Raw genomic sequence first — 60,948 nt, forward strand, 5'->3', positions numbered from 1 at the left:
GTGGCACCGTTTCTGCAGAAAACGGCCTCCAAGCGTATTCACCAGACCCCTGCTTTGCCCATACCGGGTGAACACTATTCTGGTAGCCAGAAGAAAAAGAAGGCTTCTCTATTTGGCTGCGCACAGAACGAAGAACCTCCTACATGCAAAGGAGGTGCTCTACCACCGAGGTGGTTCTCCTCCTCCTCCTCCATCATCATCATCTATAAGAACAATCTATATATTTTTTTTAAAAATGGTCCCGCCTCTCCCGCCCGAGCAGCGCTCAGGGACGCGGCTCCCTCTCCGCACGGGAGAGGCTCCGCCCCGCCGGCCCCGCCCCCTCCGCGGGGGCGGGGCCTCGAGGGCCGCGGCGGCGGCGGCGGCGGCGGCTGGAGCGGAGGATGCGGCGGCTCGTGCCGGCCCGGCTGGCGCTGCTGCTGGAAGTGGGTGTGCGCGCGCTGCTGCTGGGGCTCTTCCTGTGAGTGCAAAGCGGGGCGCGGGGGGGGGGGGGTGCGGGTGTCTGTGCGGCGGGGGCGGAGGTGTCGCCGGCCTCATCCGGCGCAGGATCGCGATGCTCCTCGTAGGCGGTCCCGGCATTTTCCCACGGGTTCCGCTGGAATCTGCCTGCGAGATGCAGAAGCGAGGAGCGGAATTCCCCCCGCTTCGAATGGGTGGGGGTTTTTGGGGGGTGTGGTGGGGTGGGGAGAGGTTGCCTAGACTGTACCGTAACACATGCAGCGCTCAGTTCCTCTTCCAAGGCTGGGCGCTGCGGCGGCGCTGTATAAAAGATACGTGGCCTTCCGGCTCGATGGAGGATGTCCTCCCGCAGACACGGGACAAACGCCGGGCACGTTGTAGTATTTTACGTAAAAGAAGAGCCTGCAGGCTCATACGTAAGGTGGACATAGGCGGTAGCTTGGGCCGTATTGCACAGAATACAAGGGCTGTGCTCTGCAGGAGGGCTCTCTGGCACCTGGGCACACATGCGAGGCTTGCACTTGGGGAAAACCTGCCTTATGATCGGTGCCCTCCGGTGCCTTTGCATGCATGGACTGTATGGACCATATTGTAGCTTGTTTTATTTATTTATTTATTTAATATATTTATGTCACATCCTTTTCCTGCGAGGAACCCAAGGTAGCTTACATAAACGTCTTCATTTTATCCTCACAGCAGCCCTTTAAGGTCTGTTAGGCTGAGAGTCCAAGTCTGGGCCCAACTCACCTAGTAAAGTTATGGCTGAGCAAGGACTAGAACCTGGATCTCTTGGGTCCCCCAGTCCAATGGCTAAGCACCATGCCATGCTGGCTCTCTTTGTGGTCTAAAACGATCTGGGGTGCCTGCACACACCTTTCTGCAGGAAAGAGCCACTGCCCAGGGCTGATTCAGATAGTTCAGCACCCACAGGGATGTTTTTGTATGATGTAGATTTTATTTGCTGCTGCTTACAGATTCATGGGGAAGGTCTGCCAAACTTGGGGCGGGGGGAGGCACAGCAGACAGGACCTTTTGGGGGGTAGCCCCATCACTCTAGCACCTGCAAGACATCTGCTTAGTGCAGACGACCTTGTATAGGTTTTCAATGCCATTCAAAGACTGGTTCTTCACATCTGCATTTCTCTGATTCACCTGAAGGTGTCCCATGTTTTTTGATGATTTTTAGAATGATACCCCAATTTCAACAGCAGCCCAATTGTAATAAATACATGTCAGCAGTGTAAGCCACACTTAACCCATATGCAACCCAACCCTTGAGAGTGGATTAGGTTTGCCTGAACCCAGCCCCTCTGAAAGCTCAGTACATGGCGAGGGGGAAACAGCGTTCCCACAAGGGAGGGAACAGAGCACTTGATTTGCACACAGAAGGTCTCAGGTTTGATCAGTGGCATCTCCAGGTAGGACTGTGGAAATGATCTGAAACCCTGGAAAGGCACTGCCAGTTCATGCCAATAGCACTGGGTGACATGGACCAAGGGATTGATTCAATGTAAAGCAGCTTCCAGTGTTGCGTATCGATGAAGCAAATGCTTCATCTCTGCAGTTCACTTTATGATTATTTTAAACACATTTCTGCTGTTTTATAAATAGGATTTTAACTGGCACTGCAAAATGCAAAGTGAAATTGAAAACATTTGCTGGGAAAGGCTGTGTTGCATCAGACTAACAGTCCATCCAATCCAGGATCCAGTTTACCCAGTGGCAAACCAGCTGCCCACGGGATCCGACAGGCAGGTTCTGAGCACACCACCACTCTGCTGCCCAAGCCCCCCAGCAACCGGTGTAAAAACCCACACTGCCTCTGATGCTGGAGGTGGCATATGGCCAAGAACCCCAGTAGCCACTGATGGCCGCCTCCGCCTTCATGAATTTGCCCAACCCCTTTTAAAGCCATCCAAATTGGTGCCTTGTGGAGGTGAATCCCATAGTTTAACATGTACTCCATGAAGAAGAACTTTCCTTTTCTCTCCTGCATCTCCCACCAATCAGATTCAGGGGATGACTCCTTTAGTTTCTAGCAGGAAGAGAAAGGAAGAAAAATGTCTCTCTCTCTCTCTGCTTTGCCACCATGCATAATTCTGCAGGCCTTTGTCACGTGTGCCCTGACTTGCCATTTTGCTAAGCAAAACAATCTCAGCTGTTGCACTTTCCTCACAGGGGAGTTGCTCCAGCCCCTGGATCATCTTAGTTGCTCTTGCAAGTCAAATCTGCCTGTGCTCATTCCGGACTGTGCTTTCCCCAGGATCACTGAAGTTCTGCCTCCATTCCAGCGAGTCATCCAGCCTGAAGAAATGTGGCTGTATAAAAACCCCTACGTGGAGTCTGACCATGTACCAACCAAGCCCATGTTTGTAAGTATCCGCTCATTCCAACCCTCCATTTGTGCATTTTATCCTGTGTTTGTGTGCACACAAATGCTGCTTCAAACCTATCACCAAAGTGTGATGTTAAATAGTTAAGGGCATGTACATCTTCTGTGGAACTATTTTCCTTGCACGTGTTCCCGGTCCAAATCTTGGTTACCCTTCACTACCAGGGTGAGCTACTACTATTAAAAGCAGCTCTTACTGGGAAGAAGGAACAGAAGGTCATGCTTAGCACCAGTACCATCTGTGATGTGGTCTCAGTCAGCATCATTGCTCTCCCTCCTCTTGGCTGCATTTATGCTGTAAGAAAATCACAGGAGAAACAGTGATGAATCTGCTGTTTTTTTCCTCCAGTCTGTCGCTCTGCTAAAAGCATGCAATCCCGCTTTCGTAAAGCATCGAGGAGCAGAGCCACAGCCTTTGACAAAAGACAAAGCACTTATTTTTGAAAAAGCCTGTTTAAAGTCTGCCTCCCCGAGGAAATAATAAATGCAGAAAAACACTTTGCGGATTGTTTTTAAAGTCTCTCCTTTTGTCTAAGTAGCTGCGTTCTGCCACTGTTCATGCCATTCCTCTTCCTGTGATTCTGCCTCTGCCATCTTGTTCCAGGTCATTTCCTTTTTATCTCCTGTGGTTTTGATTCTTCTGGCCAAATTCTTCATGAAGGCTGACCGAGAGGACACACGAGAAGCATGCTTAGGTGAGCACGGCATGACAGGTGTTAGCAGGTTCAGACTGAAGTGGCAGCTTTAAACCACAGCAGTTGCTATGCATGGGGCTGCGCCAGGATGGGCGGGCCGGCCGTGGGGACCCAGAACGTGCGGAGCAGTGCTCTAAGCATTGCACTGCACTAGCATCCAGAAATGGGACTCTGTAATGAAAGCTGCTTATAATGGAGAATTCTGGAATTTGCAGATGGTACTATTTACATTTGTAAATCTAAATTTTGCAGTTTACTGAATTTGCACTGTGGCTTTCTACTAAATGGTGCTTGATGACTAACAGCAGTAACAGAACTAAACTAGAAGGTGCAATAAAATAGCAATGAGATGTGGAGTGTGAAAACAAGAATATGGCCGCTAAAGTGCACCAATTAGAGCAATTGAAAGCTGGATAAAACCAGTTAAAGCATAGGCATGAGTCAGTTTGCAGACCTGAATGGCAAAGTGCTTGCTTGCTGGCAGGAAGTCATCAGAGGCAGGGCTAGCCAGACCCAAGCCTCAGAGCAGCCCCTGGCAGTACCCTCTTGCTTGTTCCCTCTAATATTCTCAGGTCCATGAGAACAAACATGCTGGGAAAGCAGTAGCTCTTTATTTATACATTTGGGGAAATTAAAGGTTATTTTTTTAAGATGGGATGCAATTCAGTCACTTGTATTGACATTCACCTTCTGGCTGAGCTGCAATGATTTCCCTCTGCCTCAGGGACTCCCCCTGCACCTCAAAAATGCCTGGCTATGGGCCTGATCAGGACAGAATCGGAAAGGATGCTAAGAATGATGTTGCTGGTCCTGTGCTCTTCTCTTTCCAGCTGTCAGCCTGGCTCTTGCCCTGAATGGCATCTTCACCAATGCTGTGAAGCTGGCTGTGGGCAGGTGAGATCCTCTCTCTCGTGTCTGTTCTAGAATTTCTGCAAAGAGCGCAGATGGATACTTTGACTGCCACTTGCAGGGGCCTGGAATGTGTGCTGCAAAGTTAGGTGGCCAAGTGGCCTGAATCAATGCAGACAGCAGTGGGTGTGTGGGCACTTGCTCTTCCAAATACTCCCACCATGTGGAATGTTCTGTCAGCAGCAGAAAACTAATACATGGAGGAGGGTTCTAGTCCAGATGTGCTGGTTTTGTACTTACAGGGTCATTGTTTTCCTCCATAGGGGGGGCATTCTAAAATATTGTTTTGCTGCTGTCCACCAGAGAGATCTTTAGCCCATTCAGTCACCACCTTCTCTCCTCTCTCTGTAAACCAAGCAATTAATTTTGAGGCAACTATGGTTCTGAAAGCTTGATGATGCCAGATACCTTGTGCTGGTATCTTGTCCCGTTCTGTGCAAACCACGGTGACCTCCTTGCTCCTTCCATCCTCTTCTGTTAGTCTGTTCTGGACACCCAATAACCTGGAGATTTGGGTTCCAAGCAGCCCTCAATCCAAGGAAGGGGCTTGCGAGGGTTCTCAAAGAAGGCATGGAAAGCTCTGGCATTTCCAGAGGCTGCAAGATGCTCTGAATGCATAGGCTGTGGACATCGGCACACAACTGCCACTCTCCCCCTCCTGTGTCTTCTCAAACCCTCCCTCATTTCGGTTTTCTCCATTGCACTGCGAAGGCTCATCCTTTCCTCGTCACTCTAGGCCACGGCCCGATTTCTTCTACCGCTGCTTTCCAGACGGACGGGAAATGCTTCAGCCTTCGGCAACCCTTCAGCTGCTGTGCACGGGCGATGTACAGGTCGTGACGGAAGGCCGCAAGAGCTTCCCCAGTGGACATTCCTCGTGTGAGTTCACAAGTGCGCCTTTGTGGGATGTGGCCAGGGATGGCGGGCCTCGGGCGGAAGGGTGGGATAGCCGGGCTGTGGAGAGATCGTGGGCATGTCTGTCTGAGCTTCCTTGGGCTGCCCCTGCAAAGGGCAGTGTGTGAGTGAGGTGGACACAGAACGGCTGTGCAAATCCACTGAAGTCGTAGCATCCTTCAAAGGGAACACACGAACGATGGCCTGCCAGTCCCATCCTCTCTCACCATTGACCGGCCTGACTGGGGCTGATGGGGGTTGGAGTCCAGCAGCATCTGAAGGGCTACAGGTTCCCCAGTCAGCTGTCTAGAGTCTGGTGGTGTGCTGTGGGATATTCTGTCTGATTTTTCCATTCCTCCCAATGCCCTTGGGGGAATGTACCTGCAGCCAGGGTAGGCTCTAGCTACCGGGACACACTAATTGCAGTATTCCCTTGAAAACATCCCCTTCCTGTTTTTCAGTGGTTTGGGAACTCATGAGGGTGTGTTTTTTAAACAGATTACACAGCGCCAAACTTACTTTTTTGCTCAGCTGTGGTCCAGTCAGTAGCAGTGCTGGCCAAAAAATCAAAACCTAAGGCTGCCATCCTATTCCTGCTTACTTAAGCACCACTGAACTGCCTGGAGCTTACTCCTGAGTAGACATGGATAAGATAGTAGTGTAAATAAACATATTGAAGACTTGTGCTTTCATCATGCTCTCCCTCACTCTTCCTTGGTCTACAGTTTGCTTTATTTAAAAGTTCTACTGCTAGCACAATCTATACATATCCACACAGAAGGAAATCCCCTTCAATTCAGTGAGGTTTACTCCTAGGTAAATAGGCATTGGATTCCAGCCTGCTTTTATTATTTTCATGGGAAATTTGTTTTCTGCTTGTATTATGTCTTGCTACTGTCATCCCTATTTTGGTCTTCTATTTGTTTGTTTTTACTTTTAAAAAAATGTTAGGTACCACAGAATTCTTTATAAAGGAAGGGTATAAAACCTCTCTGTTTCGGCTGGCTGAAAACCAGTGCCTGGCTTGGAGTCGCGCAGGGAGCCTTATGGCTGAGTGGGGAATTTCACCTGGGTCTCCAGCTTCCCAGTCCAGTACACTAACCACTACACAACGCTGCCCCCGGTGCCTGCCTCTGTCCCAAGCTCAGGCTGTGCTCCAATCTTGCCAGAGATGAGGCCTCTTCTTCCACACATCCCCAGGGACCCATAGCGATGGCGGCTTGCACCGCTCCATCTCCGTCTTCCCTTCTGTCTTTCAGTTGCCTTTGCTGGGCTGGCCTTTGGTTCCTTCTACATAGCAGGAAAGCTCCACTGCTTCGCACCCGGCGGGCGGGGGCAGTCCTGGCGCCTCTGTGCCTTCTTAGCACCGCTCTTCATTGCCATGCTCATCGCGCTGTCCCGCACCTGTGATTACAAGCATCACTGGCAAGGTGAGTGAAGCCTCGATGGGGAGGTGAGGCAGGTGTCAGGTGATGTGTTGGGCAGGGCTGGGAACCTTGGCCTCCCCCAGGCCAGCTGCTTCCACTGCAGCTCACCTTTGGCCAGGAACGGTGGCTCTCCAGGACGTACGGCTGGCAAGTGGCTCGCCCTGGACAAAGGTGCAGTGTGGCTTACTCTCCAGTAAATGGAAGCCCCACTCTTAAGCCAGATGTGTCAGACCTGCAGGGTTAGGAGGGCTGTTCCCTCCCTGGTTAAGCTGCTTGTGGGTCAAACACACAGCTATGTCTTCTCTCCATGCGTAGAGCACTCTTTGCCAAAATGATTACAATGGCCAGTAAGATCAACTTTTGCTAACAGGGGCTGCACCGAGAACTGCCTTATGCCAGCATATTTGTCTAGCTAGCCCAGTATTCTCTGAATGGCACATTTCCGGGGTTTCAGGTAGAGGCCTTTTGCATTACATGATACTTGAACCTTTTCGCCAGAGCTACCAGCTATCCAACTGGGACCTTTTACTTAAAGAGCATCACTGCCTCTAATAGTTAAACTTGGGTTCTGCCTGAAATGGAACCCAGACGAGGCTGCTGAGAAACAAGAGGGGCGTTCTGGCATGCCTGGAGGATCACCCAGGGTTTGCACCAATCCAAATGGTGTTTTAAACAGAAAGATTCATTCATTCAATAGAACTGAGCGACTGCAGAAGGTGGACGGGTCAGTTGGAATGGAAAAAGGGAAGGATGAAATGAAATATTTCAGGGCATGTCCAGCTGACACCTTGGACACGAGCACTCTGGTTAAGAGGGAAGATCTATCACAGCATAGTGTTGTGTAAGGAATGGATTGGGGGGCCCTAGCTCGTCCCCGAACTATCGATTCTCCTTGGTTGCTTATAGCTGGAAATAATAGCTTGGTGGGAGTTTAAGAGCATTATATCGCCAGCATAATAAAGGGATAGGAGGCCAGTAAGTAGGAGCATGACAGGAGTAATTGAGAGAGTCCTGGAGAACTGCTGTTGGTCCAAAATAATATCAGGTTAACAAAAAGGTAGTCCACCCTGGCATACTGCAGCTGTGTTTGGGAGGATATTCGCTTCCCTTTTCCAAAAAAGAAAGTTGGATTTTCTCCAGAAAAGGGAGATTTCAAACTGGAGCTGTACAATTTGACTCACAGGATGGACTGATTTCAGATTAACACCTTGATGCACTGATTAAGTGCTCTTGTAAGCCAGCCTAAGCTGAAATTTTCTTTGCACCCTCTCCTCTTCTGTTTCCCTCCAAGATGTGCTGGTTGGTTCAGGAATGGGCTTTGTGTTTGCGTACCTCTGCTACAGACAGCATTACCCGCCTCTGACCGACCCCGAGTGCCATCAGCCGCTGCAACGCAAGTCAAGGTTCTCTGCCCCAGAGAGGCAAAAGTTGACAGTCTCTGGCTTCAGCTTAGACGTATAAAAAACTGGAGGACCCCAGCCACAGAACCTGCAAGCCCCGGACTAGAGGAGAACAGAGGGCACAGGAGTCCATGCTACCCTGGGTCTGGAAGGAAAACGGGCACCCTCATTCAAAGCAGCAGCAGCCCGCTTGGGGCTCTGGGCAGCTCATGACCCTTCTCCCTCACAAGTCTTTGGCTGAGAAAGGAGCACTGCCTTGTGCTGGTGTGACATGCTGTGAGAGGCGTGTCCCCCCCGTGTCCCAGACAAAACAGGATCTTGGAATCCAAGCTGGTTCTTTATAGCCAATGTTAGAAAAAAAAGTCTCTCAGAAAATCGCAACAAACCCGTCACGACGAGCTAGTCCAGCTGCTCTGCTTCCAGTGCAAGGCTGCTGAACCTGCAGTTCTCCTCCCCACAGATCAATATAAAGCCGTTCTGGCTGCTGAGCTGCAAGCAGGCATCCTACAGAAGAGGGCATCTGAAGAGCTGTGGCTCCAGGCGACTTGAGCACACCAAGCTGCATACTAAGAAAGGTTGCCCTGCATTGTAACAACTCGATAGTCGGCACATGCCAGAAGGATTTCAAGGAGAGCTGTGTTTTCTGCAAACATAACTACCTCCTGTCTCCTCCTCACCTGCACACACACATCGGCAGCTGCTGTTTGCTTTCAAAGGTCTCCATGCAAGAGGTCAGCAGCATCTGAAAGTTTATTGAGGCAGACGTCCGAGCGACACTTGCTTGATTGGATGTGCGAGTGCCACCTTCACAGCATGAAGTTTCGCTCTTTCCAATAGACAGGTAAATATCAGTCTGCGATCCTGAGCAGCTCTGCTCCCAAGATCGGTTCCACAGCAGTGAATGGAACGTCCTCTAATAAATGAGCTTAGGGATTGCAGACAGAGTAGACTGAGAAATTTAAACAGGAGAGCAGGGGAATGTCATAATCCCCGACTGCTGGTCTTGGTGGCTGGGGCTGATGGGAGTTGTAAACCAAAACCTTTGGAAGCAGTAGGCGGCTTCCTGCTGCTGTAGGATAGTGCTTCGTACTTCTGATGAAGACAGCTCTTCATCAGCTTCTTCCATTTGCCACCTTATTGCCACAAGACTCTGCAATGGACTCAGCACCAGATCCTTTGCCATTCCCAAGCCTGTGGTCCTTTTGGCTGCCTTCAAAAGCAGGTTCTGTGCTGCATGGAAAAGGTCCTCCTTTAGATAGAACTAGCACTGTGAATAAGAGCAGCACATATGTTTGGTGGCCCGGAATGGTAGGTTCCAATTTGAAGCCTGAAGTTGAGTCCTTGGAGCAATGAAGGAAAGCTTAGTAGAACATGAGCATCATCTTGCACTGTCAGAAGACCAAACACTTGGACAGTGGGCCATGGCTATGTGTATGTCTTTAATTTTCCTTATTTCCCACCTCTCTCTCTCTCCTTTTTTTTTTTTTTTTTTTTTTGATCCCTGTCTTGGAAAATCTAAACTCTGCAAACTCTAGTCTTAGCAGCATATTCTATAAAGAATCAGGGTAGTTTCTGTTGAATGTCAAAGCTGCATCTTTTTGGTACAGAGCCAATCCTACTGTTAACATGCTGAAGAAAAATTATGGCTGGAGAATCAAGTCCAGTCTTGTGACATATTGCAGTGTACAGCAACAAAGCCATGTTGTATCTCAGTTAATTTTTCTTCATCTATGTCATCCTCAGGAGATTGCAAAGAATGTGGGTCTCAGGATTCATACAGCCATCTTGGCAAGTCAGTGCTGAGATGTCTGGCCCTTCCCACACAGACACAAAGTTCAGTAGCCTTCTCAGCATCCCTTTGTCACTTGTAGTATAAAAATAGGGAGGAAGGCACATTTCTGTCCACCTTCTTAATCTGTCCTTGTTTGTTTTGTTAAAATGTGTTCTATGCCTCATTTAAAACTTGCATCCCAGCCCACTTCCATTCACTGTCATCACTAAAAATGGTCACACCAAGCTGCATGTGCACATCAGAAGCAGTGGACTGGGGCATGATACCAACAGTGGCATTTGAAAGAGGATTAGAACAGGGTATCAGACTCATCCACACTATTATATTCCTGATCACTATGCATGGGTGTGAAAGCTGGACCTTGAAGAAGCTGACTGGAAATAAATTGATGCATTTGAAACAAAGGAGAGTTTTACAAAACCCTGAACTGTCAGAAAGGACAAGTGGGTCCTAGATCAAATCAAGCCAGAACTTTCCCTGGAAGCAAAAATGATGAAACTGAAGCTGTTGTACTCTGGGCACATCACAAGAAGGCAAGTCTCCCTGGAGAAGACGATTGTGCTAAGGAAAGTAAAAGTTAGAAGAAGAGAAAGACCAAATATGGGATAGATGGACTCCATAAAGGAAGCCACAGCTGAGAATTTACAAGGGCTGAGCAGGGCTGTCAGAGGCAGGACATTTTGGAGGATGCTCGTCCTTGGGTCACTGTAAGTTGGAAACAACTTGATGGCATGTAACAGCAAATCAAAAACTCATGCTAATATCATTCACCCAGCCAGTCAGAGGCCAAAATGGCCAGGCAAACCTCCTCTGCCTTGCTGCAGCTTCCACAATTAACTGGTTGCTTTGATTGGCTGATATGCTAAATACTCTGCCGCTGTGTACTTTTGCTTAGCCGGGTGTCAGATCTCCCCCCCCCCCCCCCCAGAAGCCTGACAGGGCTGAGCATAGCTTGAAAACCGCTAGTTCTAAAGCCATCATAATTCCTAACTGGCCACCAGCTGCTTCAAGGCTTGCTTTGCATGTGCACGCACCCTCTTTCTGGAGCAGTTGCACAGAAAGCAGTAGACCAAACCTACATCCAACGGCTTACTCTGCCTTGGCACAGGCTTCACAGAGATCATCTCTGTCCAGCTCAGCCTTCTTCACCCAAGTATTGTGTCCACAGTCAGAGGCAACTTCTTTCATTGGTTTGCGTTTGTCCTGAGATTCGGTGTTCATTCACACAGGGGGAGTGTGCAGCTTTGGACGGAGTTTGTCATTCCATAATGCAGACAACTGGGGGTGGCAACGTGAACACAAGTCCACTCAGGGCTGGATCTTAAATCTGAAGGGACTTTTAAGTGGGCCATCTCTTTTCAAGGAACGTTTGGGGGCAGATCAAGGCTGCCTGGCCAAGCTGCTGGCTACAAAGCCACCCTTTCCCCAGGGCAGCTTTTTAGTGGACCACTCTATTTTAATGCTACCACAGAAAGCAAAAGACTGCTCCCTCCTGCCACAAAAGGCAATCCAGAAGCAGGATTTGCCTGCTGCTTTCTTCATGCCAAAGTTTAGACTACAAATGTGTTTCTCATGCTCATCAAAACAAGATGGGTCTTCATATGAAGCTCAGTCAGAAGGGCAGAAAGGCCATAATAGGCATTCATCTACAATGGGTAGACAGCTTTGGGAGGCTACTTCTCCCACTCTGGTTCTCCGGTAGCTACAGAACTGCACGTGCCAATTCATCAGTGGCAAGGAGGAAAGGCACACGTCGATAAACAGTAGGAGAGCCAAATTTAACTTGATCGGATGATGTGACAGGTTTTGCCACCACAAATTTTAGTGGCATAGCAGGGGCTGCCTGCGGTTTGTGGATGGTTGCCCAGACCGGCCTATCGCATTCCCAAGCTTTTTATTCCAGAGTTGTGCTGCTCCCCATTCAGGCAGAGCAAGCACTTCCTCCTCTGACCAGGAGTGAAGCGCTCACGGATGTGGTCGTTGCGCTCGTGATGTCACCGACAAGTGATGTTATGCATGCTTTTCAGCCAGGGTTGGCAGTTCATGTTCAGCAATGTTGCACTGTTCAGTTCAGGGGATCTGGTTGATGCATGCTTTCCTGCCCCTGTGGACGGATGTTGGTTCTGCAGCAGATCAAAACAGCGACCAACTAAATGTTGCCACAACATAGCAAACATCCATGGTTACAGTGTTCCTCTGATGTTTATGTGCCTGGCAATCAAAAGTGTGCTGTCCTTTGGCCGTAGAGTTTTCATGTTGCCACTACTATCAAACTGGCCATCATTTATTTCTAGTATTGAAACACTTTTGGCCAGCACATTCTGTTCCTGCGTTTAGGGCCAGGCTGCGCTGAATCCTTCTGTCTGGAGGGAGCATTGCTGTAGTAAGAACTACACAATCATTTTTACTGTCCACATTTTGTATATTTATTTTTAGAGGCAGAACTTTAGAGGATGCTTTCATGGTCTTAGGGTCTCGTTTTTGAAATGTCCAGTAAAAATGCCAGTACTTTAAAGAGCAACAGCCATGTTATTTTTGTGGTCCTCACATCATCTTAACTCTGGAGAGGCATGTTGGGCAGTGCTGTGGTCAGCAGACTTAAGTTGACCATTTAAGCCCGTCTGTCCTACTGTTCTGCTTTTCCTCCCACACTCAGTAAAACAGAAGACTGCAATTAAGCTAACTTTAGCCCATGCCCATTACTCAGAAGGCACCAGGCATATGCCTTGCGCACCAATCAGGTGAAAACTCAGTCGATGGATCTAGCCTACAGTGCAGCATGTTTAAGTGACGAAGGAATCAGGTGCACACTTTATCTGGCAGTCGGGTGAGTGGATACACAAGGTGCAGCCATGTACACCCATGGGCACGCACTCGGCTGCATGTGGTATGGGCACTCAGGAACATCTCTCCCGTTCATGCTTCAGTGTCTCCTGCAACACACCACATGATGTACACAAAAACCGCTGCATGAACGGTGTCTGGAGCTATTCTCGGGAAATAGTGTTCAAGCAGCGTAAGAACGAAGACCCAGAAAGGGCAGAGACTAAAAAACAGCAGCTGTTGCTCACGGGCATTTCCCTATCACAAGAATATTGTGCTTGTGAACTGGGGAAAAAGTAAGATGTGTCTCTCTTAACTTGTGTTCCTGGAAGCATGTCTAATTTCTGCCAAGCGGTGCAGAAATTCAAGCATCCTGAAAGCAAGCGGAAACTTGGCTCAACAGTAAAATATAGTCATTTGGGTGACTTTCTTACAAAAGGAGCAGATTTTTCCTGCCTTTCCTCAGCACTGCTTTGTGTATTGGCAGAAAAGAAACGGTCCATGTGCCTTCCTTGCAATGGCTAAGACAGCCGTCTGTGTGGGCTGCTGTAAACTGGAAGCAGTTGGACCCAATGGCCTTCTTGGCCCCTTCCAACTCTACTATTCTAAGAAAAGCACCAAAACCAAACATTTATTGGAAAAAAGTTAAATAACATCTTTAAATAGACATATTTTACAAAGTGCATAAACTTCGACTTCTTTTTAGGATGAGATGAACTAAGCCTGGACTCTTCTGCTCTCAGAGAGGTTCTAATGCAAAATCCGGCCATGCCGAATGGCATGACTCAGTCGCAGCTGCAGCGCTGGTGGATGAGGCAATGACCGATGCAGTGACAAATAGTGCAAAGAATGGGGACAATTATCACACTAAAAACAGGCGGAGAGTTTGAGACATACTACAGAGAGAATATAGCACAATTACACCCCAGTCATGAACACACTGTTGCTTTCCGTTGCCCTTGCATAAGGGGATCCCTGACAATAGCAGCAAACCCATGGAGACCATGCTTTGTTTCAGAATACCCAATGGTTATGCTGAGACAACTGAAGTGCATCACCACCGTACAGTAACGCCGTGCAGTCACATCACCATATAGCCAGCCTGCATTCATCCTGGAACGCCTTCCCCGGCTCCAGTGTCCCAAGAGGGCAGCACATACTGAAGCAAATCCATACTGCTCTGCCATGCACCGAATTGTAACACAGATCCGGCTGGCAAGGCGTCCACAGTCCCACTCCCTGGCTAACCGAGAGCAAATTCTCTTTTCTTTCTGATGGGGATAGGATCTCACTTGTACGGCAGTTTGTACAAGGAACCGGTGTTTCCCCACACTCTTTCTTTCCTGACCCAAGCCTCAGGTGCAAATGAGGTAAGCATCTCACCTTTCATATTAACTAGAGATCATCAGGATCCAATGCAGCTACCCGGCAATTTAACGCAATCTATTGCACAGGTATCAAACAGGCACATGCCTATTTCTTACTTCTCGGCTTGCTGGAGACCCTTCTTGCCAGCAGGGTCTCCAGGCAAGCAGGCACACACCGGTTTTCCCTTAGCTGCTTGCTGGGACCTCATCACCCATGACCAAATAGAGCTCCCAATGTGCTGCACCATGCCGCTGCTTTCCTCGTGTACAGGCTCTGCTCTGCTCCTTGATCCTGGCCTGATTTTCCCCGGTGGGATTAGAATTAGCCTGACGTGAATGGATGTTCAGTCGTGGAGATTGACCATGGGGAGATGCCAAAGAGAACCAAAGGATCCGCAAAGCACTGTTTTCTCCAGGTGAAGACAGAAGCATCGCAACAGCACAATATCTCTCCCTGGTTGTACAGCTGCCTGTATAAGACCCTATACCCAGTGTAACTCTCAACACAGAGATGCATCCAAGACCTTCTTTGGCTCTCCAGGGTGCCAAAGTGGCCTGGAAAAAAATAAACTAAGCAGAGGGTAAATAATACCAGAATTAGAAGAATCATTTCTACACCCAGCAGTTGTAAACAGGAACCAATCTCCCTGGTGTCAGTTTCTTCCTGGGTGAGCAGTTACGTGACTTCCTCACCAAGGTAAGATATGACCAATGGCATCATGGTAGCGCCTGCCACAGGAGGACACGTATCGGTTTAAGCAGCCCTTTGCTTTGGTCTGTCGTTCCCCCGTTGGACAAAGCAGGAATAATAAGGTGCGCAGAACAAAAATCCACTATCCAAAACAGAAATATTCCATGCTGGATGTCCAGTGCAATTACAGAGCAAGGACACCTCACAGCTTTCCTCAGCCAAATATAACATTCCCTAATTTCATATCAATATCCTGCTTTCTCACTGAAGAGGTGTGACGTTCTAGCACCAATTCCTAGCCCAGCTCGTGTGCAACCAGGTTTGAGGCAGGTGATCTTGCGACATGAAACACACTGGCTTTCACCAAAGGTAACATGGGGTGCCGTCAGCAGTGAGATCTGGCGCCTGCGACATTTACTGTGGAATAACACTGGGGTGATGGGTCCTCCAGAACTCCAGGCAATGGGGGCAAAACATGCTGGGCACATCACGGCAACAAATGAGCAAAGAGGAAGACGGACAGAAGTCCTGATGAGCTTTCAATGTGGAATACATCTAAGAAAGAAACAGGAAAGACTGGTCATGCTTGGGCAGTCCTGCTGTGCTGCCCACACTCCCTAGCGCACACAGCATCGCACACAACCAGCAGTATGACAGTAAGCCTGGAAAAGGAACATCCCTCCTCCCAAATCCCATCAATGGAAAATACAAACCAGACACTGCTCTTTTTTCTTTTTAAAGGATCATATAGTTGAGGGCCTGTGCCAGTCCTACTATGTTTCTAGCAGACCCCCGGTCTTATTCTAAAGCAGATTACATCGTTCATTATGTCAGTGGAGTAAACCAAAGGAAGCAAAATAGAGTACAGTTATATTGGGAAGAATGACTGCTGGAAAACAAGCCCATTGCAGTAATTTAACTGAGAGGTGACTAGAGCTTAGCTGGCTGAAACCAGGGTATCCCTGTTGAAAGACAGGCATAGCTGGACCCCTGGCAGAAGGCAGGCTGTGCCACTGAAGCCACCTGACCCTCAAGTGGCAAAGATGGCTCCAGGAGAACCCTGAAGCTATGAACCTGCTCCTTCAGGTTGGGGAGTGTGACCCCATCCAGGTCAGGTTGAACACCCTCCATTCAGACAGACCATCCACTGACAGCATCTCAGCCTGGTCTGATACGACAAAAGGATGTTCTTTGCCAGTGTACTCATCCGTGTGTCCTAGTGTCATTTCTGGCCAGACAAGTTTTTCTACAGTGACCTGCAAAACCAGCGAACAGCATTCATAGTGAGAAGAGGTCAGGGGCAACACTTGCGGTGGTGGGGTGGGGAGATGGCTGCGATCACGGTCGCGACCCACGTCAAAATGTTCATGAAATTTTTGTTCAAGACGCGATTGGTCGTGAACCAAGGCGTTCGTGAGCCGAGGCACCACTGTACTGCCTTCAGCACTGAAAAACACAAGTCCTTCTTCGACCTCTGCTTAAGATCAGATCTTGACAGATACCTCCATAAGGAATGCACATGACATGGTACAGCATATTTATGATGGGATCCCTTCAGTTTTTCAAAGTTAACAACCAGGAGAGGCCTCAGATTTTGATAGTGTTTGCCTCTCTCTCCCCACAAGGTTTAGACTGGGGTCTAGATAGAAAATCTCAATTTTATTGGATTCCATTGTTCCTTATATTTATATAAGTCATCCTGAGAACTCCGACTGAAAGTCAGCTTGCAAGTTGAGAGAGAGAGACAGACAGACAGACAGAGCAAGAGAGCGAGCATAAAAGGAAATGGAACTAAATAGGCTCCTTCAAAGTTAGAAAGGAGCTCACACAATCCAATAAGAGAATTCTCTTACAGCCCTGAGTTATGACGGTGAGCCCAATGCATTGATTTACATGGTATCTCCCTAAATGCAGTAATCCTATGTTCTTAACACAGAAAGCTGAAACAGTCTGCAGCCCTACTTAGTGAGCTGCTCCAAAGCAACCCAGAAAAGGCCTCCGTGAGTCAGTGAGGCGAAGGGACTTACATTTGGTGACTGGGCCAGGGCAGCTGGTCAGTGTGCCTTTACAGGAGAGGCTGGTCCATGCTGATGCCCTTCGTTTGGTAAATCTCTTTCAGAAGCAACAGCACTGTGTCCTCTGACTCCCTGGGGGTTATAGATATACAGAGAATTAATTACAGGAATCCAAAAGAGCATAACCAACAAGCCTGCCAAAGGAGCTGATCAGCCTAATCCTAAATATCCAGAAAGGAGTCGAAATCCTCTCGCCTCTTCCCAGCATCTTCACCCTGCAATGATCCACAGGGAGTGGAGCAGAAGTTTCTCGAATTAAGTGCCCGGGACACAGGGAAGGGGTGGCATCTCTTGGCCTATTTCCTCCTTTCTTCCTCAGCTCAGCACACATGAAAATGTTTAGAAGGTTCCATGGTTACCCCTACTGGTAAGCAAGCAAGCAAGCACACAAATAATCAAATACTTCCATACATAAATACATACATACCGGTGCACCTGATTTCTTGATTCTTGGGAGGGATGGAAACACCCTAGCCTCCAGGGGTGGATTCTGCCTGTTCATTACTAACAAGTCCTAATGTATGCCATGACTGGGAATATTCAATAATGTCAAATGAAAACAAAACACACGGGAACTGAAACAGTTGGAACAACTGAAATTTGCACTGCAGCATATTTTAGAATCCACACAGAATTTGGGGTGGGGAGAATCTGGTTTATCGAAAGAGGTGTGGACTAGACCAAGCATTGCAATGTGAATGCCTAAGAAACCAAGATTCCATATTCGGTCAGCCATAAGCTTGTGGATTTCCCCTCTCAGTCTCGGTTTGCCAACAGGAAAAAAAACAAAAAAAAAACCAAACAGCAACTTACCTAAAATAAAGGCAGTAAAATTAAAATGCTATGCACATAATAAAATACTTACTGGCAAATTATCTCATTTTCTCACATCCTGACTTTTACATTTGCCTAATTTCATGCAAGGCCCCATGTTTCTCTTAACTGTAAAATTATTGGAAATGCAATGTAAGGCAGCCCAAGCCGTTCTGAAGTAGTTCAGGCAGTATCAGTATTTATCAGTTAAGGATAAACCTTTGGACCTGAAATGGGACTTAAGTTCTTCTTTAACTGTGGAAAACATACTGTGTGGATATGCCCCCCATTCCCATCTCCATGTGTGTGCGCACACAGCCTACCTCACAGGGTTGTTGTGGGCATAATAAGGGAATGGGTTAAAAACTACTACCCGGAGCTCCTTGGAGGATGGATGGAATTAAAATGCAATGAATAAGCACCCCAGACTCCAGAGCTTACCAGTAGCAGAGATGGCCTTGCAGTGCAAACAGATATTCATTGAAGCTTTCAATTGGTTTCTCCTGAAGTACGTAGTCAATGCGATGGCCCCCATTGAGCATGCCCACATGAACTGGAGAGGGCGCTTCTTTTGCTGCTGTCGCTGGCTCTTCAGGTTTCTCTTCTGAGTGCAAAAGAAACAAACAAGATAAATACAGCTAAAATTGATTTCCAGGATGGGTGAATTCAAGCATGGGTATTGGGCACAAACCCAATAGTAAAGTCCTTCAACTATTGAGATCCAGTGTGGCGTAGTGGTTAAGAGCATGGGACTGGGACTCAGACAACCTGGGTTCTAGTCCCCGCTTGGCCATGGAGCCAACTGGGTGACTTTGGGCCAGTCACACTCTCTCAGCCCAACCTACCTCACAGGGTTGTTGTTGTGGCGATAAGATGGAGGAGGAGAATGATGTAAGCTGCCTTGAGTCCTTTGTAGGAAAACGGCAGGAGATAAATCGAAAAATAAATAAATAACTATGGGAGTCACTGGGTGCTGTTTGTGTAAATGTGCACAGGATTGCTCCCTTACTCCGGAAGACTATGGAAGCTTTTGGCAAGGACTGCTGCTGAGCAACAAGCATCATTTGTCTTCACCTGCCACAGGACAACAGGCCGCTTCCACAGGGAGATATCCCGTACCATGTTCTCCAACTTGGAATGTGTAATTAATCCTCTACTTGGTCTTTCACTCACCAGTTTGTTTCTCTGAACTGGCTTCAGTTTCCGATTCGTGTTCAGCCTCCCCAGAAGCTCCTGCTTCCACTGCTGGCAATGAAGTCCTGGTGAATGACTGCCAGGCTGTCCTCAGGGAGCCCAGCAAGTTGTTTTTGAGGTCCATGCTCATCCGCGTGAAGCCTTCCTTCAGTTCTGAAAAGGGGAGCAATGATGACTAAATGCAGCAGATTTAGTGGCCTATTCTGGAACATGCCAAGTTATATATTTCTTATCCATGGGTCAATTAATAATAGAATAAGAGATCAGAAGGCCATGGGGTCCAACCCCTGCTCAATGCAGGACTCCAAGTTAAACCATCCCTCTCAGATGGCTGTCCAGTTGCCTCTTGAAGCCTTTAGTTTGGGAGAACCTGCAACCTCCCTAGGTCATTGGTTCTGTTGTCATATGGCTCCAACATGGAATTTTTCCTGATATCTAGCCAGAAACTGGCTTCCTGTAACTTGAGCCTATCTTTCCATGTTCTGCACTCCAGAATGATCAAGAAGAGATCACAGAATTGTAGCATAGTAGAGTTGGAAGGGGCCATGAAGGCCTCTTTGAGAAAGCCTCTCCAACTTGTAGAGTGCTATCATCTCTCTCCTCAGTCTTCTCCTCTCAAGGCTAAACATGCCCAATTCTTTCAATCTCTCCTCACAGGGCTTAGTGTCCAGCCCCTGGTTCATCCTTTGCATCAATGCATCCCTCTGGCTCAAACACCCAGCACCCCCTGCTTTTTTTTCTCCTATCTCATTATTTCTCATGTGCACAATGATTCTTCCACTACCTGAAGCTTTTCCTTGGTTCTCCTCCTATTCTCTTGTTTCCCTAGACTAGTTTTGATGTAACATTTTGCCTCAATGGGATGCCTGCTGGAATAATTCATCTTGATGCATGTTGAGAGAAACATCCTTTCAAGCATCTCATTCACACTACCTGCTTAGTGGAGATTATAGGTAACCGCTTGAGAAAGAGGGATTTTTTCCCCTATGCATTCCCTAGGGCCATCTAGGAGAGGCAAAGCCTGAAACTGGCTACCTGCCACTCCTCTTTCAGCCTTTTCAGACAGTTACTTTCCACCTAGATAAATTTCAGGGCAGAATCCACACCAGAAAACTTGCGTCTATTATCAGGCCTTGGCTGAAAACATCATTCACACTTCCAGCAGTGCAACAGGCTTACCAACACCGCTCTTTGGGAGCCAGGACTCTGTCTGGCCACCACACAGATGAGCACTGCACGATAAATAAGCATAAACTGTCAGGGTATTGATTTTTTAAATAAAACTTGGGACTCTAGTCTAGATTGTTCTTAGTATATTACTGGAGAGCCAGTGTGGTGTAGTGGTTAAGAGCATGGGACTGGGACTCAGACGATCTGGGTTCTAGTCCCCGCTCAGCCATGGAGCCAACTGGGTGACCAACCTACCTCACAGGGTTGTTGTTGTAGGGATAAGATAGAGGAGGAGAATGATGTAAGCTGCCTTGAGTCCTTTGTAGGAAAAAGGCAGGATATAAATTGAAAAACAAACAAACAAACAAATATTACAGTTGCTCAACCAAAGCAAAAGTTAATTTGCATATTTGACACCAGTCAGAAACACAAAAAAAGCATTGCTTGTTTGTTTGTTTGTTTGTTTTGGGAGAGAGGAGACTGAAGGATGATGTTCAGAGAAGGAAGAGTCTCAATTTTACCTAAATGCATCCTTTTCCTTCCTTTATGGTGAGGCAGCAGCATGGGCTCAAACTCCACATCAGGGAGGATCAGTGGTTCAATTCTGTATGCCACGGGGTCAAACTGCACCAGAAAGAAATCATGTACATTGTATAACACTTCCTAGCCCACCTTTGGATGCCAAAGGACATAAAATGGCCTACCAACAGTTCTAAGAACAATATAAAATAGATAGTATATAACCATCATTCAAATATAAAAGCAAAACCATCAGGGAACAAAAAAGCAAGCAAGCTAAAGTAACTGATGAAAAATCATCTGCCTGCAGAGTGGTATCTGCCCTAAACAGTCCAAGGCCACCTCCTTCAGCATGAACTCATCTGCCAACTGCATTCTTCTTGCTCTGTGTCCCGCTGCCTCCTGAGATGCATGGGCTTGTACGCAGAGCAGATTTTTACCGGTGGAGGCATTCGACCCGCCCTTCCCAAAGCATCTCATTCTGCCTCCTCTTTACTGGCCTTTAGACAGATAGCGAAAATATTTTCATTTCATCAAGTCTTCGATTTCAGTTGCATTTCACCCCTCACACCCTGATTTTATCTGACTCTGCTTTTGTGGTTTTCTTTATTTATTATATTAATATACTGCACCATAGCTGAAGCTTGCTAGAGGATTCAGAAAATGAGGCTTAAATGCATTGACCAACTAACTCAAATACGTTCTAAAAATTTTAAAGCCAACAAAATAAAGCCAAAGTAAAAGCCAGCAGCTGACCTAAAAAATTGTATTTTAAAAAACTGAAAGACTACAAAACGCAGAGAGTAAACGGATAATCCATAGCACAGAAAAGACTATAATGTCAGTGCTATGTGAGCCTTCCTGGGAAGGGATTCTGTAACTGGGGAGCCAAGGCCATTTCTACCCATGTCAATTCAGCTGGTATGGGCACTCAGAGGAGGGCTTCTGATGATCATCTTTTTATAGGTGCCTATTACAGTGCTGTTCAGTGCAGAACTGTATTTTAATGGTCATTGATGGTGGCTGGATTCTACAACCAAGCTCACATTCCACATTATGCAGGAAAGTAACAGCCTTTGCAGTAACTTTCAGATCAAGATCAAGGATTAAGACGTGCAACAAACTTGGATTAAGATCAAGTTTGTTGCACGTAAATTCCAGTGTTTCCAGTGGGACCCAACCGTGACAAACCTGGTTAACACCCACTATAGAGGATAATACCATTGTTTGTTGTTGTTGTTGTTGTTAGTCGCGAAGTTGTGTCCGACCCATCGCAACCCCATGGACAACATTCCTCCAGGCCTTCCTGTCCTCCACCATCCCCCAGAGTCCACTCAAGCTCACACCAACTGCTTCAGTGACTCCATCTAGCCACCTCATCCTCTGCCGTCCCCTTCTCCTTTTGCTATCAATTGTTCCCAGCATTAGACTCTTCTCCAGGGAGTCCTTCCTTCTCATTAGGTGGCCAAAGTATTTGAGTTTCATCTTCAGTATCTGGCCTTCTAAAGAGCAGTCAGGGTTGATCTTCTCTAGGACTGACCGGTTTGATTGCCTTGCGGTCCAAGGGACTCACAGGAGTCTCCTCCAGCACCACAATTCAAAGGCCTCAATCCTTTTGCGCTCAGCCTTCCTTATGGTCCAACTTTCACAGCCATACATTGCAACTGGGAAAACCATAGCCTTGACTATACCCGATTTTGTTGGCAGGGTGATGTCTCTGCTTTTTAGTCTGCTGTCTAGATTTGCCATAGCTTTTCTCCCCAGGAGCAAGCGTTGCTGGCATACTTACAGGATGAAAGATGTTGAAGAAGCCTTTGCACGTAGGCAGTCTGTAGTTTGGATCGATCCTGTTCACACCCCGTACCGTGAGGAACATTCCAATGGGGGACCCAAAAGCAAAGAAGATCTGTGGCTTGTAGATTAACTGAGGATAATTTGCAGACACCTGAAAGCATTTAAATACAACAGGATATTGGGGGAGAAAGCAATTTCATGTGGTAAATTAATTGAAGTATATTAATTGAAATTGACATGTGGAATTATGAAACAAGGGAATTCCTCACAGCTGATAACATGTAGCAGACTTTTGGAACTTGCTGCGGGGGCATATTGCCATGGTTAAAAATGCCCATTGTGAGCAGGGTCAGACTACGTTGTTTAAAAGAATAAAGAGAATATTTGTATCACACCCTGCCCTCAAAGACTTCAGAGCAACTTATGGCCAATCCCTCCTCCACACCAAAACTATTTAGGCTTCAAGTTTTAACTGATTCAAGTCTCTTCAGGTAGTTCTCTAGTTTAAATATTATCTGGGATAGGCAAACATTCATTAGTCTGAACTATTGCACCATGCTTTGGAATGCTGAAAAGCTCAGAGAGACAGAAGTTTGTAAAGCACTCCTCTGAAAACCTCAGACTGAGATGCCAAAGGAGAAAAACTTGCAACATATAGTACTCTATGGGAGAGCAAAAACTTTACAACTGCTGCTGTGCCTTCCTGCCAGTTAAGGAACTGGGCAAAGCAATTCCAAGAGAAGATGTGACCCGAGGAGAATAGCCTTTAGCACCAAGCTACAGGAAACTCACAACAGGGGCCAGAACACTCAATGACTTGGCAGTATCAAGTTTTGCCAAAAGAACCAAGAACTGGCCACTGGTAGATACTGTATATTGGGAAACTGAACGGCTCAGCAACAGCTCAAAGCCCAGCAGGACATCTTTCCACCCAGAGAAGGCATATATCGAAATACAGAGTCCTGACTTGTGAGGGAGATGGGGTTACCTGCCCTGTCACAACATCCAAACGTCGGCACCTTGTCTCTCCCTCCTGTTTGGCATCTCCGCCTTCCCCAGAAGCTGCAGGTACTTGCATGTGAGAATTCTATAACAACAAAAGTCAGAGAGAATTCTCACGTCACTTTCCTTTTGAACTCATCGCTGGCACAGGAGAATCATCCTGCAAAAGCTTCCAGAGTAGCACATAACTATTATTTAGCATTTCTTGAGTGTGACCACTATGTGCTGATGCTGGTTTGGGGCAGTTTATATTTATATACACATTCCCACAATGTAAGACCAAAACGTAATTAAAAAGAAACTGCTAACAAGTGTCAAAGCTCCAACTTTCTACCTTGCTTCTACCAATTTGAATACTATAATTTAAATCAGAATATTTTATCTGAACAAATCTTTCTCCACTCCCATCCCATCCAAAACTACAATGACTCAGTGGTAAAATGACTTTTGCACTTGAAAGACAGGGAATTGTGACCCTGTCCATGAATTTGTGTATAGCAGCCACCTTGCCAGCAAGAAACATAAGAGAGCAGTTCAGTTCGTAAAGAGTAGTGCTTCCAGTACTGGAGCAAAACCAGAGTTACTTCTCTCAAGTTGCTTAAGTCCTGTGCACAAAACTTTCTAGACATTTTAAAAATCTCCACTCTCCTACCCCAACAAAAAATGGGGAGGTGGGATTTGTATATACAGTGCGTATAAGAAAGACTCTAGTGAGTTTTTAACATAGTTCTTCATTAGGGTTACAGTGAGTATTTTGCTTTGAGGGTCAAAAAATAGGAGGAAACACCAGAGAGTAGCATGGCTTAAGCAATGGCATCCTCCTTCTCTGTTCTCCCCTTTCATGGAATAGAGCTTCCTTCCTAAGATGGCTCTGCTGAAGTACATCTGAGGAAGTCCATGCAAACTCATGCCATAATAAATCTAAGGTGCCAGGAGACTGCGGGTTTTGTTGCAACTGACTAATTCAGCTACTCCTTTGGAGGTCGTTTCCCAAACACTGTGGAATGTTCATGCACTGAAAAAGGTGGGACAAGGTGAGTAAAAGGTGAGGGGATGGACAGACGGCAGGGTGTCCCGTCTGGTTCTACTCAGGATATATTGCCAATCTGACCCCAAGGATGGGAGCTAAAACAAAGCGTACCTGGCTGTTGACTTTGTTCCTTAAGTAGTTGAGGATTTTCACTCTGGGTCCCAAAGGAATTCCCATGTCTATAAGTTCCTTCTCCGTGCACAAGGCCTGCACAATAAGCATCCCGCACAAAGAGACAGATACATATATGAGATGCGGTTCTACTGTGAACAGTGACTTAGAGTGCACAGGACCATTGGAAGCTTCAATTTCAGTACTCTCCCTTGTCAAGGAGAGAAGGTTGGTTATGCTTGGGTTACTGGTTCCAAAGGACTTGGCATTATTCAAAACAAAACAGCAGCACGTTAGAAAATGCAAACCAAGGACACTCTCTGAATTAAAAGGATCCCATTGCCATTAGTCCATAAGGCCTATACAGCAATTTAACAGCACCTCTGCAATAGCGACGGCAAGGGAACCGTGCCTCTGTTCCAGGCAGAGCGAGCTGCGCAGCCCCGCAACCTTGCCTCAGGATTTCAGTGGGCTCCCCTGCCTAGTAGGTCATGGAGGGAAAGGTGACTCAAGGCAAGAGGAAAGAAATCCTTCCTGAATAATCTTAGTGCCATATGGACACCGTGCTACATCACAAGGAAGTCCTAGATAACAGCAACTTCACAGCCTGTTTACCAGTGCTTGACTATCCACTTGCTCCTTCTCAAACACGGAGCAATATTCCAGCAGGTCAAGTTCCATCAAAATGTCTCTCACAGGGCCGATGCCTTCACAGCCAGTTGCTAGAATCTGCGACCCCTGTGAAAACAGTCACCAGGTTAAATTGCTTACCTGAAAGAGAGAGCTTGTTTATTTAGAAATATTTAGGCAGGATAACGTAATGGATACAAAACTATTTGACTACAGGTAGAGACACCAATTACACAATAGCATGTACTAAGATTCTCTTTTCAGTTTTTCTATTTTTCATTAATCACTGTGTTTGTTCTCTACAAGTTCAGATTAATTCTAGACACAGAATCAGATAACTGCATTTTGTATTTTTTAAAGAAGATAATCAATGTCTTCTGTGCCAGTACACTTCTATATCCTCAAGAACTTTTACATTGTGTAATGTAATTAATCTGCAAAGGGCTCCACCAATAATCTTTAAACTGTAAGAAATGGCAGATGAAGCTTAATTCTGTGACTCTGTCACTGGAACATAGCATTGTCACTGAAAAGCTTTAACTAAACTGCAGAATTAGTTTTTATTATTGTGTAACTAATAATTTGGGATACAGCTCAGACCAACTGAGCAGTTTAATCACTCATTGATTTCAATGACTAGGCTTTAAGCATGTTCTTAATTCCCTCACTCTGGGACTGTATATGGTTTAAATGGCTTGTGGCTGCAATCCTGTACACACACACACTGGGATTAAGCCTTAATGAAATCACAAGGACTTGCTTCTGCATAAGATTGTGATAAAAGTGTCTCCCAAAGAAATCAATGACATTTTAAGTCCTTAGCTTTATTTACTCATTCATTCATTCATTCATTCATTCATTTATATCCTGCCTTTTTCCTCAAAGGGCTCAAGGCAGCTTACATCATTCTCCTCCTCCATCTTATCCCCACAACAACAACAACCCTGTGAGGTAGGTTGGGCTGAAAGTCTGTGACCGGCCCAAAGTCACCCAGTTGGCTTCATGGCTGAGCAGGGACTAGAACCCAGGTCGTCTGAGTCCCAGTCCCATGCTCTTAACCACTACACCACATTGGCTCTCAGGGAGCTTTCCTAAGGCAGCCTGCCCCGACTCTGTGCTAGCTGATGCAGATGGGATTTGAAGTCCAAAACATTTGGAAGGGACCTGGTTAAGGCAGACCAGCCTGGGCTGTGCCCATTATCCTTCTTTCCTATCATCTTCCTGGACAGCCAGGAGGAAATGGTAATCGCCGCAGCCCAATTCAAAACTAGGAGGCAGCCAAGTTTGGCAGCAGAGCGCAGCTTGCTCTTCTCTTGTGGAGTCATCTAGCCTTTGGAGAGTTTGGAAGAACAGCAAGTTTACAGAAGCAAAGCCAAGAGGGAACACCACTGAAAACACAGGAAACTTAATGGATCTGTTTGAAGAGTTGCTTAACATGCAAACACTTACTTCATGTTTATCTTCCTCTCCTTCAGGGGTGCATTTTTGATTGGTGAGAAGATCAAACAATATAAGTGATCCTAAGGGGGAGGGTAAATATGGTCAGCAGGATGCCAGTCCTAGAAAGGTCATGAATATGACATCTAGGGCACTGTAAAGATCTTCCCTGCCCTGTCTTATGAAAGAGTTAGATAGCATGTATTGTTTCATAATTCTTGTTAGACTTGTTTACGTATTTAATGCAACTGCTAAGGCTATAATTGAAGGAGTGGGATGGGTAGGAGAAACTGCAAAACCCAACCCTTAAGCTGCTTTTAACACCCCAAGAGAAAATATATGATACTTGAATCTCCCTTCTTCCCTTTCAAATTGCAGCCTCTACAGATGCATTTTTAAATTCCTTTTTGCTGAGTGAGTACATACGAAGCCTCATCCACCATTTGTTATCTGCCATCACTGACTTAATGATGACCCTATGAATGAATGGCACCAAGATTCCCTATATCTGACACCCTGGCTCGGCAGGTGTAAACTCCACACAGCAATATAAAACGAAGACCTGAAGCAAGGAAGGCTGCACCCTTGTCATCATCAAAATGGAGAGCAACACATGCAAGCCTTCAGAAAAGGAAGAAAAGAGAGAAAGGGCCAATTCTCCCTGTGTGCTGTTTCCCTGAGATGGAGAGCTTGTCAAGGGGTGTTCCAGCCACACCTGCTCTCTCCGCAGCAGCAAGCAGCTCCTCTACCACAAGTTCTGAACACGAGCAGCTGCTCCTGCCATCTGCTCCTGAAACCTACAGGCCTCAGAAAAGGACTAGATAACCCTGCAGTGGAAAGTTTAGCATTCCAGTATTTTAGCTGTTCACCTGTTTTACTATGTGATGCACTCTGAAACTTTTTTGGTGCAACCTGTAGGTGTTAAGTTTCACTGGCGTGTTTTACTCTTCGGATGCTTCGCTTATAGTTGACGCAAAATGAGTCCCTGAGGATGGCAGCGTCAGTGACCACTTTTTGCTAAATCAGAGCAAAGCCTTGTATACGGAAACCAAAAACTTTGACCTAGAACAGCAGATCGCAAAGGACCAAACGATGTCTTATTGCAAGACATAAACGTATCTGTTCAATTCAGATGTTGAGGGGGAAGGGGAATATGACCATATACCTTTCCTTGGCTCAGAAAAAGGTGTTCTAGTTTGTCTTATCCCACAAAAATCAGAATAAATATAGCCCCAAAACCCGGATAAAATGGCGTATGCAATATGCATGCAAACTCTACGTGTGTTACTAAGCATCAATTAAGTTAAAGATTGCAAAGATTTATACCTAAGCTATGACCTGCTATTGAGACTCCCCCTTTAAAGTCAGGATTCCTTTCCAAGAAGAGCAAATAAATCCGGTTCATTTCTGAAGCAACTGTATCCACAATGGTCTGGCAGTAGGTGGAGCTATTATAGAAGAAAACGTCCAGGATGGTGTCATTGATGAAATGACGCAAACGGTTGATGCTTGGCAAGGTGATTCTCTCCAAATCTCTGAAAAGAAAGCAGAAATTGGCATTTAGAGTGAAGAGTGTTTTAACAGCTCCTTCGACAGTTCTCTTATGATTTCAAGCTTTTTTAATGTGTGCCGCTGAAATAACTTCAGAAGTGAGACTAAAATAACATTTGTTTATTAAAAGATACAGATGCAAATACTATCCTATGACTAGATCCCATGCCTGTTTATTCATAATTATGTTTCCTTGACCTCAAGGGACTGTCAGGTAAAGACTTAAAGGACTGGTATCCACACCACCTTTTCCCTGCCAACAAAATTAGGATGCATGAGATGTCAAAAAGATCATCCCTTCTACCACTGGATTTTAAAGCAACATTTCCTAGTATGGGACACCTGTGGGAGAACACAGGAAACATAAGGGAGTGAAGGGAACCCTATCCACAGATCAACTTGCACAGTACTTAATTATGAAATGTTGGGTTCAGATGACTCAAGTGAGCAAGCCAAGCTATACACCACAGGGGAAGGAGCTATGGGGGGTTTTTTCCTACCAGCCTAGGCTGGTTTGGCAGCTGCAGTCCTATCTAGAGAAATGGAAATAGCCACAATGACACATTCCTTTACTACAACCAGTTTAAATTACTACTGGCTTAGAACACATATTCCCAATTCTTTTTTCCATTGTTTCTCATCAATTCCTTCTCTTAAATTTTTCTGAAATGTCTTAGTAAATTCAAGGCTGCCAACATATAAGCAAAGCTGCCGGACATGCTGGGAGCACTGTGGGAGTCACTTACACGTCTACACCGGTATGTAAAGTGCTGTGCCAGTTCACTGGGAGGAATTCTACTCTTCCAATCTGCTGCTGCTCTTGAGCTTTCTTGAAGTGCGCCGGCAGCATATTCAGGGAAACACTGCGGAAGTCATTGACTGCAAGAGAATTTCGATTCTGAGTCAAGAGACAGAGCAACCATGGCACTTTGAGATGTTGGAAGAGGCACAATTTGGGGGGCAGGGGGAACACAAGCACCCCAGGCATGGACTTCCAGACAGCTCATCTACTGAGGCTCCAAGGAGCTTACGAAGCTTAAATATCTGACTCAAGGTACCATACAAACAAGGCACATGCAAACAAACAGCAAGGTACATGCAAACGAAGAACAAGTTGTTCTGATCCAAGCAACCAATTTCATTTGGATACATCCTACTCTGGTACCTCTATAATATCCAGAAGAAGTCACTAGGGATGCAAAAATGAGGCCAGCATTGGGTCTCTTGCTCTTGCCAAACCACGATCAAGTCGGCAAATGCTCAGGAGTGTAAGCAGCTTTTTTGCACAGGATGCACCGAGTGTGTCGTTCTCTGAGCAGAGTACCCCACAAGTCATGTATGTGGGCAGAACAGTGTGTGCACAGTGGGTTTGCAGGCAGTGTGCATGCGAGCCAGCCTCACTGACGTGCTTGGACTCATGTCCTGCCAGATGCACATGCAAACACTAAGTGCAAACTGTACCTAGAGCAGAGAGAAAGCAGGCCAGCGTCTGGAGAGCTGTGCTAAGGAAATAGGATGGTTTCCCACCCCAAACTGGATTCCTCCTACATCACAAGAAGTCACAATGATCTCTTTAAGATCATTAGCCAACGTATCCAGCAGATACATTGCTTCTCAGCCTCAAATACACTGATCCGATGGCCTTGGGTGCAAAACAGAACATCCATTCTTTTCTGCACCCAAGAGATTTGCCGTCTGCTGTTGTAGATTCCATTATTACTGTTTTATTGAATACATTTTGTTAATTTTACTGCATTGTGGTATTTTTATTATCACTACAAAATTGTTCTGGGATATCCCTATGAAGGTGGAGTATAAATAAAATAAGTAAATAAAACATACAAACACACATAAGTACAAAGCTGTTGCTCAGTTCTGCACACAACACACCACTTGATCACACAGAAAGGTTCATCTTATAACCTTCTGCTCGTATGCAACTTTCCAGAATGTGGATTTAAGTAGCTAAACACTGTCACAAGAATTTCCAACTGTTTAACAGGTACACATTACTCAGATGTGAGGAACAAAATCAGTGTATTTTCTTGTATATACTTACCACACTGGACAATACTTCGAAACCGGATATCACAGGCTGGTCCAATTCCATGAACAACAAAAACCAAATGATCTATTTGTAAAGGTTCCCCTGAAATAAAAAAGGTACATGATGCATCTAGTTGTGACAGTGTTTCCAAATGGGTGTGATATTCCTTAATAGTATGCCTGGAAAACATGTTATTAATTTTTCATTTTTTTCCAAGGAACAGTTATGGATGCTATATTAGATCTTGATAAAACATTTGGTTATGCTTTACTTAATCTTTATTCTATCTTTAAACATTAATAAATAAAAACTTTATGCAGGCATACAGTGCCTTACAAAATTGTTCGCCCCACTTTGACCTTTCCACATGTTCTTCTGTTACAACCTGGAATTCAAGTAGGTTGAATTCATCCTCACCATATAACTGATTTAAAACACAAATGACCAGATAAACAGAATGCATAACAGCAGTACAGCAACTGTCACAGGTGGGATATGGTCCAAATGAGTGGTCTGGAGACGATGCCTCTGTTGAACACAATCCTAAACTAATCCTAAACGAAGCTGCCACTTTCATCCAAGATACCCTGGGAAACCAGGGCACTTAGACTGTGGGGGAGGCAACTGTGAGCTTTTTCAGAATCAGCAATAGTGAGCACACATCCACCCAGCTCTGAAATGCCCTTCAAAGCAGCAAAATTCTTGTGGATCGGTATCCTGAGCAAGTAATAATCGCATGTCAGATTGAACTGGTGTCATTACCGCTTGATGTACCCAAGATAATCAACACTGGGAAGGTTTAAAATATTTAAAATATCGTGGCACAAAAACAACTTGGCATTTGCTGGTTGCATGTGTATTGCTCTGATGCAGCTTGTTCCTCTGACATACCTAAATAACCTCTGATACAACCCGCCTCTGTGCAGTTACAGTGCCACATGGTCTCAGATTAAATGCACCAATTTCTGGAAGGCCAGAGCTTGTTGGAGAACCTATCTAAGCAATCTGTGCCATGAAGTCCAAGGAGGTATCAAAACAGCCCCCAGTGCAGTAGCCTCAATCAGAGATGGGTTATAGAAAAAAAAAATCCCAAATGACTCTCATCTTTCAGCAGAACAACCCTAAACAAAGAGGCAAAGTTACAATGGAGTGCCAAAAAACAAGAACTGCAATGTCTTAAGAGTCAAAGTTCAAGCCTCAATCCGATTGAGAAACTGTGGCAAGAGTTGAGAACTGCTGCTCACTAACAGTCCCAGGCCAACTGGACGCCGCTGGAGAAGTTCTGCCAAGAAAAATGGCCAAACCCAGTTGCACAAACCAGCCAGACACATGCCCAAGAAGAGTTGCAGCCGTAATTGCTGCCAAATATGCTTCTACCAAGCATTGTGTGGGAGGGGTGGGAGGGGGAACTGAATGCTTATGCAACCAACAAGTGCCAGTTTGGTTTTGTTTACTTAATTTTTGTGCTGTGACAAAAATACTTTACACTTTCCCAGTATTATGAGTCTTGTGTACGTCAAATGGCAACAATATGATAAATTAGTAATCTCAATTCCAGGGTATGATACAACAGAATGTGGAGAAGTCAAAGGAATGAGTACTTCTGCAAGGCACTGTAGCTATTTCTACGACTTTCGCATGTGCATTCCATTTTAGTCCAACCGTTTAAACAATGGCTATAAGTACTAAGAAGCTGGTGCCCCAGCTCTGCTTTTTTCCCTTTTCTTTTTGTGTAACGTCTTTTAGGTTTTAAGCTTGAAGGCAAGGATTGATTTATTATTAATCTTTGTAAGCTGCCCTGGGAACATTTCTTGGATGAAGGGAAATAGTGTAAATGAATCATAAGAATTTTGTTCAGGTCTGGATGCCATTTTCAAAGAAATGTAAAAGTACTTAAACATTTTAGTCACATCTCTTTAAAGGGCCTTAAAGTGCAACCCTCATCAGCTGCCTTTTGTGCATGTAGGTCTCTGAGATCAGAATTTTTTTGGGCACCCTACGCACATGGCAACCTTGCTCTCCGCCCATGTACCTTGTCCCATGCATTTTATCTAGACAATCATTTGTAGCTTTCTAGAGAAGACACTGGGGAGAGAAGGTGGCTGGGGTACCAACAGGAATAAGGGGTACCAACCTCCACCCCTCCCACCCCTTGCCCACTTTTGCCCTCTCCAGGGCCCAGCTCTTGATCTCAGAGAGGCAACCGGCAGAGTTCTTTTCACACTGGCTGTCAGCAAGGAGGGGTCTGGGCACCACCTTCAGACCCCAAAGAATCCTGGAGTTTGCTCCCACCAAACCATGTTGAAAAGTCACAGGACTGTACCCTTAATGAACAGTCCCCAGGTAAAGTTACACCAAACAAAGCAAGTGAATTCAAAATAATTAAGCTAGAAATAAAAGGCGCAGTTACCATTAGGGATTTCTATAGAAATATTTTCCACTCCTCTCTTCACAGTCCTTGGTCGACCTTGTTCTGTGGGGCTTGTGCCCCAGTCGTCACTGATCGTTACTGGATGATAATGCACCATCAACTTGAAAGAACCACCAAGAGAAAGCTCATTAGAATAGACATGTGGGCAGGTCCAGTGACAACACGGAGATGAGTCTCCATCACCATGAAATGAGCTGAAAAAAGATGAAGCTCCCACAAAGGTGCAACTCTCGCCCTGTCAAAGTTTACTTCATTGCGTGCTGAATTTTATCTACAACTAGCATTTATGTCTCATGTGCTGTGGGAGGAGAGATCTTCCTGAGGCTGCTCAGAGTTGATAAAAACTTTTTTCCCAAAATAAAACCATAAAACAATTTAACAGGATAAAGAACAAATGACAGTTTAAAAATACTTTTAGTAAATTTCAATTAATTCTCATAAGACTGGTAAGTGAAAGAAAGACAGACAGACAGACATGCTTTCATAGGTCTATAAAAGAAGATCAAAGAGGAATGTAAACAAACCACTATAGGGAAAGCATTTTAGAGTTCCTGAGTCACAGTTAAAAAGTCCCTGCTGGTGGTAGAAATGAGCACCAGTTTTTGGAAAGTGGGCTTCTAGAGCAGGCCTTGACACCTCATCCGAAAGCCCCGGGAATCCACATGAGGAAAAATGCTCTCTGAACTAACCATGAACCATCTTAGGAAGCTCCACTGAACCTCTGCTTATCAATAAAATTTTAAAAACGCAGTACATTTGCATATGTAAAATGTGTCAAGATTATAAAATGCACAGGTAGCCCTTTGAAAATAAAGAATAATGGCTCTGATTGGACACCATTTCTGTCCAATCCAACACATGAGTGTAAAAGGGACTGAAAGTCTGCTTCCCTGCATTGATTCATTTGTTCCTCTTTCAGAATTCCAGACATCTGCACAAGAAGTATAATGCTAGAACACAGTCTACACTGTGAAAGCTAACAGGGGCACAGGCCTGATCACAATAACCATACAACCAGGTTGTATTTAGTGCAAACTACCCACACAAAACCATTCTATGTATGTTGGGTTTTCCAGATGTGGGCCATATTCAAATCATAACTGCACATGGACATGTGGGAAGACTGGAAATGGGAGAAATGCACCAAATAGCAGGCATACTCACCCCCTACTCCCACATCTTTGGGCTGCACTGGAAAGGGAAATTGTAACCCACCATCTCTGCAAAGATCCTGAGTTCCAGAAGTAAACTCTTAAGATACTAAAGATAGGCAGTGCTTGCAACAGTCGTGAGAAGAGTAAACAGCAAACTTCTTAGAAGCAAAAAATGATAAATTTCACTGTACCTTTGGGTTATGCAGTATAATTATTTCCCTGGTTGGGGATTCCAGTTTCTTTTTCCACTCATCTAAAGTCACACAGATCATATAGGTGTCCTGTTAAGAAAAGAAAAACTCTTTTAAAAAGTCACACGGAGTTCACCTTTTTAGTTAATAAAGCAAAATCCCGTGTACCTTTACTCAGAAATTGTCCCTTTCAGTTCAGCTTTATCTGGGTTACTATTTTCAGCTCATGAATCTGTGGACAAAGCTAGATATGACAATGGGAAATACATTGTTGGAGCTTTTTTGTTTCTCTTTTGCAGTATTTTGCATTAGTAGTAGTGGAGGAGAAGGGACCCAGTTAGAACTACACAATATTGTCTTTCCAATCTGAATTCCACACCCAGCTCAAAAACTGCTATTTGTCTCACAGGAGAATACAAGAACCCTTACGAAACATGACTGAAATCATAAAAATGTCATAGGAAGGCATGGCTTAATCCCTTCTGCTTTCCCCAGCACTACTGCCCCAGTCAGATTGACCACTTGCATGGCTATTACACTTCTACAAACAACTGGAGGTCTGATTACCAGATGGCACACCCATCTGTGCCTGACACATAAATGGTATAAAAGAAGGAGGCCACTCTCACTAATCATAAAATTTTTGGCCAATAGGCAGGAGACAATCTCTTCAACATTTTAGAAAACTTGGGGTTTGCCCAAAATGTCTTCTTTAGATGCAGAAAACAGACTGGCTCCATATCACAAATTTATTTAAAAAGTAGCATGTGGCTCTACTAGTGAATCATTGGTTCAAGAAGAGGCCATTTTGCATTTAATTCTATATTATGATCTCTAGTTGCTTCAGGGAAAAATCAGTCCTGTCTACCCACTTATATATACTTCTAAAAGTAGGTAGGTAGGTACAAATATTTATAGTAAAGCATATTCTTGGCTATATCCGGCATCTTTAAATTTCCATTCAGCCCTTGCATAAAACCTTCTTCTGTCATCAACAAGAAAATATACAGCACTGTGGGCTTCCTGATCTGCTGACCGCAGCAGCACGGGCTTGTTTCAAAAGAAATGCATGATCAGACCACGGGCTTGGCAAAAGGATGCTACGTTTCATAGTGCTGAGGATAACAAGTAGATTCTTTTATGTTTATGGAAGACCTGCAAATCTTCTACCAGGTAGGGATGCATGTTACATGTGCCCACTTCCGTTCTACTTCTACATTTGCGCTCTAACAAACCAGTGGGAAAAACACTTCGTGTGATACAGTGAAGTCTTCAAAATAACTTACATAACTGTAAGACAGGACGTATTGTCCCCACCCCACCGGAGTGGATCCACAGCTACTGGCAACCATAGGCACAACTGCTGCCATAGTGTACCCAGAGGAAGGGGTCTGCCCACTCCGTTCCCCTGGGAGGGGGTAGTCACAGAACTCCGTCTCATGGACGGCCCCTTGACTACAAAGCTTTATGTTCATTACGGAAGTTTGTCACCTAGTGATTGATGATGGCATTACAGACTTTACCCACACGGACATATTTTAATTAATTAATTAATTAATTAATGCATAAATAAAGTGCAAATAGTCCTAGGGCACCCTTAGTATGAATGCCAGCTTTCACATGTTTAGCTTTCACGGTCTTGGTGTTATGCTACTGATGGACAGACATATACCCATCCTCTTATTATTATTATTATGATTGAGTAAACAAATCCTACATAAACCCCTTAGTTCTTCAGTACTTGTTTGTCCAAAGGAAGACAGAATTGAAGTAACATTGGCCCTTGACATTTTCGAGGGGTACAGAATATTAGGTAACAGACAGACTAGGTGGGAAAGCCAGCTGCAATTTGGAATGGAATTGGGGTGTCATGAAAAACTAATGTAAACAACACTACCGTAGTCCATGGGTTTGCATAATATAAGCCTGGCAACAGCAAGAAAAATAGAAATTTGGTGCACACTGAGAAAGACACAGTACAGCAGGAAAATGAAATTCTGGAGTGGAGATTACTCATTTGCTCAGTTTAAATGACTCCAGTAATACTATTAATCCCACTTGGCAAAATACCCAGGTACCTGACATACAGAAAGCATAGATTTGCCTAGGCATTTTTTTAATTTTAATTTATTTCATGACAGTGCAACTAGGGGGATTTAAATGGGGAAAGTGCCACAATGAAAAAGGTTTATTAACAACACACATACTCTGCGGTCTTGATCCGAGTCACTTTCCTCAAGGCTGCAATTAATATTTCTATAACATGATGGCGAAACTGCTGATGGACATCCCACATCCCATTTAGTTTGACCCCAAGGGCTCTCATAAATTTTGTGATGGCCATTCTCAAGGAGATCAGAAAGATTTGCCAGAAATAAAAGGATTACAAGTAAGGAGTATGCCTGATGTCCTCAGTTACCTCTAACTGTTCACTGAAGCTCTCAGAGTATGGAATATATCTGTTGTCTTTCTCTCCTTTGTAAAACCAAGTGCAGCGTTTCACTTCTGATTCCACTTCCTCCCAGTAAACAGCACGGCGTAGCCGCTTCTTCAAATGGACATCATATCTTCCTCCTTCTGTTGGAACAACCAGCTCCTCACAGTGCTTACCTGAAGAACACATGAACTCTGATAAAGCAAGAGCTGAAGACATTCGATAGTGGACACCCCACAATTCATGTTTAGAAATTAACTGTGAATAAGTATGATACGTGAGTCCTTAATGATGAATGGAACAGAGAACTAGGTGGACCTTGATCAGAGCAACATCACTTTTGCATCTGTGCCAAAAGGGTCTAAATCAAATGTCAACTTACTGGATTGATGGGCAATTTCCAGCTTTTCTGAGTCTTGTCTACTGAAGGGAATCCACCTTTCTCTGGAATCTACTTCCTTGCAGTAAAACCAATGGGGAGAAACTGGCTCATATTTATTTACAGTATCTGTTTCAGCGGCTTCATAAGAGCTGGAAGTTTTATTATTAGATGATGGAGTAGGCTCCACTGCTTGCTGGTCTGCTGTTGACATCGCACTGTGTGGAACAACGTAAGAGAAAATAGAGTTCAATTTTAAATATTTGCAGCTTATTCAATAGTCCCTGAATTTTGAAAGCCCTTCCTAGGCCAACAAAACAGCCCTTCCTAGAAAACAGAATTTCTGAGGAAATAAGCTAGCTGGAAAAATAGGAAATCTAGTGTTTTGCTACATATGAGACAACTGTACAAATGACTTACTTTTCAAACCAAATCATAATTATAGATGTGGACTACATGCTCAGGCCACTCACTAAGGAGTAAATCAATGAGACTTACTTACACTTGCCTAGCAATAGACAGCAAGCGGGAAATAAGCAAAATAGCAACTGTGGTCATGTAGCTGATAGGCACTCCCTAAACCTGAGAAAGACCCTTCAAATGCTTTAGCAGAAAATAACTATAATTCTATACATGTCTACTCAGAAGTAAGCCTCATTGCCAAATTTACATAGGTTAGTAATCTAAATAAGATTCTATAAGACCCCAAAAGAACACATAATGCACAGCAAGTATTTTCCCCAATATGTCCTTGAGTCCCAATTGCTTATTTATTTACTTGTTTCATTTATATTCTGCCTTTCTTCCAAAGAGATTTAAGGTGTATATGATCCTCCCTTCTCTCCATTTTGTCCTCACAAAAATCCTATGAGGTAGGCCAAGAGTCAGTGACTAGACCCAGAGAACTTCATGGCTATGTGGGAACTAGAACCCAGATCTCCCAAGTCCAATGCTCTAACCACTACACCACGCTAACTCTCAATATATATTCCATGTACATAAGGGTATACTATGGAAATTAATCTAGTGTTTCCAGAAAACATTTTGGGATTCAACATATATGAGTCCACAAATGCACCAATATCACATCCCTGAATGTACTATATTACCCCTTTGCATGGCTTTATTTTACTAACATTCCTAAATGCATTGCTCTAAAATTCACTAACAAATGTGTCTCACTATCTCTTTGAATTAACTATGATATCTAGGAGTTGCAGTTCTAGGCATATTGAGTCAGAAAAAAGTCTAACAACTCCAAGCATTTCCTAGTCTGCATGGAGCTAGAAAATATAGTTATATAATGTCACACACCTTTTTCTAAGAAATGGCAAGAGAAATTATAAGAGTATCGTAAGGTAGACAGAAATCCCCACCTTATTGACATGAAAACTCACTCTAAACAATAATCAAAATGAGCCGTGTACAGCCACAGAATCCTAACTACTCAAATGATACTCCATTATAGCATAATTTATTCTGCTTCTAATATTTTGAAGGGGCCATGGCACCTTACTAATGCATTTCAGTGTTGATCTTCTGAAACTTGGTTTCCACAAAGGCAGCCATTATACTAACAAGTCTTGGATGTTTGGGCTTCTTGCTATTGCAAACTACAGCTGTGATTTCATTCATCCCAATTTTACTTCCGCACGGTGAAGCATACTAAGCTGTCACAACATATCTGTTTGTTCCAATATTCCTCCAACTGAGATCTCTTCCTTGTCCACATGCTCATCCAAACAGCCAGAAACTTACAGTAAAGGACAACTGCATTGTTGATTTCAGAATCCCTAGTCCTTGCAAACTGCCTGGGGAAAGCAGCCACTGAATGCAACCTTTGTCACGCACTGTTAATTCAACCGGCCTCATTTCACAATAAGCAGCACAATGGAAAATGGGTCTCTGTGATCAAGCTTCCGTTGGATACAGGGCTTCACCATCAACATCCAACCAAACTAAATGCCTCTTCAATCCGAGCTGAACACATCAGCTCAGTGCACTCTGCCACTCACATACCCCCCGTGCTCCACAGCATCGACAGCAAATGTCAGGATAGATCCCTCGCCGGGAAAGAGCTGGTGAGACGCCAGCTCCGCTCCTCCTCGCACATGGCTACCCAAAGCCATGGCTGACACCACTGATGTCACTTTCAAGCCACTGCTGACCCCTCGCCCAGCGATGTTCCCGCTGACCAGCGCTGGGCCACCTTCAGTTAAAGCCAGCTTTTTCTTCAGCTTCGTATCCTCCACCGTCTGAACCCCGGCCAACTAACCCCTGGGGTGCCATCTACCTGGCGCTCCACCTTCAAGAGCGTTTTAGGGGACCCGTGCCCTTCCAGGCTCTTGCTACCGAAGTCAATCACCCCCGCGGCTTCCCTACAACAAACTGCACTGATTCCACCGCCGACCCCGCCGTGCAGGCTGCGTGCATCAACCTACGTGCAAGGGTACGGCGTGCCACTTACTCATGCCCTTCTCCCACCCCTCGCCGGCTACTTCTTCCCCGCCCCCGTGGTCACCCCACGAAAACATGCCCCCAAGCCCAGGCGCGGGATCGCCAGCGTCCGCTGAACGTGTGAAAGGGGTTTCTCGCTCTACAAGCCCCCCCCCCCGGGGGGTCAGCTCTTCTTCTGGCCAGTTTGCTGTCATCCCACAAGCCCCCCTCGCACGCCCCCGTCGGACAGCCCCACATCTTCCGCCCGGGCTTGCCCACCGCAGCATCAGCCAGCCTCCCGGAGCCGCCGCTGCCCGCGTCCCCCTTCCGCCCAGCTTCCCGTTGCCCTTGGAGGGATCCGCGCCGCCGCCCCCGAAACGTCCCCGCCGGCTCGCTCCGTCTCCCCGCCCACTGACCCGAGGCGGCCAGGCCGCGCCGTCCGCTCGCCGCCGCCTGCCTCGCCCGCGTCCTCGCCCGGCCAGCCCGGCTCCACCGGCGGCGCCGACGCCATCGGCCTCCGGGGTCGGCGGGGCGGGCCTCCCCCGGGCGGCGGGGCGGGCCGGGGCGGGGCGGGGCCTGGGCGGCCGGCCTCCCCGCGCCGAGAGGCCTGGTTTTCCTCGAGAGGCGAGGCGGGGCGAGGCGCGGAGCTGGGTAGTGGCGGGTGGCTCGCTCCGGGGCGGGGAGGCGCGGCCTCGGGCGCTCGCCCGGCCGCGACACAGGCGGGCGGGGACGTGGGCCCGGCGTGTCCCCGGGCTGCTCGGTGCGGAAGAGGTGCGGGCCGCACGCCCCCAGGAAGGGAAAGGCCGCACACATTGGGGCGGGCCTTGCGGCTTGCGCAGGACCCCCCCCCCCCCCCCCCCCCCCCCAGTGCAGGATGCATTTATTCCAGGGAAAAAATAGTTCAGCATGAGAGAAGGCGGCGCAGGGTTAGGACGAAGCGCATGTGGGCAAAAGGCCGTCAAGTCGAGGGGGGATCGGATGCAACAGAGATGGGGCGCGGGGGGGGGGCTGCCTTTACTTTCACAAGGGTCCGTGGATAGCGGTGTAATGGGCAGGGGGCGTCCCAGAGGTTCCGGCTGCAAAGTGGGAGATTTCAAGGCCGCGGGAGGAGGGAGAAACCTATGCGTACCGTCTTCGGCTCCTTGGAGGAAGGGCCGGATAGAAACAGTGGAGTGTCGTAATAATACCGTTAACTCTCCACTGTATCTAGGGGTCGGGAGTCCATCCTACCCCTCCCGGGATTCTGGGAATGGTGGACCAGGGCTGGCCCTGTCCTTGAGCAAAGTGAGACGTTGCATCAGGCAGAAAATGCTGGGAGGTGGGAGTATTTTGTTCTTTTTGTTGAAAGGAAAAGCATAACAAGTAGCTTGTCGTGGCATCCGTAAGTTAGACTGCTACCTTCTTGTGTGGTGCAGGCTGTGATCTCATCGGTAGTGCTGAAGAAAGATTTCACCAAGCACTCGAGTTGATGTTTTGTACCTCACGCAGGTTCAACCTGGGCAGGATAAGGGAGAGAACTGTTTGCATCCCCTTGCTCCTTGGAGAAAGCGCAGTATAAGAATCTGTACAATAATAAAATTTTATATATTGTAAGAGCGTACAGTTACTAGCCACCTTGGGTCTGTTTTGAGGATCAAATGGCAGGATACATTACATTTTATAAATGCATAACATAATGGAAACAGTATAGCAAGTGAAGTCCACAAAAGAAGAAACAGGTAGCAAAGATACCGATCTTTCATCCTCTTGGCCATAAAAGAGTAGTGCTGTTTTCAGATGCCAGTCTGGACTCTGCTTTTCTTTGGTTTGGAGAGCCAAGGTCTAGTAAATTCTCTGCAAACTGGAAAAAACAGTCCTTTGGATTCAGCTAGGTCAGTTTACCTCATCATTGGCCCTTCACATATCTGTTGACTAAGGTTTGCACAGTGGGTTATTTTTCTGATCCCTGGAGCCTATTTAGAAATTTATTTATTTATTTATTATTTGGAATTTAGATGCTTAGAAATAGATGCTTTCTGATGGTCCTAATCTTTTTCCCCCTGTAACCAGAGACAAAGAGCAACACTTCTAGAAACAGATCTTTCTCTCATCCTAAAGTGTTGCAAACAGCTGTGTTGAACTTTGTGCACACATGCACAAAAGAGTTAATACCGAACCCATATATTACATACTACCTAGAAAAATTCTTGTGAGTGATATCATATGGACAGAATATAGCTTTAAGTAATCTGTGTCTGAGGCACTCAAAACCAATGTTCTTCCAAAGTTCAAAGTTGCAGATGATACACAATGAAAGTAGTGAGATCACCTTAAAATATGTGCAGTTCTCAAGAAAGACACTATGGATGTAGGCTTTTAGAATGTGTGATACATTTAAAAAATGTTCCTCTGCCTGTGTATATATGACCAAAATATTTCATTGCATGCTTAATAGAGTGGAATTAAGCCCTGCAGTCATTTTCTATTCCATCCGGGCTATGGCAGCAGATTCCTCAGCCTGTATAAAGACTGAATCAAAGCTCTAGCGAGGGAGAATGTTATATTGACAAAGGGAAGCTCCTGCCATTCTCAGGATATAAAGGAACATTTGGTGGTATTTTTCAGCCTAAGCATTCTCCAAGATATTTGCAGCATTTATCCAGTTGCTCTGCTGATCTTCCACGTTGCCAGTAATTTCTTTGTCTGTGTCATACAGGATCAAGAGGCTAAGATCACCAGTGACTCTGACAGTGTTTCAGCAGCTTAATAGACTTAACTGTCATACTTTGGACTATCAGCAGTGCCATCTTTACAGGACCTAAGAAGTCCAAGGTCCTTACCAACAGAGCGAGTAGGAGGGCCTCCACACACAGCAGGACTAGCTTCCCACAATGAAGGAAGGCAAGTCCTACATATTTATTTGCACTTACTTGATCAATCTATACATAACTTGACTGTATTTAAAAGGACATCTTGAAGGGTTTGCAAACTAAAATTTTGAAATATGCAAAAATGACAGTTAAAACCCTTTAAAAAGAGAGCCAGTGTGGTGTAGTGGTTAAGAGCGTGGGACTGGAACTCAGGCGATCTGGGTTCTAGTCCCCGCTCAGCCATGGAGCCAACTGGGTGACCTTGGGCCAGTCACAGACTCTCAACCCAGCCTACCTCACAGGGTTGTTGTGGGGATTAGATGGAGGTGGAGAATGATGTAAGCTGCCTTGAGCCCTTTGTAGGAAAAAGGCAGGATATAAATCGAATAAATAAATAAATAAATAAATACAAAATGATCCCATTAATAACAATAAACATATTCAGTTGAAACTTTTAAATCAGAGAGCCAAAAATCAAAGTGGGCAGCTCAGTCAGGAAAGGCCTGGGTAGAAAGGTAAGTCTTTCCCTGGCATTTAAAATATAAGAGGAAAAGCATTCTACAAATTAGGTGCCGCGACAGCCCATATCTGCTTGGCTGCCAGTTGGCAGTGTGTTGGTTGCCATACAACCTGCAAGCCTTCACCCCAATGATACTTGGTGACTGAGTGGGTTTATATCAGGGAAAGCAAGCCCCCAGGTAGCTGGTACTAATTTGTTCAGAGCTTTATATGGCAGCCTTGAATTTGGTTTGATAGGCAGCTGGTGCAGTTGCTTTATCACCAGTGTAATGTGCCCAGCCAGACAGCCCACTTACTATTCTAGCAGCCGTATTCTGCAACAGCTGCAGCTTCCAGACAAAGCACAAGTGTAGCCCCAAATAAAGGACAGCATGGTACTCTTACTATGGGGTTGCTAATACATGGGCTATGGTGGCCAGAGATTCCCTGTCCAGGAAAGGCATAGGTGGTACACCAACTGAACTGCTATTCTTAACTCCAGGAGTCACTTGGCCTTCTAGTGACAACTCTCCAACCCACAAACCTGGAAACCACCCACCCATAGTCTCTCTGTCTTGCTGGGATTCAGTCCGTTTGTGATCACTGATTCAGAACATACGCGGCCTTTCCCAATTCAGCTTTCACAGAGAAATAGAATCATAGAATAGTAGAGTTGGAAGGGGCCAGAGGGTCATTGGTGCTCAGTGCAGAACTCCAAGTTGAACCATCACTCTCAGATTGCTGTCCAGTTGCATCTTGAACGCTTCTAGTGTGGGGGAACTCACAGCCTCCCTAGGTCATAATGCTCTCTCAGGAAGTTTTCCAGATATTTAGCTAGAACCTAGCTTTCTGTAACTTGAGCCTGTTAATCCATTTCCAGCACCCTGGGATGATCAAAAGGAGATCCTGTCCTTCCTCTTCATGACAGCCTTTCAAGTACTTGTAGAGTGCTATCATATTCCTCCCCTCAGTTTCTTAATGTTAAACATGCCCAGTTTTTTTAATCTTTCCTCATAGGGTTTTGTTTCCAGTCCCTCAATCAAATCCTTGACAGCTTGTCTGCATCTTTCTTAAATACTGGTGCTCAGAACTGGACACAGTACACCAGATGAGGCCTAACCAGTGCTGAGTAAATGGTAGTTAGTATACAGTCCCCCATGCCAAGTTTCATAGTGATAGGAGAAATTCTATCACTTTTACGAGTAATTTCATTTTAACACTTTATGATGAATGCCAAATTGTAATGCACCTTAACAAAATTGTTCCTGCTGTTCCTCTATCAGGCTGATGACTATATGATTGATTGCTGTTTAGGACTATGAGGAGGCTATAATGGGTACAGAAACAGTCATTTAATAGCTAAGGACCCAACATCTTAAAAAAAAAAAAAAAAACCGTACATGGCTAAGGCGGCTTTCTTCATAGTGTAGTTTCATTTCAGTTCTGGAGTCTTGCAAGGATGTAATGTAAATCAAAGTCATAATTATATTGTATTAGAGGGGATTATATATGTTGGAAGTATGCTTAACAGTGTCAGAGTTTCATCCAAATTCATTTGCACTCCATTGTTATGGTTGGCTGAGGTATTCTGTCTCTCAGAATAAACTTTCCTCATTTTTCCCTTATTTAAAAGAAATCAAAACCCTACTTTTGGTAGATGGGAATTCTAAGGATTTATAATCATGCTAAAACTGCTTAAAGCAACCCATTGCTTGAATACACAGAAAGCTATTTTTCCCTACTGTTACAAAACACAGCATTGTGAAAGAATCTTTGTACCCTAGGCTGAATGTCAGCGTGGGATGCTAGATTTCATAGAATCAGAATAGTAAAGTTGGAAAGGACCATGAAAGCCAACCCCTGCTGTTGCAGGACACCAATTTCCATCATCCCACTTAGATGGCTGTCCAGTTTCTTTCTCAATTTCACTACTGTGGGAGAGCCCACTACCTCTTGAGGCACTACCTCTGGTTCCACTGTTGTATCGCTCTGACAGTGAGAACACTTTTCCTGCTATCTAGCCTGAATCTGGGTTGTCGCAGCTTGATTTGAATTGATTTGTCCATTGCCACTTGATTTCTAGTGTTCATGAAGTAACTGGAAACTGTCTCTCTCTCATTCCAGTAAGTGAAGGGCAGGAGTGGTGGTTATATTGTGCACCTCACATTCCCATAAACAGCAAAATATACAAACAGTAGTTTCATTATTTGTACCAAGTCTGGGGATAAATAGCATCCCTTTTTCCCAGCATGCTTGCTGGAAGAGTAAGGCACTCTTGGGCTGTTGTAGGATTAGTGAAGGCTTTCTCCGCCCTCCAGCAAGACATGCTAACTCAGATTCAGACCTGCAGCTGGACAATGATTATGGAATTCACATGTAGCACCTTGCACACACTGCAGTTTCAATAAGCCATGATAGCTTATTTTTATAAGCAAACTGGGTCAGTATCCAGCCCTAAACCTGTCCTGGGATAAGACATCCTACTTGGAAGGGTTGTACTTAAATGAAAACTAATTTCACATACACAACACAAAGGTTTTAGCTGTTTGTTTTTAATGAAGGACAGCGTATACTTCCATATACCATACTGTTTCAGACGTGTCATTTAAAAATGGAGCAAGAATTGAAAATGTTAGTAAGACATTGTTTGGATTAAAACCTTTCTATGTAGATTCTAAAATGGTTTCCTTTGCTTTGAAGGGACTCCTTAAAACAGCAAAAGAAAAAAGAAGGCAACACATCTGAATGGGTACATTTACCTGTGTTACTAGCAGTAGACACAGGTTGTTTTGCTAAAGAACCTAGCTAGGTTTTATTTTTTAGAAGTTTAATTATGCTCATCAGCTTAGATTTGGTTTTCTGCTGCTCAAGTTTCATTAACTGCTACATTGTATTAATATTTTCATGCCTTTGTAATTTGTTTTGTTTTTGCTTTCACTGTTTTATGAATTGTTGACAAGCTAATATGCTTGCTATTTTAAAATATAAATTCTGCCATACAAATTTTTAAATATAGAATACCAACAAATCTAATGTTTTGTGAACTCGCTAGCGCATGATAAGGTGAGAATCAACAATATAAGTAGACTATAAAGAAAACTGTACAAATTCATGGATGATCAAAAAGATAATGGTTAAGAATTAAAGATATATCCTTCTGTCAAAGATAGTCCAAGCATCAGGCCACAGGAAAGTGGAAAGAACCACAGTATACCAGAGCTGCAATCCAGTGTCATTCATTATATACACATTTCCTATATCCTATGAAGTTTGCCACTTAACATAGTTGTAATACCCAATTTATCATTTTAAATTATCTGTGTACCAATATTGTTCTTAACTCTTGTCATAAGCACTATTTTTAAAACTCAAAACATTTATTACTTGCCTTTTGAAACAAGGACTACTTGAGATTTACAGTACTAGCCTTGCCTGCCCTCTAGAGACAGCAGAGCTGATGATACAGGATCAGCAGAAAATTGATTAAAGTGGAGTACAAGTAATTGCAACATAGGAAATGACATCACAGTTAAGTGCATCTGTCCCCAAACATCCTTAGCCCCAAAGTCTTACACTCAGTCTGTCACTTGCATGCAGCAGCAGTTAAAGCATCTTCTATTTACCTCAAAAATTGTGGACTATACCTGCATGATATGGAGTGGGGAAAGGGAATAGCATGAAGAATTTATTTACTCTGATTGACTGATCAGTGTAGTTGCATGTTATAGAATGTACCCAAAACACAATTTTTATGACAAGGAAGGAGGGATCTGTAAATAATACACGAAAAGAGCAGCTAATGAGACTGAATTCTTGACTTTACTGGCACAGCATTTCAACTGAATGCATTTGTACCTTAAAGAATTTAACATGTAGCTCAGCTGTTGAAGATGTTGGTGCTCCAAAAGATCTCTTTGGAGGCACAAATTTTGGTATTAAAAAGTCCCTTTAGTTAATTATTTTCCTCCATGAAAAAACATGCAGATATCCATGGAAGCTACTACAGCCAAAGCCTTCAAATAACCAAGAATCCACATTTCATCTTCCTCTATATTCACTGACAGAATGACCAGACTATGTCTTTGGGTCCAACTTCTTCATTAGTCTTACCACGTCTGTTCTTTCAAAATCAAAATGAAAGGAACCTTTTATTGTTTTGAATGGTCATGGAAATCCAGAGAACTTTGGGCATTCCAAGACTGGTTCTTAGGACTGTTACTTAAAGCCCCTTTCTTTCCAATTCTTCCAGTGTGGCCTGGATTCTGTGAACAGCCTCTTTTCTTACCTGGCGTACATTGTCCTGACCACCTGTCTCTATAGAGTCCAGCTCCAACAATTTCTTGGTCAGCATTTCCTCCAGCAAGCAGTAGTCTTTGTCTGTCTTTTTTCCTACAAATTCATCTACCTCTTCCTCCAATTGTTCAACCCCTTCCATGACTTTCATAACCTTTTGTATTCCTGGATGCACATCTGATGCCTCTGATGGAAGCTGCACACTACTTTTAGGACCTGGTCCATTGTCAGTCACAGACTGTTTTCTGAGTACATTATCATACAGCTGGGGCTGTGCACTATACTGCACTTTAGAGTTGGAAGCAGATGGCTTAGCATCAAGCTGTGTTGGCTTGTAGTCATTCATGGTCCCAGAAGGCAAGTGATTGGCTTCAGGATAGTAACTATGCTGGTTAGTTCCTTGTTCCAACTGGTTATAAGAATCCTAAGGCAGAAAAAGAGAGGTTTTAACACAGTGTTCAGCTCTGTTAATTCCATTGTTCCCCATCCTATGCTGAAGATGCTGTGCAAGCAGGACCCTAGGCAGCCAATACTGCCAGCCTCCCTCTCTGTTCATCAGCAAGGCCTGCATGCTCAAGATGTCAATGCATAAAGGTCCAACTATTGAAAGCCACTGGGGACAAGCCACTGCACTTTGACCTTGTCAAATGACATCATAATGTGCTTTGACCTAATAATTTGAATCCCTGGTGACTTCTGTTTGGGTTCTGCAACCCACAAGAGGTTCCGTTAAAGAATGCTAGAAGCTAGTCTTTCTCTCTCTCACACACACACACGCATCCAAAGAAGCACAGGGGTATCAGAACAGCAGACGCACAGGGGCAATTTAATATCTGATAAGGTTTCTCAGCTGGTAAAAAGAACTATACTACAAACTGGCCAGGGAATGATTATGCATGGAATGTACCTGTACACTCCACAATCTCAAAAATGGGAACTACAGTCCTACCTGGAAGGTACAGATTTTATACATTTCTTTCTATATCATTCAATAGCTGAAGCTCATCCCAAGGATTATAGTTGTAGGCATATGTGCCTGTACTCTCAGAGGCACGATTTAGAACAGAAAGCTTGTTTGGCACTCCCAAGTTTAGAAAGCACCTGCTATGATACTGCAATAGAATATTTTATAGCCACCACCACTTTTGTCTTCCTTATAGGATGATCTCACCTGAGAGACTTGATGAGAATAAGGGCACAATCTTATTCATGGTTAGACAGAAACCATGAAGCTTCCAGCCTGCCTCTGTTGTAGCACTTTCTGTCTAAACACGCATGAATTTTAGGATGCACTGCTGTGCGTCTTTTTAACCTACTTGATTCAGATATATAAAGTGTACAAGTAAAGAAACTTAAGATATATCTATACCTCTTCAATTTAAATTCTTTGCCAAGGGTAGTTAGACTCCACATTTTGAAATATGACATCCCATGCTGTTAAGTTCTTTGTTGTCAAGAGGGACCCATATACCTCAATAACCTTACTTGCAAATACTGAAACCTGGAAGTACTTCAGCCACCTGTTATCCTATTACTATCCCTTACAAAAACTACTTGATACAGAAGGTTTCTTAACAGTGAACATGGATAAGAGGTGGATTTTTCCGTGGATAAGATGGAAAAAGGAAAGGGGTTAAACAACTTGACCTCGTAGCACTGGGAAAAGACTCTCTCTCAAAATACCTTTGCGTTGTTACTTGAAGGTTGTGGAAGAGATGTCCCACTGGGAGACCATGGTGGGGAAGATTCTGCAACATATCTATCCCCATGCCCAGCTGCGGCAGGAGACCAGCCATAGGGAGGTTGCATTCCAAAAACCCCAGGTGATCGCCAAGTTGTATCCTGAAGTCTGGGCTGCGGTGGTGGGGGCCTCTCCTGTGGAATGCTGTGATTGCAGTCACCATATGGATACGGTGGGACTGGAAAACCTGAGGTCTGCAAAGAGAAGGAAAAGGGAGATACTGTTTCTTTCATTCACCAAATGAGAACGTATTAAAGTAGGGGTCCCAAACTCACGGCCCGCGGGCCAATTGCCGGGACGGGCGGGGCACGGGAGAGGGGCGCTGCGGCCTTCAAAGCGCCAGCGGTGCCCAGGCCGGCCTCCGGGAGCAACGCGGGATGAGCGGCCCACCACCACCACGGTGGTGGAATACTTGATGTGGCCCAGCCTCACCCAGACTGCCCCCAGGTAAGTTGCGTTTGAGACCCCTGTATTAAAGCATAGCGTAGTCCCAGGCAGAGGGCTCCTAACACTGCTAATCTTTGCTCTTCTGTCCTCATTTTGTTATGTCTAGAGCCTTTTGGTGGCTTGATCTCACCACATTCCATTCACAAAGTGGGTACAAAATTACTGGTGAACATTTCTAAAATCTTAATGCTTCGCTTTATAAATCCCTATAGGGTACCATTCCTTTATGAATACATTTGAAAAGGATGTAACCTCTGATTACAGAGGGTAGATCTGGCCTTCCTGATTTATATCATCCTGCCTATTTGTTGAATTGTACCAAATTTTGGTCTCCACTGAGCTTAGACTATTCCCCTGGTAGTTTTGGACTCTTAGTGCTTTGACCCCCTTCCCAGATGGGCTGCATTGGGGTTTTGGTATATTAATACAAACAGGATGTCTCCTATAGATATAGTTTGATTTATTTTCACATGCAAAATTAACCCTATGGGGAACTCTAGATTTAAAGACTACCAAGAAAACATTTGTTTGGTGACTTGAATGGACAGGCTATTTTTTTTACCTTGGGTAATACACCCCAATGATATTTTGCTGCTACTCCGCTTTGTATGCTAAACAGGATTTGCCAGGTGCAGCCAAATGGCAGTAAATGCAATTGAAAAAATATGGGAACTGCCAGTTTAAAAAGTAGATCTACCACAAACATAGATTAATTATTTTGAGTGCATCTTACCATGTCTGTAGAATAGTAGAGTTGGAAGGGGCCAGAAGGCCATCAGGTCCAACCCCCTGCTCAGTGCAGGACATGAAGTTAAACTATCCCTCTCAGATGGTTGTCCAGTTGTATCCTGAATGCCTCTAGTGAGGAGAGCAACAACCTCCCTTGGTAATATGTTCTATTATTGTACTGTTCTAGTATTATGAGAATATTATTTTAATTTACTAGTAAACAAGCCTCGTGATCTCCTGAAAACTCTTGGGTGAACATGAGTGGGATGGAAATGTAAAAAACACAATGTAAACATGGGTCACTGGAACAACAGTAAGTTCCAGTTCACTGAAGAATTAAAAAATAGTGGTCTGTCACAGAGGGTTAAAGTCAGGTAAACCCTGTCAGCAGAAGCTTTAAGCAAAATATCACTTAAACAACAACAGCATATTGATAGCAGAAGGATGTGGCCAATCAACTGAGATGCTAGAGATTATGTCATATTCCCATACTAGAAATTTACCTGTGGGGAAGGGTATCCTGGCATTTGCCTCCTCACCATGGAGCCTTCATCTGGGCAGTCTGATGGGGGGTAATTCCAGTTGGAAGTTGCTGATGGAAATCTATATACGCTAGGAGATTCCGTGGAATAAGGGGCATGCGGATGCCCTGAAGAATAGTAGGAGTTCGGTTGCGAGAGATTGGAATATGGTGGCCTAGTCGCAGAAGCCGAATATGGAGTGCCATAAGCACCATTTGTGTAGGAAGACTCAATTCCCTGGAAGACAAGAGGAAAGATTGTGAATGATCAGTTCGGCAAGAAGAGTACTGCATTTCAAGAAGAGCTAGTTAGCTTGGCAATGCCTTCAAAGATAGTTCCTGCATCTTTCTCAAGATGTATAGTTTCTGCAATGTTGGAGAGATCATATCCAGTCAGCTTGCTTCAAGGTAGAACAATTGCAGCTCTTAGCATAAAACAATTATCTTTCAAACCAGGCAAGGCGGCAATCCAATGCTAACAGTTGTTGACACACGTGCCTGCTTATCTAGGCAGATGAACCACTGTCCAATACATTTCTGCTGAATGCTAGAGACTGTGAAGTCTGGATTCCTGAATATTTGGGCTACATGATATAGCAGTTGTTTCTCACAGAGTCCATAGCTCCCTCTTATTCACAGTAAGGCTAGAAGGCTGGATGTTGCTTGGTACCACCTAGCACAGAGGTGCTACTCAGCAAGTGTGAAATGAATGGTCAATGTGCAGAAGAAAATATAAACTGGTCTGTGAGTGCCCCTAGTGGGGATACACAAGTATCAACCCCTTCTAAGACAGTGATTTGGTTCATACTTGGATGATCAGCCATGGTTGTGTAAAAACATGTGGAGGGTGGCTTATTTTTCATGAACAAGCCACTTGTGAGAGTCCATGGACTGTTGTAGTGCTATTCACACCCATCATGGCTTGGTATGTCATCTGGCCCCTGAAGACTCGGGCATAATCTTAGAGAGCTGCCCAACAAGAATGGCAAACACTAATGCCATACCATCCAATTTCTGCCTCTCTCACTGTCCTCAGTCCTGTGTTCCTAATAAGAGAAAAGAAAGAAAATAGGAGACTGCCCCAAATGCAACTGCAGGAGGAAATCTTAACTGCAAGGAAATCTGTGTGAATTTCCCCTTCACACTTTACTCCTTTGATCAGATAGGCACAATATTCCCCTTGAAATATGCACATCACCCACTTCTATTTTACTGATTTGTCATGATATGTGTGCATGTTGAGCTGCTGTAAACCACCCAGAGAGTTTCAGTTATTATTTATTTGTTAGATTTATATTGTGTTTTTTTCTTATATGGAACTCAAACTGGCTTACATCATTCTCCTCTTGCTCTCAATCTTATCCCCACAACAGCCCTGTGAGGTTGGCTGAGCTGAGTCTGTGACTGGCCCAAAGTCACCCAGTTTGCTCCATGGTTGAACAGGGACTAGAACCCAGATTGCCTGGGTTATTAGGTGGTCTAGAAATGAAAATAAATGCATGCGTATAACTATCCCATTCACTGCTCTGCAACCCATATGTAAATATGACAGCTAGCAGTGCAGTCCAGCAGAGGGAAGTGAGAAGCCAAGCAAAGGAAGCTGGTCCCTACAGAAAAGAAGCAGCTTTAGGGGTGAATGGTCTTACTTCAGAGTGATAATGAAGCAGTCTTTCAAATTTAAGGTGCCCACAAGCAACAGAATCACAGAATTGTCCAAGCACACAAAGGATTGTGTTTGGTTAAACATCTGACCCCAATAAAAATGTCAAAGCCTGTTTATAAGGGCTCCAGTAATTTATTGCATGCTAAACTAATACAGGGGACATGAGGGGGAGTTTCCCTTGGGAGCCAGCAACTCCAAGGCCCAACTGCAAAAAGGGGATTGATGGCAGACCCAAATGAATGAGTTCTGCCATAGAAAAAGCTGGGACACAGCAAAAGGACTGAGGAGGAAAAGCAAGTCATGGGAAGCCAGAGGCTGATCATCTGTTAGGCTGGCAAACCAAGAACCAAGACACAGAGGTTTATTCTCAGGGTGTTTTGCTTGATATGCAAAGTTACCCATAAACACTCTACTGTTGAATAGATACATGTAACAGTCACTCAAAAGTGTCAGTAATTGCTGGAAGGGTACCATTATTTTACTTGGAAAGTTAGCATTACTTTACAAGGGCTACACAAACAACATGCATTGTGCCGGTTACAAGTTTTCTCTGCAGCTACCCATGTCTTGCTCTCAGGTGTTTTTAAAGTGCATTCTTCTGGTGAGGTTTGTTTCAAAAGAAGGCAGGATTGAAATTTTAAAACAGAATTCCACCTATGCATATCTGTAGCCTTCAACTTATTTTTCTTTCTTAGCAGTGAAAAACATTCTTCTATTTTGATTTTCCGTATCTGTACCCTGCACTATGTCAGATATAGTGCAGGGTACGGATATATAAATGGTTATTCCATTTTATCCTTCTAACCACCCTGTATGCTACATTTGTAGCTTGTGCAAAAAAGTGGCTAAGAGTGAGCTAACAATACAGAAGATACTGGTTTCAAATTTTGTTCCTGCCACACACTTACTCAATGACCTTAAACAAACAAGTCTCAGTTCCTGAGATCAGATCACTGCATCTTATGTGGCAATGTTTGCCTACCTTAGAGACAGGTATGTTGAAAGATAATAAATACTAGATTTATATCCCACCTTTTTAAAAAGAACTCAGAGTGGCTTATATTATCCTCTTCCTGCTTCCAGTCTTATCCCCACAACAACAACAACAACAACCCTAAGAATCTGTGACTGACCCAAAGCCCCCCAGCTGGCTCTATTTAGAAGCTACCGTGTGCAAGCACTCTGAACATTTGAAAGTATTCCAGCAATATATTTATAAGCATTGTCCAAGTTCCCTATAATAATTCAGGGTCGAGCATGGTTTAAACTTGCATCTCTCAGATCAAAGCTCGGCATTCTAGACATCGAACAGTTCTGGCTTTATGTGCTATGTGGCTTTTACTATGTCTGCTAATACATTTTCAGTACTAAAGAGTTTGTCAGGTAGCCAAAAAGCAGCTGAACTCTGGCCATTCTTTTAATAGCCAAGAATTCTCATCCAGAAAAGGCAACAAGTGCAATATTTATACCCAAGGTTGTGGCTTTGTCAAAAAGGTAAAGTAACTAAGAAGCAAATAAAACGTGTTTACCGTTAGTAAGTTTATTCAGCCCTGGAGGATGTGTGGAAACAGTGGAGATAGGCAGAAAACTTAAATCTCAGAAACAAGACTGATTAATGTTAATAATTCCTATTAATAATCCTTTTTGACAATCTTTTTTTCCTTACAAGCCTTTGAGGGCTGTCATGGATACTCCTACTTAAAGAAGCGAAAATGAAGCCAAGATTTTAACTCTCCTAGGCTATCATAAGATTCCAACAAGAAAGATTCTAGTAACAAATGAAAGAAAGCAGATGAAATAATAGGCAGCAATATCAGAATCACATAGGTATTTGGAATAAGGAACAGCTTGTGCTGCACAGCCCAGGAAGCTTTGTGTCACTCTGCCACAACTACATTGTATGATTAATCTTTTTATAAAAATTCTGAGGCTGATAATTAATACAAACTCAACAGTCTGCTAATTAAGGCTGGAGATCAAGTGAAGAGGTCTCTGCATCACTACAAAACCTAAATGACTCATAGCATTTCACATCAAGAATGATATAGCACCAACACAAAATGGTAAAAGTGCAGTGTGCAAGTATATTGAGTCTTGTGTATATAAAAGCTTGCCTGCATTACAGAACTTTTAAATTTTGCAAATACGATGCCATTTGAAGGTCCTAACTGAAAAATCACCATACCATGGGCATTTTTCTTCGTTTTGGCAATAGCCGGTTTGTTCTATTGGTCATACAGACTCTATTTGATAAGGGCTTGGCTTTGCTAAGTCCTAACTTCAATAAATGCTGTGGTGATAGATCCAACAAGTGAAGTTTCGTGATGACACACTTCACCCAAGCACTCTCATGGGAATCTTGCAGGATCAAAGAGAGTAAACCAGTAGGGGTTAAGTACAACTGAAGCCAAAAATCAAGTGTTCTATACCAGATCTATAAACTGATGGAAGGGAGGTTAGCTTCCAGATGCAGCAAGGCATTTGGAACACAAGAAGGAACCAAAAAGCTTTGTCTCTGGAACACAGATTGAACTACTTCCACATCTCTAATATATGCATCCACAAATCTGGGCCCCATAAAGTAGCTATGCTAGAAATTTAGCTCTAAATACTTCAAGTGCTAATGGTACATAGTTGCTTCCTTTTGTGCAGAAAAAGCATGTCAGAATTTTAGAACTCTGAGATGCCTTTTCTACCATGTATTTCTGATGGGCTGACGAAAACCCTGTTGATTCCAGTGTGCAAGACCTTTGAAGAAATCCTTATTCCTGTTATGACTAAAATTTACTTTCGACTTTGGATCATCATCACTCATCAGAACCAAATCATTCCATGAATGGCCATTCCCCTGACCAAATACTATCATACTAATATTTTACCTGGCTTTGGACATCTGGTCCAACAGGAAATGGACTTGGATAATCAGGTCTAGGAGATGAATTCCAGTAGTGAGAGCCATATTCAAGATAAGAGGGCTGCCCCTAGGGAAAGTAATGAGCCATTTATTACCTGGAAATTATTAAGAATAGCCTTGAACATTTGGAGAAAAGCTTCTACAATAGTTTGTTTCTACCTGGAGCTCAAAAAAGAGAGCACTGAATATCAAATGGCTAACCAGCTAGTGCTGACTCAGAGACTATTTTTCTGCCTATGCATGGCAACAGAGCTATATTCAGCAGAGTGATAGCAGGAAGCTTTTCCGTCTCCTTCCTCTTGTAGAAAATACAGCTTGCACTTCCCATAAGCACTTGGGCAAGCCTCTTAAGTGGAATGAAAAGCCTAATCAGCAAAGCTCCGCAGAGAGGCCTAACAATATTTCTAAAGGTGTGGGGCATTTTAAACTCTTTCGGGTACTGACTGGCAGACAGAGGAGGAAGACTTGTTTGATTGTATGTAAGCAGTTCTGGGAATTTTCTTTCACTGAAGAACGGAACAAAATGCTAACAATGATCACCCCTGCATCACTCTCTGTGCCAAGTACAGTATGATATTAAATGCACATAACAGGCGCTTGGAGAGGTGATCATTAAAGGGTTTTGAAAAACTTTCTTGTTCTGTTTCTGATTAACAAAACAAAGCCATTCCTCTGAATTTGCTGTTTACATGCCTTTGAATATAAAATGACTGAAAAGAAGCATCTCCTTGTCTAAATAGGGCCATATCCTGATTCTCAGAAACTAGTTTAAATGTCTCCTAGAAGACAAGGGAGAGGTGCCCATTGAAATCAAATGGAGAAGATTTTAATGGAGCTAGGATTGGACAGGAGTTTGTCCATCACACTCTGCAAAAAACCTAAAAAGTTCAGTGAAGACCAAGCATGTTCACAGTGTGTATAGAATGCTGACTAATTGTTGGGTGAGGTGAGGGGAAGAATCAGAAAAACAGATGCAAAGAGAGGGAATGGGATTCCTAGAATTCTGAGAAGCAGCATTCCAGACTGCAAGAAGCTGCTGCAGAACCCCATTTCTTTTGTAAACATGTAGTAAATTATTAAATCAAGGTTACTTCTACTTAAAGATAAACTATATGGCATTGTTAGAGTGTTGGACTCCTCTAAGTATGTCACTAAAAATAATACCTATATAAATCGAGGGTGAACAACACAAGGTACATGTGATGCCCTCATTTTTTTTTTTTTTTTGTTTCTCCAGAGAAGGAAGATACCCAAGCCATAAAGGCAGACACACATTTTTCCAGTAAATGTATTTCCAGTCATTGTCGAAAATAAAGCAGCTGTGGACGTCATATGTGTAGCAAATGTTAATGTGGCAAAGCAACTTTAAGTACCACCTGATGCAAAACAACTTTCCTAGTACAGCAAAGCAGCCTACCTAATATAGAAACAGTAGAAGAATCACACCGTAGCAGAAACAGTAAATATCAGAGGCGTGAACTAGAAGATGTTCACAACTATACACCTTGCCAGGCAGCTTTGCAACAATTGCTTCCTCGGGCAATAGTTTCTCCACCTACAAATGTGTATCACACAGCATAATTAGGTGCATATGCTACTATCAGAATACCAGCAATTTATGCCAGCCTTTCAAATTCAATTTTTAATAAGAGCAAAGTACTGTTTTCTAACACACTGGGCCACTCTAAACAGAATACTAAATGATAGTTTATTATGTGAATGAGACACAGCAAGCCTCAGACTTATGTACTCTCCCCACTGCCTGCAGGAAAAAGAACCTGGAACTGTTTGCTTCTGTTTTATTGTAACCACAGCCTGCCATGACATCCAAACCTGGGTCAGTTGTACTTAATCTTAGCTATGGTTGATTGAAACAAGCTAGGTTCAGAAACTATAGCTTCAGTTTAGATTGTTTCAAGTAACCATAGTTGTTATTAACTGTGATATGGGGAGTATCCAATGTTGCATTTTTCTATAGAAAATATTATATATCTTGTATGTTTGCATAATCCATAACTGTCTGGGCTGCTGTGCTTCAATCAATCATGTTAGATGGACCAAATATAAAACATTAGTTTTATAAGTTACTCTTCTCAGGCGAGCACTGACCGACCCTTGCTTTCAGTTCCCAAGCACAATGCAGTTGGCTCCTGGCTGGGTCTGGACCATACTTGTACGAAGTAGATTAGCCTTCTATCACTAACAGGCTTCATTTACAAACTGACAGAAAACTGAAACTAATACCGTGATTACTGTTTGTTTCACTCCATGCTGGACAAGACCAAGGGCTCTCTAGTCCACTGACCAAACAGTTGCCTCTGGGATCCTCCATGACCTCCTACCTCAGTGTGACAACACCCTCCAGCCTAAGTTCTGCAACCTGTGCCCAGGGACCCGCATCCCTCCTGACCCACATCCCTCCATTCTGTGCCCAGAGATGCACATCCACAGTATGTTCTTTCAGGTGTAGACATTTTTGTTAATTCTAAACAAACCTTAAGTCAATGTATGTTATTGCCTTTACACATATATCTCAATAAAATAATTTCCACATAAAGCTTTGAATGTGTTTGCACATTTAAACTATATTGTGTGTTAAATTTAATTTTCCCAAAGCAAATATTTCAGTTCAACTCTTTTGAGGATATTGGGAACACTTTTGATATATTTATATCGCACATAAATTGCCAAGAATTACATTCTTAGTTCTGTTTACTAAACATGAGATATTTAGTGTGCTTACTCAGAGACAATGTGTGATGGGGAATAAAATTGACTGAAACAAAAATTTTATATCAAGTAAATTTATTTAGAGCATTAGATCGTTTTCCAGAAAACTGTTCCTGTTCTACTTTTTGCAGAAATCCCACATCACTGAGATTAAGCACAGTTTGTCCAGGTTTGGCCAACAATGGCACAATCTAGTTAAGTGAAAGTTTCCAGTCTCCTTGCAGAAAGGCCAGAAAAGAAACGGGGAAGTGTAGAATTTCAGTTGTTGTTTTTTGTGTCTCATTATGGTTTTGCACAATCTTACTGTTTGTTGGATAGATTTCTCAAACTGATTATATATATTTATTTGTGGATGTTTATAGTTCTCCTAAGATACTACTGACAAACCTGTTTGGGATATGTATTATGTTTAAACTACTTTCTGCTTGCACGTATTTTTCAGCTTGGATTCATGGTGCCACCTTTTTCTTATTATGCTGCTGTCAAAAAGAACAAGTCAGGGCAGGCCAGAAGTGCATAACTTATATTAGAACCCATCTCCTTAAGGAATAAAAGAATGCCAGCACTGATAGAAGCTCTCATTTTTAATATATCACACCATATCTCTAGCATCTTGGTAAGTGCAGCAGCTGCAGGCTGACTGCCTAAATTCCAGTGTGCAGGGCACAGCCTTCCTCCAGCACTCTGTGCAAACTCAGATTTGCAAGGCTATTTAGTTGGCTAATTCAAAATACAATTTCGTAAAGGTACACAAATTTGAAAGATGTATTCACCGAATAAAGTCAACAAATGAATAAAATGAAAGTATTGACTACTAAAACAAAAAAAAAAGTTGTGCTTAAGGTTTCCAATTAGTACAGTTTTAATAAATCAGTTATTTTTCCCTTACCAATAATACAGTTGGGACCTCAAGAAAGACAACAAATGAATAATAGGCTCATATCAGCCTTAACTAAAATCAAACAGATTTGGTGCCTAAAGGAGTGACCTCATGGTTGGCCACATTCTGAACAAACTCATTTTAATATACACATGTGACACCTCACTCAATATGAAGGTGAAATCTAAAGTTCCATAAGCACATTTTGTTCCTAACAGAGTTCAGTAGGAGGTTCAATTTTAGCACACATGTTTAAACTGTTCTACCTACAAATACAACTGGGACTAAAGTAGCACTGTGTTAAAATCTGCCTGTATGCAGACAGAACATAAGACAAGGCTAAACACTTCTCTCCTAAAGTGCATCTTACCATCATTCCAGGAGATTTTGCTGTAAGAGCGCTTTCAGATAATTTCCTCTACATGCACTGAGGTGCTACATTTGTGCTGAGAGTCACAACACAATACAGATAATTGGCTCTTAGAATTGCACTAACCACTTACTGAGCGCAAGTATCATATCATTCTTTAACAGCTTAGACAAATTTCTACAAATATAGTTCAGACCTGCTATTTGCACTTAAGCAGGATGAATACATTATAAATACAAAACCACCTTGAGTAAAACCATAACACTTAAGACACAAAATGTAAAGCTCCCCCTCAAAAACCTTCTAGAAATGCAATTTTTGACTATAGAAGTAATAGGGAAAGCAACCTGTGTAGGTGTACATACCTTACTGTGCCTGCAGAAAAACAAAACTGAAAGACATCTGACTTAATTGCACAACACTTGCTGTTGTGAATCGCCCTGAGAGCTTCAGCTGTTGAGCAATATATAAAATAAATAAATGAATACTGTGTGCACCTAACAGCTAGCTCCCTCTTCTCATCACTGCATTGCTATCTTCCTACTTTTCTTCCATACTGGAAAGGAATCAACAACTACTTCCTGTTGAACGTCTCAGACCCGGGGAAGCCACCAATCCGAATCACTGACCAGCATTTGCTGACGATCTTAGTTGTGCGGTTTTCTGGACCGGCCCGGGGAAGGGGAAGTGGCGCAGCAAAAGAACTTCGACTGAGACACCGGCCAGGCATATTGCAGATGCGACGACTTACCATTCGCTCATTTCAACCCAATTCCTCTTTACTTTAGGTGAACCTAGCCAAGGCTCCTGTCCTAGCGTGCTTTAAGCAGAAACGGGGAGGCAAATGCATGTGCTCTGAACTACGTGGCATTCATTCTCACCCTGTTTTTAAAATGGAGCTAGAGCTGGCGGCCGGGACGCTGCCGCTGGTGCTGCAGCAGCAGCAGCAGCAGCCCGCAGCTCGCGCCGTAACAGACCTGGCGCTTACCTACGTGGCAGCCCTTCAGCCCCGCAGGCGGAGAGGGGAGCGGCCCGGAGCGCCCTCTCAGGGCACAGGCCGCTGCCCAGGGGGTGGGGAAGGCGGGCGGGAGGGCTTGGCCGTTACCTGGGGATCGCCCCGAGCAGTCCTCTCCCCGCCGGCGCGACGCTGCGGGCACCTGTGGCCCTCAATGCCCCACGGCTGCGGCGGAGGCTCGGGCTCAGGGCTAGACCGCTCTACGTCCGGCCCGTATAAAAACCACCTCATCGCCGCCGCCATTAGTGGTTGTCACTTTTCGCACCGTTTCCCCCCCGCCCTTCCCTTAGTGGAAGCACTGCGCCTGCGCGACCGCCCCTAGCCAATCCCCGTCGTGAACGTGCCCCCACCGCCCCTTTCTCCCCCTCCTTTAGATGTCTTGGGGACTTCATAAAGTCGCGGCATTCCCGGATGTAGGGAGATCTAGGGTAAGTTGCTCAACGACGTCACCGGTCGACGCTGACGTTGATGAACGAGTCGCCCCCTCCAAGAAACGTCAACACCAAAGTGTCCAATCAGGGGGACGTAACCTCTGTTGACCTCGGGTACAGTAACCCTTGAAGCGCTGGAGAGAAACTTGAATATGTATTTATAAATCAAATGTGTGGGTAACATGCCTACAATTAAGTGGACGCTCTGAAAGGAAATGGAAGGGAAGATTTCCCTGAGCATATTAAAAAAACACCTGCAGATGACCACAAAAATTGCAAATAAAAACCAAAACTGGCTGTGCTGTTTCATGATTTTTTTTAAAAAAATCCAAAATTCAGGGTATGAAATTGGGGATTCCAAAGATAAGCAACTATTATAAAAGTAAATTTAAGTAAATAGTGGTGCTGCTTCCAGGCAATGCAAACATCACAGTGGCATGAGCAAGCTTTTCAGTGCTCCAGAATTCTCCTTTGAACTGGATACTAAGCATTTGCTGCAATACTGATGTCTACAAATCTGTACATTCACTCCAAAATGTACATTCACTCCAACTGAAGCCTTTTGTCAAGGCTCCTTTATTTAACACGCACCCTGATGAAGAACTCTGGAGTACTTTGTCA

At 44.3% G+C, this 60,948-nt stretch overlaps 3 protein-coding genes across 7 annotated transcripts; 1 reads left to right on the forward strand and 2 right to left on the reverse strand.

The window, feature by feature from the left end:
- The first annotated feature begins 382 nt into the window (after window positions 1-382).
- PLPP5 (phospholipid phosphatase 5) lies at window positions 383-12,541 on the forward strand. The gene is made up of 7 exons (XM_044437472.1): window positions 383-460; window positions 2,723-2,831; window positions 3,456-3,546; window positions 4,377-4,440; window positions 5,192-5,334; window positions 6,609-6,779; window positions 8,068-12,541. Exons 1-7 carry the CDS (start codon window positions 384-386, stop codon window positions 8,235-8,237), a joined length of 825 nt encoding a protein of 274 aa, XP_044293407.1. The 5' UTR covers window position 383; the 3' UTR covers window positions 8,238-12,541.
- An 853-nt stretch (window positions 12,542-13,394) lies between these two features.
- On the reverse strand, window positions 13,395-40,687 carry DDHD2 (DDHD domain containing 2). Of its 3 annotated transcripts, none has more exons than XM_044437470.1 (18): window positions 40,646-40,687; window positions 36,815-37,029; window positions 36,418-36,608; window positions 33,999-34,088; window positions 32,633-32,753; window positions 30,235-30,324; window positions 28,922-29,054; window positions 27,951-28,159; window positions 26,637-26,707; window positions 25,173-25,295; window positions 24,558-24,653; window positions 23,403-23,501; window positions 22,410-22,565; window positions 20,623-20,725; window positions 18,911-19,084; window positions 18,179-18,341; window positions 16,877-16,996; window positions 13,395-15,404 (listed from the first exon to the last, which is right to left on the reverse strand). In XM_044437470.1, the coding sequence occupies exons 2-17, from the start codon at window positions 37,023-37,025 to the stop codon at window positions 16,915-16,917; spliced, it is 2,112 nt and encodes a 703-aa protein (XP_044293405.1). In that variant the 5' UTR covers window positions 37,026-37,029; window positions 40,646-40,687; the 3' UTR covers window positions 13,395-15,404; window positions 16,877-16,914. The 3 variants fall into 3 exon arrangements, with proteins under 3 accessions (XP_044293405.1, XP_044293406.1, XP_044293404.1); XM_044437471.1 differs by lacking the exon at window positions 40,646-40,687 and adding an exon at window positions 39,664-39,680; XM_044437469.1 differs by lacking the exon at window positions 40,646-40,687 and adding an exon at window positions 39,527-39,549.
- Window positions 40,688-45,126: 4,439 nt separating this feature from the next.
- BAG4 (BAG cochaperone 4) lies at window positions 45,127-60,156 on the reverse strand. 3 transcript variants are annotated; one of them, XM_044437586.1, is made up of 5 exons: window positions 59,987-60,156; window positions 54,867-54,968; window positions 50,308-50,562; window positions 48,571-48,822; window positions 45,127-47,311 (listed from the first exon to the last, which is right to left on the reverse strand). In XM_044437586.1, the coding sequence occupies exons 1-5, from the start codon at window positions 60,137-60,139 to the stop codon at window positions 46,814-46,816; spliced, it is 1,260 nt and encodes a 419-aa protein (XP_044293521.1). In that variant the 5' UTR covers window positions 60,140-60,156; the 3' UTR covers window positions 45,127-46,813. The 3 variants fall into 3 exon arrangements, with proteins under 3 accessions (XP_044293521.1, XP_044293523.1, XP_044293522.1); XM_044437588.1 differs by lacking the exon at window positions 59,987-60,156 and adding an exon at window positions 59,511-59,952; XM_044437587.1 differs by lacking the exon at window positions 54,867-54,968.
- Window positions 60,157-60,948: the final 792 nt, after the last annotated feature.

The sequence above is a fragment of the Varanus komodoensis genome, unplaced genomic scaffold (genome assembly GCF_004798865.1).
Source record: "Varanus komodoensis strain SLA01 unplaced genomic scaffold, ASM479886v1 scaffold30, whole genome shotgun sequence".
NCBI lineage: Eukaryota > Metazoa > Chordata > Lepidosauria > Squamata > Varanidae > Varanus > Varanus komodoensis.

Excerpts from the sequence above, each read along its gene's own strand:
- BAG4 (XM_044437586.1), bottom strand. The coding sequence starts at position 60,139 with ATGGCGGCGGCGATGAGGTGGTTTTTATACGGGCCGGACGTAGAGCGG. Across the intron at positions 54,969-59,986 it reads CTGCTCGGGGCGATCCCCAG|GGGCAGCCCTCTTATCTTGA; the intron begins GTAACGGCCAAG and ends TACTTTCCCTAG. Across the intron at positions 50,563-54,866 it reads GACCAGATGTCCAAAGCCAG|GGAATTGAGTCTTCCTACAC; the intron begins GTAAAATATTAG and ends CTTGTCTTCCAG.
- PLPP5 (XM_044437472.1), top strand. The coding sequence starts at position 384 with ATGCGGCGGCTCGTGCCGGCCCGGCTGGCGCTGCTGCTGGAAGTGGGT. Across the intron at positions 2,832-3,455 it reads TACCAACCAAGCCCATGTTT|GTCATTTCCTTTTTATCTCC; the intron begins GTAAGTATCCGC and ends ATCTTGTTCCAG. Across the intron at positions 3,547-4,376 it reads CACACGAGAAGCATGCTTAG|CTGTCAGCCTGGCTCTTGCC; the intron begins GTGAGCACGGCA and ends TTCTCTTTCCAG.
- DDHD2 (XM_044437469.1), bottom strand. Across the intron at positions 36,609-36,814 it reads GGAAATTGCCCATCAATCCA|GTAAGCACTGTGAGGAGCTG; the intron begins GTAAGTTGACAT and ends TGTGTTCTTCAG. Across the intron at positions 16,997-18,178 it reads CAAGGCCATCTCTGCTACTG|GGAGTCAGAGGACACAGTGC; the intron begins GTAAGCTCTGGA and ends TATAACCCCCAG.